General features: G+C 48.2%; 1 protein-coding gene across 1 annotated transcript; it reads right to left on the bottom strand.

The window, feature by feature from the left end:
- Positions 1–21,414: 21,414 nt before the first annotated feature.
- On the bottom strand, positions 21,415–44,545 carry LOC144157763 (mitochondrial tRNA-specific 2-thiouridylase 1). Its single transcript, XM_077688529.1, has 8 exons — positions 44,300–44,545; positions 43,093–43,258; positions 42,077–42,240; positions 37,297–37,469; positions 34,779–34,899; positions 29,458–29,558; positions 23,837–24,103; positions 21,415–21,629 (listed from the first exon to the last, which is right to left on the bottom strand). Exons 1-8 carry the CDS (start codon positions 44,385–44,387, stop codon positions 21,495–21,497), a joined length of 1,215 nt encoding a protein of 404 aa, XP_077544655.1. The 5' UTR covers positions 44,388–44,545; the 3' UTR covers positions 21,415–21,494.
- Between the last annotated feature and the right edge of the window lie 27,544 nt (positions 44,546–72,089).

Here is a 72,089-nt window from a genome sequence, read left to right as displayed (position 1 = left end):
GGACACCCCGGCTGCGAACCTGCAGCCGCAAGCCCCAGCCTCAGACCTACCGCCCACAGAGGCCGCCGGAGTCGGGCCTGCTGGGGCAGTGGCCCAGAAGCCAGAGGCTGTCGGCCAGCGAAGTCGACCTCTTCGAATCAATGCTGGAGGACTGATTCAGAAAAAAAAAAAAGGGGGGATAGTTTTTTTTTTTTTTGAGTAAATAAAGTTTCCAGCGGAGCTGTCTCGGGTGGAGAGGATTCTTAAGGAGGGGGGATGTGGGGAGCGCACTCGCGCCCTGCCCCCTCTCCCACTTCGAGCGCACGCCGGTGGCTATGGCCAAGCCGGCTGACGCTGCCGGCACGGGAGCAACCTTCTCGCAGCAATGCGCTGCGCTAAACATTGCCAACCGCTCCCAGTAACAACTCGTTTCGGGTCTCAGTTGTTCCCTGGCTGCTTGTAGTTCACCCCCCCCTCGCCCCTCAAGCCTTTTTTTCACCCCTCGCTTCCCGTTTCTTCCGCGACGCCTAGGAGGGTGCGCTCGTAGCTCCAGGAGGAGGTTGGGGAAAAACCGGTCCTCGGCAAGAGCCGAGGTCAGGGGTAACGGGGTAAGCGGGGGGGCCTGGCCTCTTTCGACGGATCGGCCTCCTGGGGAAAGGACCCCTCTGCCCCGAAGACCGGATTCTCCACCCGCACCTCGAGCTCCACTGGGTAAGCCAAACCCTTTGTCTTCCCTTGCGAGAACGCTGCAGTAAGACAGGACTATCCTCCCTGCTGTGGCTGCTGGTCTGTTTGCACATGCAACGATATCAGCTACAATGAACCTGTTTATTGTTTGTCGCGAGTCCGCGGGTGTCCTTTTTCGCCCGAACCCTGAGCCACGCGCGACTTTGCGCACGGCGGGTTGGGAGTGGCGCGAGAGCCGCCAAGTTACACGGCGGGACGATTGTGTAAACGCTAGCAGGTGAAGCTTGCTTCACAGGCTACCTTATGTAGGCGACCCCACAAACTGAAGGTGGAGAACGAACGAACGAAAAGGGAGCACGTGGCGAAGGCAGATGCACACACAACTGCTGCTAAATCGCTGCAATAGGAAGTGCACATGCTTCGCAGTGAGCTGGCTCGACAACGCAGTGAATCGGCGATCCCCGGCACCAGCGGCTGCTGATAAAGTGCGTCCGAAACCGACTGCGTGCACAGAAAGTGTTCTGAGACGGCGGTGAATGGACCTACTGGGCAGACTTCAACAAGTTGTTTGTTGAAGGTACGAAACAAGCCAGGAACTTGCGTGTCAGCATAGAAATAACGTTTGCACATGTCGATCCTCCCCCCCCACACAAAGGATGCGTGTTAAACTGGCTACTCAGTTGCTCAGCCAAAAGGCTCGAGTTCTGTTCTAAAAGAGGCGCGAAGGGACTGGAGAAAGTTAAGGGCACAGTGGCATTTAGCATCAGAGTTAATCAGCTGTTTTACACCCTCAATCGGCGAATTCCAAAGGAAAGTATCCGTCTGGGAAGCAGAGATTTGAAGGTTCTAGCTTCGTCGTTGCACTGGCTCAACAAGTGGGCGGACGAGGTGACTACAGGAGCCATTCCCCTCCTTCCAACTTTTTAACGACCCAAACTGCAGAGGGCCCTGATGTGACAATTCTGTCGACACTTGAACTATGCAGGTACTTCCTGAAAGAGTCCAGCTTTAAGTACGTTCTCTCTACGAAGTTCAACCAGGATGTCCTTGAGCATCTCTTTGGAATCATCTGACAGGCAGGAGGCCAGAATGACCATCCTTCAATGCCAACATTTTTGCAGTTATACAACATGTTGTCGGTGTACAGCTTGATAAAGCCTCCAAAGTTCGTGCAAAGTTGATGCCTCCGAAGGCCCACCTGTGCTTACATTGAACGACTTGAAGCTCATGTTTATGAAAGATGACAAGGCAGAAACATTGCTCTAGCGGTTAAAGAACAAACTAGATGGTCTTGTTTCTGCTGACATTGGGTGTGAAGATGTTTTCAGTCATGCATACTAAATGCCTGAGGCTATCGACTGCATCCCTTATTACTTGTGTGGGTTTATGTTCCGTAAACTGCTAAAGCACACAACGTGTCTGAAGTGTCGAGAGAGCCTCATGGAGGAAACTCAAGTTCATCAGCAAGTTGGAAGTGCCCCTGTAAACTGCAAACGCAAAGGCAGCTTATTGCATCCTAAACGGGTCACGTTTAGGTTATTGCGGGCAGCAGAGTCCGAATTTCGGGAGCACTCAACGTGCAGAAATGCGTATGAGCCCTGCGTTGGAAAGCATGCTCGAAATATACACATTCCAGTTTCCATGTCACGAGCACAAAGAGGAAGTTATGGCCAGCCTTCTGCACAATTACTTATCAACGCACAAGGCATCTCTGCAAGCAAAAGAAATATCAAATGGAAAGCAGAACGCAAGAGCTCAGGAGGCTTGCAAAGCTTGTGTAACCGAGCATCGGTGGAAGTGACTGTTCTCATTTTGTTACTATTTCATGCCAGTGTCCGATTTTGTTCAAATAAATTGTCAAGTGCAAGTTCTGTTGCCTGCAACTGTGAAGTGAGTCTCTTAACTTTGCCAGACCGTTTTCTTCATTCTAGGGTAGTATGACTTACCTAGAAATTACTTGCAGATTTAAGCATGGTGTGTACAAAAAGACGTGCGGCTACTATCTCGTGGTGCGATGCAGAATCACACTTGCACTTTGCCATTATGCTCCACAGTTTACGATGAAACAGATCTGCCTATTTTTTTCGTTTGGGGGTGGGGGGGAGGGGGGGAGCCAGAGACTAGTTTTGCTTGCTTTTAAAGCGTGCCTGTTGGCTGCATATACGAAGTCGGTGCAATCAGCTATTCATATCTGGCACATCCCATAACTACGCCGCAGCTTCCGTATAGCAGATTTCACATGTTCATCCATAAGCGCCGCTCAAGAAGTGACACACCACAAAATTTCCCCTCAGAAAGAAAACTCATTCTACAAATTTCATGACTACACTGCTTTACTGAGTGGTGGAATGCGTGGGCGACCAAATGAAACATTAATCAACGAGTAAATACCCCGACTCTTGCTTTCGGAAGTCAGTCAGTGGAAGAGGACGGCTCTTATTCTTATTTACAGGGAGCAAAGTAAACACCTACGAAAGGTGCCGTCCACTAGTGCCGAGGTGTCCTTTTATACGCCAGAGGTTTTTTATATCTCTATGCCACATGGCAATCTTGCTATCAAATTACAAAGTAACTGGAAGAGGTACACATCTCTCCAAACGCGCCCTGGCTACTATGATAGCTGCATCGGCTCCCAAAGTCGCCAAAGCCACTCAAGATAAGAACTTAGAGCGCTTGCTCACAGCAAAACGTTATTACAATTCACGAACGGCATGCTATAACGCACGCGAATATTCAAAGCGTTGGCTCATATGTTTTGCGCTGAACTGTCATCCTTCGGAAACGAAGGCATAGGGGAGTGTTAGGCTCTTTTTTTTTTTACTACAGTTATGCGTGTTAACATTTTTTAAATATACGTAAGAAAGAAAGAAAGAAAGAAACACACGCGCCCAGAGTGGGGACCGAACCCACGCCTTTCGATTAGATCTCGAATGCCTTACCAATTCGGCCGAATGGCTGCATGCCCTGCAATAAACCCCGATGTAAAGTATGCCCACACATGACCACTACACAGCGCGCCACCAGCACGGCTTCAGACTACTACGTAAATATAAAAGGCAACTTTAACTGTGACTCCGCTAATGTCGTATATCTTCTAGAGTGCACTGTTTGTAGGCAACAATATATCGGCCAAACTGAAACGCCCTTCCGAATACGGTTCAATAATCACCGCTCTCATGCAAAAAGCTGCCCTTATTTGCCCCTGTCAAGACATGTTAACAGTCCCGGGCATGCATTTGAACATCTTAAAGCAACGATTTTAGAATCCGCCTTCAAAACGCACCACGACCGCGAGGTTCGGGAATCTTATCTCATTTATAAGTTTGGGTCAGCCACGCTTGGAATTAATGAAAGTTACGGAAAACTAACGTGCTTATCCCTCGATTAAAATTAGCGGCTTCATAATTTTTATAACTATGTTCATTATTCCTACCCTCGAGTTTGCCATCACAATTCGCAGAAACTCTCCTAATACAGCAGCTTTATTAGCCTAATGCGGCTCAACAATGCCATTTGTCCTGGGGAGGGAGGCCTCGTTCCCACCACCACTTAAGAATGTTTAACTCTTTGTGATCTATTCATGTTTAACCTTTTGTGACCCTACCTATTTCCTGTTCAATTGTTAGCTTCTGTGAAATGCTCTTTTGTGCCCCCTATCTATTCTCTTGACCTGCGGGGGGCACACCCATCTTCGCTTCCCCTCGAACCAGTCTCCACAGTCACTGAATACCTTACTGTATACTCTTCCCTTTCTTTTCAAACCGCGGTTGTCCAGTTTCCCCCATTGTCTGAACTTGCAGCCCGCGCGGCATACGTTGACCCGTCATGGTGCAACCTTGAACGCTGCATTGTTAACACGACCCCTTTTTCTCTCTCTCGCTCCCCCCCCCCCCCTTTTTATTTTTCTTGTTTGTTTGTTGATGTTGTAACATAGGCGTAGCCTGACTGTATGCACACTCCCCATTTCCAAAACATTTTCCGCTCTTTCTCACAGTTTTATGCAAACCTATATAAGAAATGTGTTCAAAATGTTTGCGACAGCAAAATCATGTAACTTTACTCTGATGAAGGCAAGTCCCATTGCCGCTACGTAAGTAAACATTGTTTGTTATTGTTCTTGCTGTGTATCCGACTCTTTACTTATACTATTTCTGCGCGCTTTGCGAGTTTATCTTTCTCTAGATTTGTTTCTACCATGAGCGCTGACAGGACCACAGCAAAGAGCATCATCTGGAAATTTCCGCAGACCGAAACCACAACAGTTGTGATCGGGGACTCCCAGACCAAGTATTCGTATCATCACTTCGATCCCCTCTGCCCTGGAACCCCCGCTTTTGTTTCTCAGCCTGGCGCATGCATTGCTGACGCACGCTCACTGATCGACTTTATCCCTGCCTCTGCCACTACAGTTTTTCTGCATGTTGGTACTAATGATCTCAGCTCTACTTCCGCTGAACATGCTTTCTCTGACTACCGCTCACTGACTGACCTCATTCTGGAATCTCGACCGAACATTTCCACTATTAACGCCAGTCTCATTCTTCCCCGCTCCGCTAACCGCCGCCGCGACTACCGCATCTCTCGCTTCGCTCGCTGCTGCAACAAAAAGGCACGGCGTTTCAACTCACTTCTCCGCGAATTTTGCCGCCACTCACGCTTTGTCCGCTTCGTCGATCATGGCTTTGGGCACCTTCCAGCCTGCCGAGTACTCGCTGCGGACGGCTTACACCCGAGCTTCGAGGGTGTGGCCTTGCTGGCCGGCCACATTCGTGCACTCTGCTTCATGCAACAGCGCTGCAATCCTCTGGGCTGGCGCGACTTCGCATGCACCGCCGACCCAGTTGCAGCCCCGGCTACATTGCCAAATGACAGCGACTTTCCACCACTGCCTCCAATTCTATCCAGTGTAAGGACCCCGGAGCAGTGTCGTGCCAGCGGCCCACCGCCACTGCCCCCCAGATCCACCACAACCACGGCGCCCCGGGCGAGTGCCAGCGCCCCAACCCCGAAGTCCACGGACGAGCGTCGCGCCAGCGACATGCCAACCCCTACTGGCAAACCTGCAGCGGCCACAACGCCCCGAGGGAACGCTCGCGGCTACACTAAGAAGCTCCCTGACCGGCGCCGCACCAACAGCATGCCACGCCCAACCTCCGCATCTTCAGTGACCACCGAGCCCACGAAAACCAACAGCAGCGCGTCCGCCGGACCTTCCGGGGTCCAAAATCCAGCCCTCCGTGCCACATGCCCTTACAACCTTCGAAAGAATCGGCATAGCAGCAACTGACTACAACACAAAAAAACAGGTAACGCGGCCTCCTTCCCCGTTTCAAGACTGTTTTTAAAGCTAAGAAAAATCACCGAAAAGCGCATACGTTCCGAATTGCACGTTTCCGCTCTTGCACAGTACTTGACTGCCGCGGTCGCTCCCAGGGGTCTTAGGATTAGAATAAAACCTGCTACTACCGAACTCTCCCCGTCCAACATGAATAAGTGGAAACAGGTACTCGATAAAGCATCCTTACAATTAACTGAAATAATCCTCAATCACTACAAAACTACGGCCCATTCTCTCCGAAAGAAAGGGGAACTACTTAGTCAGGAACTAAGCAAAAGAGAGTTGAACCTTTTAAGCAACTACGAATCTAAGACGGCCTCCGCCATATCCCGAACAAAAGACCGAAAGTTTAACCGAGATAATATTTCTAACACTGGCCACATGCGTAAGAACCTAACAAGCTCCGGCACTAGTAACTGCCACAACTCTGACAATACGGCCGATAATGTCACTACGACTGTAATAAATGCTTCGACTACTGCACCCCAAACAGTTCAGTTAAATCCCTGTACTAATATTTTTCCCTCGCCTGCCGTCACAAAAGAAAACCTTACCGGGAATGTAATGAACCTTTCAAGTATAACCCTCTCCCCAGCTCAGATGAACGTCTTGTCAAAGGGCCTAAACTTTTGCCCGGCTACTGGTGGTTTTGATGAATTTCAACTTTTTAAGGACTTAGATAACTTCGCCAGAAACATGAGACTACGAGAATACTTCTACAATCACCCCGCGACGGAAGAAGCCCGCAGAACCCTACCTAGCTATAAGCACTGGACCCCTTCCACACAGCGTGATAGTTGCCTCGACATGTACATCAAAGCTGTCCAACGCGATGTGCGAAAAGCTTACCAAACACAAATTTCGTTCCACCACAACATGACTACCAACGAAAAGAAAGCCCTAGAGGAACTCGCAAGCTGTCCCGACATAATTATTAAACCTGCCGACAAGGGAGGCGCAATCGTAATCCTTGACAAAACCGACTATGTTAACGAGGCCAATAAGCAACTATCAGTATCGACGTTCTATAAAGCACTACCCAATGATCCCACTCAAGATTATAAGCAAATTGTCAAAGATAAACTTGCTGAGCTTGTTAAAAATAAAACAATAAATGAAACCACGGCTCGTTCCCTGATCCCCTTAAGCCCAGTAGCCGGTAAATTCTATCTTCTCCCAAAGATTCACAAGGTGAACAACCCAGGGCGCCCCATTGTTTCTGGCATGGGCACTGTTACCGAAAACCTCTCGCGCTATGTGGATAATCTCATTTGCGACATTCCGCCCAGCTTTCCCTCCTTCATTAAGGATACCAATGACTTGCTCTCAGACATCTCAAAAATTGAAATTCCTGACAACTGCCTTCTAGTCACCCTTGATGTTGCGTCACTGTATACTAACATCCCCCATGAAGATGGCATCGCCGCTGTATCCCTTGCGTATGAGCAGTCATCGTGCGACAAACCTATCGATTCTTCTGCTCTCCTTAGGCTTATTCCTTAGGCTTATTCTTGAACTTAACAATTTTGAGTTCGACGGAGTTCATTACGTGCAAGTCAGCGGAACGTCAATGGGAACTCGAATCGGACCTAACTACGCTAATATCTTTATGGCTCACCTCGAATCAAACTTTCTTGACACCCAAAATTTAAAGCCAATGTACTATAAAAGGTATATTGATGACATATTCATGATCTGGCAACACGGTGAGGCGGAGCTCCTCACCTTCATTGAGGCATTTAACCTAGCCCATCCTAGTATTTCCCTTGCTCATTCCTACTCGGAACACAGTGTAAACTTTCTGGACGTCACCGTTACTACCTTCCAAGGTCGGCTTCAAACTAAACTGTATAGAAAACCGACAGACACGCGGCAGTATTTGCACTTCCGAAGCAGCCATGTCAGACACTGCAAGACAGCAATACCTTACAGCCAAGCCCACCGATTTAGGAGAATTTGCTCAAACCAAGTCGACTTTGACTCAAACTGTCGAGAACTCAAGACCGCCCTCCTGAATAAAAAATACCCGGAAAAAGTTATCGACGACGCTATTGTGCGAGCCAACCAATTAGACCGTAACGAAATCTGTAAGAAAAAAGCCCCGAACGGGAACCCGCAAACTAACTTAGTTTTAACCCACTCATCCTCCGCTCCAAGAGTGTCAACCGTGCTAAAAAAACATCACAATATCCTAATGCAAAGTGACTGCTTAAAAAGCATATTCCCCGAACCACCACGCGTTGTCTACCGGCGTAATAAGAATTTAGGTGACTTTCTTACTAACTCTCCTATCAACCGAACGGCAACTACTGGCTGCATGCCCTGCAATAAACCCGGATGTAAAGTATGCCCACACATGACCACTACACAGCGCGCCACCAGCACGGCTTCAGACTACTACGTAAATATAAAAGGTAACTTTAACTGTGACTGCGCTAATGTCGTATATCTTCTAGAGTGCACTGTTTGTAGGCAACAATATATCGGCCAAACTGAAACGCCCTTCCGAATACGGTTCAATAATCACCGCTCTCATGCAAAAAGCTGCCCTTATTTGCCCCTGTCAAGACATGTTAACAGTCCCGGGCATGCATTTGAACATCTTAAAGCAACGATTTTAGAATCCGCCTTCAAAACGCACCACGACCGCGAGGTTCGGGAATCTTATCTCATTTATAAGTTTGGGTCAGCCACGCTTGGAATTAATGAAAGTTACGGAAAACTAACGTGCTTATCCCTCGATTAAAATTAGCGGCTTCATAATTTTTATAACTATGTTCATTATTCCTACCCTCGAGTTTGCCATCAGAATTCGCAGAAACTCTCCTAATACAGCAGCTTTATTAGCCTAATGCGGCTCAACAATGCCATTTGTCCTGGGGAGGGAGGCCTTGTTCCCACCACCACTTAAGAATGTTTAACTCTTTGTGATCTATTCATGTTTAGCCTTTTGTGACCCTACCTATTTCCTGTTCAATTGCTAGCTTCTGTGAAATGCTCTTTTGTGCCCCCTATCTATTCTCTTGACCCGCGGGGGGCACATCCATCTTCGCTTCCCCTCGAACCAGTCTCCGCAGTCACTGAATACCTTACTGTATACTCTTCCCTTTCTTTTCAAACCGCGGTTGTCTAGTTTCCCCCATTGTCTGAACTTGCAGCCCGCGCAGCATACGTTGACCCGTCATGGTGCTACCTTGAACGCTGCATTGTTAACACGACCCCTTTTTCTCTCTCTCGCTCCCCCCCCCCCCCCTTTTTTTTATTTTTCTTGTTTGTTTGTTGATGTTGTAACATAGGCGTAGCCTGACTGTATGCACACTCCCCATTTCCGAAACATTTTCCGCTCTTTCTCACAGTTTTATGCAAACCTATATAAGAAATGTGTTCAAAATGTTTGCGACCGCAAAATCATGTAACTTTACTCTGATGAAGGCAAGTCCCGTTGCCACTACGTAATTAAACATTGTTTGTTATTGTTCTTGCTGTGTATCCGACTCTTTACTTATACTATATATATATATATATATGTGTGTGTGTGTATATGGCTAAATTTTTCAAGCCCTAGCAAAGAACAACTAGTGACGACTTCCTTCACACTTCACCTGCCCTGTTTCCCAGAAACACCGGTCACACGAGAGAAACGGAAATTGCTTTGGAGATACCCTGCCAAACTTCGGTGAAGTGCATTTCAAACAGGCGTTCCACACGTCACAGGCAACGTTCAGGTACATACGCTGCACGGCAATGTCGTGCGCTTTGGCTGACGGCACCACACTGCGCCTGCATGCAATTTTCAAGCGGAAAACGCTACCCAGTACTCCACTGCCACCAGGAATTCTTATAAACAGTGACCTCGTTGGTGACTGTCTTCACGCAATCTGGGAGAAAAGGCCAGGTGCCATGTTGGCACGGCGGTCGATGCTGGTGCTGGACTCGTTCGGAGGCCATTGCACTGACGCAAAGCGTGCCTCACTGACAAACACACGGACCTCGTGATAATACCCAGTTGCATGACTTCCACGCCCCAGCCACTGGACGTGCACCTTAATAAGCCGTTCAAGGCCCACATGAAGCGGCTGTATGCCGAGTGGATAGCCGACGGCCTTTACACCCTCACACTGACGGGACGTGTGCAGAGGCCAGACATTGTGCTGCTGTGCCAGTGGGGCGATTCTGGGGCGATTCCGGCCAACATGGTGTGCAAAAGATTTAAGAAGTACGCCATAAGATGGCACCGAAGACGATTGCATCTTTGAGAGCAGCGTTGAACCCTCGGATGGCAGCAGTGACAGTGGAGAGTCTGGCAATGATTGACTGAATCGGAATCGGCACTGACAACGTTGCAACGATCGTTTTGAAATAAACTTCTCCTGTAATTGAGATTTATGACAGTTTGTGACTTCCTAACCTCATGCAGCCAGGCCAAGTGGACAGGACGGCCCGACGAAGGGGTCTGGCAAGGAGCGGAGAAGCGAGCGACGGCTTTGCCATTCAGGCGCATCGAGCACGGCGGCAAGCTCAAGAAGACCAGGACGGGGACCGTGGTTGCATCGCCGCCGTGTGCCACCGAGGCGCTGAAGGCGCAGTCGTTGCATCGCCCACACATTGACCACCGTTCACACAGTGCTGCTATCACTGCCGGAACGCCTGGATTGACCTGAAAACAACGATAAGGCGACTGAACCACGTGAGCTTCTTGGGGGTGACACCAGGAGGAGCACCGTCTCTACAGCCGCTATAAAGGACCTGCGCCTGAACCGGCGCGCATTGGCGGCAGCGGCATCACACTGGCCTTGGCACCCAGAAACATCCTCACTGCTCGCACGACACAAACTGCCAGAAATCGCCAAGCTGCCCTAAATGATATCTTCTCAACCACGAACATTTTTCACCGCGATCTTCATAAGAAAGCTTGGCAAGGGTACGTAAAACGAAAGCTAACCCCTGCGGCAGCTCGTACTGCCGAGAAAGTGACAACTGAGAGCGCACAATCGGTTCGCAAATTGTACCGTGAACTGGATGTCGCCAAACCCCGGCAACATCACCGTGTCATACAATGGGTCATGGATGGCTCATGGACACACATCCCACACAGGTGTGGGTGTGGTCATTGAACTTTTCACTGGGCTTGTCATCGATTACGTTGTGCAGAGCAACTTTCACGTGGTGTGTGAGTGAGGGCCGAAGGAACGTGATCCGGCCCATGAAACCCGGCGTGCTACCCACACCTGCCAGGAAAGCACGGAAAAAAAATCTGAAGCGATGTAAGTGGAGGCAGCCCTTATTCTTTTCGAACGGTCGCTTCAAAAGAATGGTGAGAGGTACACAACCATTCTCTGTGATGGTGATTGTTGAACTTTACTCGCCTCGCAAGATAAAAAGTTGTACGGGATAATTCCAATTGAAAAAGATTGCATGAACCATGCACAGAAGCGCATGTTCGTTGTGTTATGAACATTGCTTGCAAAGTACAAGGGAAGTGGCTCAGAAAATCTTGGAGGAAAGGAAACGCTCGCAGGAGGCCTTGTCACCAAGCTAAGCTCTTACTATGGCTGGGCCTTCAAATCCCACAAAGGCGACGTTGAGACGATGGAAAAGGCAGTCCATGGCGGCCTACCACCCTATTTTACGTCAAATGATGCATTGCGCAATCACAGACTGTGCCCGACTGGCCCAGACTCTTGGTGCCGCCAAAATGCAGCACTTGCCAAAGCACCGGTAAAATTTACCGCCACACGTGTGCAAAGCCCTGCTTCCCTGATAAGAAGCTGCTCAAAAAGTGTTCATGTGGTAAAACCCAGAATAGCAATGAAAGCCTTCATTCGCTTATCTGGGCACTGGCACGCAAGGAGCATCATGCATCACTCTTCACAGTTCAAACTGCTGTTGCAGAGGCAGTGATGATGTTTAATGCTGGCAAGGCAAAGAGCTCTTCAGGAATCCTGAAAGCCCTCGGCTTAAACCCTAGCTTGAAGAGCACCAAACGAATGACCGAGAAGGCCCCTCACCGAGCCCTAGACTCTGCTCGCAAGCACACGTCAGCTGAAAGGGTACAACAGGCTCTAGAAAAGCGTCATTCAAGAGCTAATAAGCAATCAGACTACATTCCTGGTGGTTACAAGCCATCTTGCACTATAAATCTGTACATATCCTGGAGTATCCGTGTGTCATTATCTGTGCGTCAAAATTTGCAGCCCCGGCAATGGATCCGCATCGAAGGAAAAGAAGTGCCGAAGGCCGTGGGAAGAACAAGTCTTTGAAAACCGACCTTCCGAAACTCGGCAAGCAGATCGGCTGCCAAAACAAGGACTGCAGGTTTGGGCTCAAGCATAAGAGCAAACGTCTCTGCCGGCATTGCCCACATCGGGCTGGTTTGAAGGAGCCCCAATGCGTTACTAGCCGCTCGGACGTTCACCTGACGAAGGCCCACACCCTGAAGCAATTTTGTGGGCCCGGTACCGCGGCAAATGCAAAGGGGTTTGTCATTTCGCACGACATTAGGATACGGACTCTCTCGAATGGAAGAGTGCCGCAGGATCAGCTAAGAAAGCGTCCGATAGACACGGGTTAAATAGGCAGAAAGCAAGATCAGGTATGCATGCGTGTATGAGTGGAATTGTGTGACTGAGTTGTATCTTGACAGCGTGTGCTGTACTTGAACATTGTATTCTTTAGTTGTCTATCGCACTGTACGTGAAGTTTATCCTGATGTTATCACTTTGCAGTGTCTGGCTGTCTATTCACGTGCTAGTTGTGTCCTGAGTAAACTTTGCCATCACTTTGTACAGCACATATGCTGTGTATTATTGGCATTACTAGTTGCGGCATTTGAGAACTTTGCGGTTACTTATTGTACTCTTTATATTGTTTGCGAACAGCATATTAGTTGTTGTTCATTGTGGGTTTTATTTTTCCGCTACATTGTATGTGTTTCTGGGTACTGACCCGCACTCTTTGTGTGTGAACCTACGAGACTTTTGCACTAGATTACAGTCTGTACATTTCACAAGTTTCGCACTTGTAATGCCTTTTGCCCAGAACTGGGTCATGTGGACTAGTTTGTTCGGCGTTCTCAGTTATCTCAGAAAGACCGTATTGTTCTTGAACTTGTCATTTGTACGTAGGCTATGTGTATAGGAGGAATCTGCACCAAACCCTTGCGCTGTACGCAAACTACGTACGCGTCATATTTATTATTTAGAACAATTGTACGGTACTTGATTTTGTGTTAGTACACACTGCATCTGCTGTTCGCTAAGTGTGAACGATGCATACACCAGACTTTGTGAGTTTTGGTAATATTATTGCATAATATTCTGAAACTGGGGGGCTGTGTCACAAACTCGAGCTTACGGCGTTTAAAAGTACCTTTCTCATATCATTGTACAGCACCTAATTCTGGTTACCCAGTAGTCCGATTCATTCAACTTCTTTTCTATTCGCCCCGGGAAAACCCTGGAACTCCCTCGAACGAGGCAGTGGTAACTCCGCCCACTCGCCGGCTCGCCGGCAAGAAAATAACAAAGATAAAACCTCCACCGCTCAGCTTTCGTCAAAGCTTCGAGCGCTTTCAAGGGGGCGAGCGTAACTTTGCCAGTGCTAAGGCGGGCCGATGATTCCAGAAGGGAGAAAGAGGGAAGTTGTGTGTTGTGCCCTCTCTTTCGCGCCGGTGCAGTTATTAAAAGAGAATCCACGCCGAAGCAAATTAGCTACATTTGGATGTCGTGATGTGACAACGGCTTCTGCCAGTTTGTGCACCACACCATCAGTGACCCACGCCCTTAAGGACTCCAACGTACTCCCGGGCCTCGAATCACCGTGATCGTCTCGGACGGCCTGGCCTACGACGAAGCCACACTTCACAGGTAGCCGAATTGCCTCTGACAGCGGTGCATCGTCCGGCCCGGTCGGTGAATATTGTGGGACTCTGTCTCTCATATGCATCGAACTGTTTGGCTTTAAATCAACTTTTCTACCTCGTAATATTCATGGTTACAGCTCCTTATTGTACATTTTGTATTTGAACTGTTTCCCGCATTTGTATTAGTTCCAAGTTACCTCTCGTTAATGTTACATATCCTCATGCTTGTACAGTGTTTTGCCTGTTCAAATATAAGTCTTTCTGTTCTTTCATTCAAGGCTCTGACTCATTCTTACCGCTCTGGTCTGCAAAAGCCGCAGATCAGACGGCCACCCCCTTGGTCACCTGCGCCCTGTAGATTCGGTGGGGTTATTTGCTCGCTTGGGTCAACTCCCCATATCTTCTAACAGTGCACCCAATTAAGAAAACGATGACAATCTGTCATTAAAATGTGTGCAGTTTTTTTTTTTTTTTTGCACTTTTCTCAAAACTCAAATTTAAAGGGGTGGACACAAAATTATCAAGGCAAGATAACCTCGAAGATAGATTGATGTGAACAAACATAGTACCGTATAAACCGGAATATAAGTCGAGATTTTTTTATTAAAAAATCAAGCTAAAGTCACCCCTCGTCTTATATAGCGGTGTTTAGCCGAATGTGAGTCGTCGTCTGGCAACATGTAGTGTGTGTGTTTGTTAAAGCCTCGTACTGCCGTATCCAAAGCCAATACCGGTCATTCCTCCATGATTTTTTTATCGTTGCCGTGTTCTTTGTGTGCTTTTGCGTCCGACCTGTCCCAACATTTCTGTTTGGATCAACGCTTCGTCCGATTTGTTTGACGTTTTGATTTTTTGCCTGTTGAAGAATGAGTGGCGGCACGCGCAGGCAGTTTTCAGCTGCATTTAAGATAAGAGTTATTGAATTTGCTGAATTGACCGGCAACATGGCCGCTCAGCGCCAATTTGGCGTTTCAGAAAAATGCATGAGATACTGGAGGGCACAGAAAGGCAAATTGCTGAAGTGCAAACCGTGCAAGACGTCCTTTCGTGGGCGTAGTGCGGTTTATCCGCAACTCGAGGACACCCTCGCGGACTTTGTGCGGGAACAGCGTGCGCACTTGCTACCGGTGACCGCGCATACAATTCGCTGCAAAGCCGTGGAGCTCGCGCGAGAAGCTGGACTTTCAAGTGAGGAGTTCCGTGCCCCGGCCTCATGGGTGCGTCGCTTTATGAGGCGGAAAGGATTTTCACTCCGCCGCCGCACATCCATCTGTCAGAAGCTGCCGGTGGAGTTCGAGGACAAGATTGTTAGCTTCCAGCGCTTCGTGATCCGGCTTCGAGAGGAGAACAACTACATGATGGGGCAAATTGGCAATGCCGATGAAACCCCCGTGTGGTTTGACATGCCTTCGTCAACCACGATCACGGAGCGCGGCGCCAAGGACGTGAAGCTTTTGTCGACGGGCAATGAGCATTCGCGCTTCACTGTCATGTTGGCATGCACTGCAGATGGTAGGAAGCTGCCACCCTTCGTCATATTTAAAAGGAAGACGATGCCGAAGGAAGCATTCCCACCAGGTGTTGTCGTTCGCGTGAACGAAAAGGGATATATGGATGAGGCCATGATGCTTGAATGGATCCGGGTCGTCTGGAACCGCCGGCCTGGTGCACTGCTGCGTCCCCGGAGCATGCTGGTTTTGGACGCGATTCGCGGTCACCTCACCGAAGGTGTGAAACGCGTGCTCTGTGACGGAAAAACGGACCTCGTCATCATCCCAGGTGGTATGACGTCCACCCTCCAGCCGCTCGACGTCGTGTTGAACAAGCCGTTCAAGGACCGGGTGCGGCTGGAGTACCAAGAGTGGATGTCCGGCGACAACCCGAAGACGCCGACGGGCCGCCTGCAGAGACCTCCGCTTGGAGCCGTCTGCGGCTGGGTGCTCTCTGCCTGGCGTTCTTTGCCAGACGTGATGGTGCAGAAGGCATTTAAGAAATGCTGCATCAGTAACTCTCTCGACGGTACTGAAGACGACGCACTGTGGGAGGAGGCCAGCAACAAGCGGTCGTCTTCTGAGGATAGCGACACTTCCGATGAATGAGACGGCGGCTCCGATGGCGGGTGAGCGGTGCCGTTCGAGAATAAATGTATATCGGGGATTTTCGGTCGTTTCATTTTTTTTTTCTTTTTTTCATCTAAACTTAGGGGGTCGACCTATATTCCCACTCGACCTATAATCCGGTTTATACGGTACATCATCTGCAAAGTATCAGGGGCAAATACAGCCACGAACATATTTAAAATCAATTTCAAAGCATGCGAAACACAACCGAACAACCAGCGGAGGACCTCGCGCTATCAACATTCCCTGGATGTGGAGTAAATAAACAACATCCAGACACGTCACGAGTTTGTGTTGGCCACTTCTGCGCACTGCTGGCGTTTCTCGCCGGCTCACCACTCCAATCGGAGCTCAACAATGCTTTTGCTCTAGAGTTCTACAGCGATTAGAGGCGCTCTATTTTTATTGCTTTTGATTACACTAAACGTGAAAATGCGCCGGGGACACGCACAGTCACTGCGCAGGCACTGGCCACGGCCGCAAAGTGGCGCAGGTAGCTCAAGCGGTAGCTTGTTAGCGCTGCCTGGAAATGGGACTCAAGTCCCAAGCCAGTCAGCACATACGATAAAGGAGTAAATGATGAGATGGCAGATTGCATTGAAAATCGTCATCTGCACCGCTTACGAGAATGGCAATCGAATATCCGTCGCAGTGTCAAGCCTAAAACATCTGTAGGCAGACCTGTAGACAGACCAGCCGGCTGCTCCCAGCGCGCGTGCCTCCCCACCCACTGTCGCAAGCATCGCACGTCGTTTTCTAGCCGCGGCAGCAATTTGCACTCGCGCCGCCTGTGTCACGTCCACGGTGGCTTTTTAATTAGGCGGCTGACGAGACCGGTAAGTAGGGGCATTAGCAGAAACTGCCGCAGATGCGGAATCGACAGTGCTACGGCAGCTTTGCTCCGTAATATCCGTCCGACAGTCACGTGGGCAGCTTTGTTTACAACAAATCGCACGTTTCGCGGCACCCGCTGAAACTGAAACTGCGACTGGTCGCAGTAGAAACGGATCTAATCAAACAGCCTTCACACGCTGAAGGAAATGAGGTTTCCACATATGATAAGCAGGTCATTAGCTGCTTATTGCAACAAAAAAATTAAGATGCATAATTCTTGTGTCCGTGCACCTTTCATGACTTCATTCAGTTTTGCCACCAGATATCTCAGCCCCCAGAGCAGGTATGACTGTAATTTTCCCTTCTTCTGATACCTACATGTATGGAGAATACAATTTAGGAAACAAATTTTCAAGTGGAGGTTTCAGAAAATTATTATTGCGTTCAATTGACACCCCCCTGTGAGCCATTTCTGGTAGAGTGTGTGTGAGAGGAGTGAAGTTTAGTGTGTTGTAAAATGACCAAAAATAGCTAAATCAAAAAAAGTTATTCTAATGTATTCTTTAGTCATTTGTCGGTCTATCCACATGGTAATTGCCATTCTGTGTGGACTGAGTATTCTGCAATTTTGACCCGAAATAATGGCAATTACTCATAACTACAGTCGAATCCCGCTACAACGAAATTGACGGGACAGGCAAAAAATTTCGCTGAAGCGAAAATTCGTTGACGCGAAATCTGCCCCAACACAGCACGGAAGGGCAAGAAAAAAAGCCCCGGATATTTCCGCATCATTGGCAGCATAATACAACGCTTAGAAAAAGGAGTGCCGCGCAGTAACGTCGTGTTTATTCAGATCACAAACATGCCAATGGTTATCCCATTTTTTTTACCAGCACGCAAAGAGCGCGATACTGAGAAGGAGGGGAGAGGTGAAGAAACGAACAAATGCAGGCGCAAAGCGTATTGCTGTACAACGAGGCGTTTCCACCGAGCTGATTACTTGCAGATAGCTGCTAGGGGGTTGGAAGCCTCCCGCTCGCTTGTGGCAGGAACAGCGCCGTTATCTTATCGTCTGACTAGGCAGGGCAGCAACTGACCTTGGCGGGCGGGCAAGCCACGCGTGCTTGCATTTAAAGCGACCACACTCTCGCGACTAAGATAGGATGACGCGGGATCAAGACTAATCAAGAAAACATTAGTTTTGCTTTCGACTTTGAAGAATTGTAGAAGGGAAACTGCAAGTACAGCTGCTCAGAACACATACATGACGGCGCTGCACTAGCAGCGGATCCCATCGCGCGATGTTAACTGGATACGGATTGGCTATAGCTCTGGCTTGGCGAACCGGTGCTGTGCTGTGCCTCGCGCAGAGATAGCCAGCCACATCGTTATCACCATCAAACAATGGCGTCCACCTGTGAGTTTGTTTTTGTTTTGCGTGGCAGTGTGGGCGCACCGCGCATGTTTTCGGTGAAACTAAGCGCCCAGAATTTATAAAAAGTTACAGATAGCTGGCGCTATGCTTATTTTATTGTAAAATAATTGTTCAAACCCAGCCCAAATCATCGAAAATTTCGTTGAAGCGAAAGCAAACCAGACAAATGGTTCGTTGTGGCGAGGACTTTGTTGCATTGACTTCTATGGCTAGCTGACGGGGAACTGGAAATATTTCGTTGAAGCGAAAATTTCGTAGAAGCGGACTTCATTGTAGCGGGATTAGACTATCTCAAAATAATCAACTTGCAATAAATATAACTGAATACTTGAAATCAGCACAAGAAACTCCATAATGCTGCGCAGTTTCATTAAAATTGGTCGGTAAATAAAAAAAATAGCTCTGAGACCAGTCTGCCCCCCTTATTAAAGGGACACTGAAGTGAATTTGTCAAGCTCCCGTTTTTGCTTGCACTGTGTAGACTGGCTCAAATTAACACACTATTCATCGTTTATCCGGTTGACAAATCGGTAATTATTTTACAAAGCGCGAAAGAAGAAAAACTACCATGCGCGGTTTGCGGCGGCCGCACCAACTAAAGGCTGTGACGTCAGGAGGGGGAGGCACCGTAATTGGACGATGCCCAAGGTTAGCAATCAAAAGTTTTGGTTTCGGTTTCGGTTCTGTAAAACAACATGCTTGACATCTGATGGCGTTGTTGGATGGGCAGTCTCGATTTCTCAATTATCGCCGTACCGCGCTTCTGCCATGTTGTCGGCTGTCAAATGTCTAAGATAAACCTCCCAGGGCGGCTTGGAATCGTAGAAATCACTAGACGAGGCCTACGCAGTGGATGAACGCCCTCCGCGTCACCGCAGACTCTCAAATGCCATGCGCTTTTCCCGCATATTCGGAGCTTGCCTCACTCATGTCTGTTCGTAAAAAGCTAGTTCGCACCAGGCCAAGGGTGTGCTGATTCAGGCCTGGGCCCACTGCCCGCAAGCAGTCGGTGCTTGTGGCAACAGCACGCCAACGAGAACTCGCTAGCGCGTCATTGTCAGTATGCGCGCGTTCTGCGATCTCGCTCGTGGAGCAGTGAACGTTACGGCCCAAAAATGGTGAACTCAGTTCAGAAAACATCGGCCGCATACGAAAAAATCAACTTACAAAAAAAAAAAAAAATATGTGTACCCTCGGGGATTCGAACTTCCGACTTTCAAAACGGAAATTCCATCGCCTCAGACCACTAGGCCACGAGCCGGCTCTGGCCGGTTTGGATATATAAGGTTTATAATGTATGACCAGTTTACACTTTTATTTATTTTAAGCATTTTAAGTACTTTATGTGACTATTTGTTGTATATCACTCCTGCAGTAAGTGTCCCCCAAACTTCCACAATATCTCACGTCTAGCAATTGCATTTCTTTGACGGAAAAGCGTTCGCAGATGTGCGGTCGTGCTGCTGACCGCTGTGCTTGTTTACCCAGCGCAAAAAGTGCTTCCTGCTCCCTAGTTTTGCGCTGTACGGTAAAAGTTTCAGGTGATTTTATTTTCTTAGTACCTATATTGACTTCGCTGACTCTTCTCCCGCCTTCAATTGGCCTTAGATTTTCCTACTAGCGTAAAGTCAGCGAAGCGTCGCATGTGCACTTGTGCAGCGCTTGTGTGGAGCGACCCGGACTCTGAGTTTGACACAGTGTACAAACTAACAAAGTAAGGAAAGGCACATTCTTTCATTCACAAAGGTGTTGTGGCTTAGTTTCAACTGAGCGAGCGAATAGCGACGACCCGTCGGCGGCCGGCGGCCGAAACGCTGGGCCGACTGACTCGATCGGTAGGTCGGCTGGTCGGCGAACCGTGTAGCGCAGCCATTTTCCAGCTCATCTCCTGCTGACGTCACACGAAAACGCCACAGAAAATGGGCGAGCGTAAAGAGAGGAGGACAGCACTTTCAAATTGATTTTTCTACTAAATAAATTCGCGTAAATGCGGCCAGAGTGGTCGAAACAATGCCTACGGACTCCGAACTACAATTTGCACTAGTAATCCCGCAATGTTTACAAATCACTCCAGTGTCCCTTTAAAGGACCACAGTAACAGCACAAGGTGTCCGCCCTCGTGCTGAAGTACAGACTGCTCGTTTTTGTTGTTTCACCGATAATCCCCAACGCTCCCAAGCAGACAGAGCAGCTGCAGTGGCATGGACAATGGGCAACGCAAGAGTATGACAGGGTGCCTACAAAGAAGTTGAAGATGCTTTGTTTGAATGGTTCCTCGGCGCTCATGCCATAAACATGCCCACAAGACCGACTTCCAAGCCGGCTGGATCCAAAGACTCAGAGAGAGGTACGAGGTACGAGATAGTGTACAAGGCCGTCACAGCAACATCCCTCGACGTGTAGTCAAAACGCCGGTGAGAAGAGGAAACGCTGCAAAGCATCTTGGACAAGTATGCTGACCGCAATGTATACAACGGGGACGAAACTGGACCTTCTTTTCAGTTGCTTCCCTCGAAAACCCACGCGGTAAAAGGAGACCCATAGTGCGTGTAAAGGACAATGTCCACCGTGTTGTGTCTCGGGCGGCCATTCTGGTACAAGTGTACAGTGGAAGTTTCATTGTGGTGCTTCCCTCGCAAAGGAGAGCAGCACGAGAAACGGAAGCAAGCCAGCTCGTGGCAACAGGCGGTTTCAGCTTCGACTCCAAGTGTGCACGTTTGCGAGAAACATTTGGGCACCAGAAACATCATCCGTGCCACTGAATTCTTCATCAAAGCCGATGCGGTGGCGCTACAACGCGACAACTTGATTCTGAGTATAGCTCATAACGAACCAAGTTTCCTGTTCCACAAACTATGCGCATACATATACACACAACCAAATACTACGGCTGAATTGACAAAGCAACAGCAGGGCCTCACCAACACGTCACAAAGAGGTGTTTCTCCAAGCGTTTCCTACCGCGGCAGTCTGCACAGGCAATTTCTACAAGCTGAATAGGCACCCAACGCAAACTGAACGCTAAACCAGAAGAAGCTCCACATCGAACACCCCACAAGCCCTCATCACCACTCAGCTTGCCAAAGCTGCTTGGACCGTTCAGCAAGTCCTCCTTGCAGTGCTTGTGGAGACACGAACTAAACCCCCTCGCATTGAGCCCACCTTGGCGACTTGGGACGTGTCGGTGACCTCACTTTGCTGCCGAAGTGACTAGCGGCCTGGCCAACGCTGCGTGCGTCAGCTCTCCCCGCTGCTGCGATGAGAGTGGGCCTGGTGTTGCCTGCCTTCCTGCTCCTCATGTAGGCTCGGTCCGAGGCCCAAGATCTTGGCACTGCCGTAGCACTCGCCGTCCTCGCTGTACAGCACCACAAACTGCAGGGTGAGAGAAGGACGCCGCTCAATAAAAGCGTTCACTGTTGAAGAAGCGACGTGCAGTGAAGCTACGGAAGGGTTTGAAAACTACCAGGTGTCCATAGCGATCACCGAATGCACCGCCAGGCCTCTTTCTGGTGACTGAGGTTAAAACGGGTATCTGCAGTGTGCCCTAACAGGAAAACACTGGCAACACTCTTGTTCCAGCAGTCTTCCTTCAAGAGGAGGATGCCCACGGGCCTTCCATCAGCTGGGAGCAGGGGCCTGGGACCCACCACCGATTAATGACTCCCTATACACTACCCGCACACTTCCTCCACACTGCCAGGCCTCTTGTGGTCACGTGGTTTTTTTTCTTTGCTTTTAGTACGTTTAGCATCCTCACGTTTTTGGTCGACTTTCGGCCCAACTTTTCCAAGGGCGCTAAAGGGCACCTCCGCATGAAACACATAGGGCTTTCAACTTAATCAGCGGTGAACGAAGAGCTTGCAAGAGCACAAGTCTGCCCCTGTTTCTAAAGACGTACGGTCCTCATCACATTAGGGCCCTTTTTGTCACATGCAATGCTATACAAGTGTAGCTAAGCTGCGTAATACTAGATATAGCAAAAGTTCATTCATTCAAACCGCAAGGGGAAATCATCTCAGTTCAAATTTATTAATAAAACTTTGAACCAATAAAAGGGAAGAATAACAACAGTACACTTCAATATTGAAGAAAAAAATAGGGCATGTCAACAACTTCATGCTCGAAAAAGTGCAGAACTGCAGCCTGCCTTGTGTCCTTGAAGGTGACGGCCAGCAGCACTTTTTGCTCTAACAAACAAATGTAGCGGAAGGACTCCTTGTCATTTTTCAAAACTGAACAAGAGACTGGCGTCATTCAATCTGGTCACGAGTTTCGAGCAGACGGAAGCCCTCACGTTTCGTCACCTCCTCGTCATCATCGCTGGCACCGTCACGTTCTTCGCTTCTGACCTGATAAGTGATGTCCTCATTTTCTAACACACCACTGCAATCCCACCCACATCGATGTAGTCTGCAAAGAAGACTTCCAAGACGTCTTTCTAATGGAGGTTTTAGGGTAATGTTACTATTCTTTCTCAGCTCTTATCTCCGTTCTGGAAGCAATGCAGCAACGTGTGTAGGTCACGCGTCAAGCACCAAGCCGCCGGCATGGCATTGGGTAGTTCGAATTATCCCAGGTGGAACCTAATCGAATTCAAATTACTGGGCTTTTTTATACATTTACTCTATAAAGCTTGGCCACACCAAATCACGCAGTTCAGATGCTCCACAAATTTCAATGACAGATATTTGAATTAATGAGCTTTCACTGAACATGGTTAACGTCAACTTCAGTTTGAGTAACAGCAAAACAATGTGACAGTAAATCGCACAATCCTCTACCATTCATGGCACTGAATATATTACCTTTAGAGATTAGAGATCAAGGTCACACAAGAGTTGAAGCTATTAGCTGCCTTCTTTTGCTTAGCAATAGATGACCTTCGTTAATGGTTTTGTAACAAGGATGACCTGAGTATTTGCTTCTATATTGAACTGGCCACTGGCCATTCCAGGACGTCGGACAAAACATTTACCGTAAAGTTCTGAAAGAACGCCCGCCCAGAGCACAGAGATATCAAGCGGAAAAATGCGAAAAAGTAGAAAAAAGTGGCCGCACCTCCAACCAAAACTGCGGAGATATCAAGAACATACGAGATGAGCAAACTTTTGGGTCAAGTGTGGAAAAGACAAATAAGTGACCGCTTAAACACATGAATGGACGATTCGCGTTTATTTTGTTCACTCACCGGCGCTAAAGCCATCGATTTTAGGGGGTGGGTGATCTCTGGGGTCTTTTAGTAAATTTAGTAAGCTGAATATTTCCCCCCACAAGGGGGGGTGGGCGTTCACTCAGAACTTTATGGTAGTACCTATCTTCTAAAGTCATTATATTAAGTCTCTTGACTGAACCCCAAAATTTCGAACTTCCATGCTCCTCCAGCGAACAATGCCTGTATGACTCGCATTACTAACCTCAAGCAGCATTTTGCAAGTGCAAACATGGCCACCCTTTTTTGACATCACACAGTAAAACGAGAGTATGTGCGATTTTCATGAATGCCTGCAATTTGTTGACCGAAAAATGCAACATCGCGCGTACTCAGGGCCAAAAATAAACATGCCCGCATGACTTTTTACCTGCCCGATTGCGATAGCCCTGTGGTACTCGTCCAAAGTGACCGTCAGACCGCCGCGCAGTTGCTCCGGTCCTGCTGTCGAGGCATCCGAGCACTCGACGGTGCACCACGCCAAGCCGTTCCGGTGCTGCGTCTTAAACAGGCACCTCACGGCAAGTAGTTTGTCGGGCACAGCCGATGCCCAAAAAGGTGGGCCCTGGCAGACCCAGTGTGGAGCATCCGTGTACAGCGTGCGCCAGTACAGGGCTGGGTGATGTTGACCCGCAACCTGGCAACAGAAGAAAAACATGTGGCAGGCCACTCCACCCTTTCGCACCCCTTCAAATATTCACCCCCTTCAAAAGTGGCAATCAAGTACAGGTGAACATCCATTTTACGAAATCCTAATTTTACAAACATGCTGAATAACTGAAGAAATTCAGTTTTTCTGGCAGTTTCTCGTAGCCTTACGCGTCTCGATTTTACAAAGTTAGTGATGTAACGAAATGATTCGCGAGTTCCACTGAGTTTGTTATATTGAAGTTTAACTGTATTTACGTGATAGGTAAGCCAAAACCTCTCCAGGCAGCAAGACCTGGCTCCTCTGAACACTTCTATCGCCATGGGCATGCACCTCCCTATTGGTGCAAGTGGTCAGGCCTAACCGCACAACTTTTGTCGAAAGGGCTTTAGACTCGGCTTTCTAGGGGTGCACCGATTTTAGGAATAATTTTAAAAAGTACATTGCTAGAAACAGTTAAACGTAATACTTCATAAGAGATATCGCTGCATACGGCAAGCCATTTACCTAATTATCACATACCCGCCGCAGTGGCTCAGTGGCTAAGGCGTTGTGCTACTGAGCACGAGGTCGCGGGTTCAATCCGCCTCTTTCACAACCCCACTGCGCATGCGCAATCCCCTAGCGGCCAAGTCCCTAAGCAGTCCAGTAGGGGCAGCAGACGACATTCCCCACAGCTACCGCACAAGCGGGAAGGGGTCGTGGTTGTATTTACATCGTTTGATTTTTTGCGTGTGCTCGTTATGCGCGGAACAATGTCCACAACTTGTGCTGCGTTCCGCTGTAACTCGGAGTGCCGAAAAGGGAACGGTGTCGGCTTCTATCGCTTCCCGTCGGCCGCACGCGATCGGCTACGGCGGCTTGCGTCGCTCGCGTCGGCTCGGGTGATGGGAAGTTTAGGCTTAGCATCCTGGCGGATATTTGATCGCTGCTATCTGTGCACTGCGAATGACAATCCGCAACACAACTTTTCACTACACTATCACCCCCTTTCTCGCATGTGGAACGGTATTTAAGTTATGGCTGCCGTTTGAGCGATCGGTGACCAAGACATCTGCGTAGCCTGTTTCGATGCTTCCGCGCAGGTATCGCCATCTCTCGGCCGCTCGGCGCACCGCGCGCCGCGGCGACCGGTCAGCGTAGGCTTCCATCGCGGCAGATATATCTGATCGCCGCTTTTAAAATAAGCCCTGACAACAATCCCTAGCACAATTTTTCACCACACTAACACCTACTTTCTCGCATGTGGAACTTTTTAGCGATCAGATTGATTCAGAAGAGCAGCGACAAGCGCGGTTGCTACCGTGGTCTGCGCCGGTTCGAGCCGCTGAGTGTGCCGAGCTGGCCGGCGCGGCCGGCGTGTGCGCGGACTGTTTCCGAAGGCGGAAAACGCTTCACGATTGCTTGCTTTATCCATTTCTTGCGAACAAACGCGCAGAATCTACAAATTCAGCTAAGCGATCATCGTAGTTGACCATGGAGCAAAAACAATGGGCGGAGCGACGCCGACGACGCATTTCATGCGCGCATCGGGCAGTCTCAAATTCACGCGTACGACTAGTCGTGGCGACAGTCGTAACGATCAGTCGCATGCGAATCGCGTGTACCAATCGTACATGTGTCCAGCGCTTAAAGGCATTTTGCGAACTACCGGCCTTTGTTGAGCTGGCGATCGCACTTCATGCCAGACGACTCCAAGTACTGCTCGCTCTGCTACTCGGACGGCACACGGATCTGTCCGAGATTTCTCTGCCAGCCCTCATTCAGTGATAAGAAGCCGCCTGGTATTATGTGATGACCAGGGGCTGTCATCTTAAGGCGTTATAACACCAACACAGAAGAAAAACTTCGGCTGCTCCTCGCCGTAATGTGGGATTGCCGTGCATACAACGAGAATGCAGCCGGAGGAAACGCCGGCAAACCCTACAGCTTCAACTTCCGCTAGGCACGCTAGGTGGCAGCACACCGCAATGAAAGAGGCGGATTCCCGGCCGCAGCGGCCACTTTTCTGACGGAGACAAAAAGCAAAAACGCCTGCATGTACGGGATTTCGGCGCACGTTAAAGATCCCCAGGTGGTCTAAATTAATCCGGAGCCCTCCACTACGGCACGCCTCATCGCCTGTGTTGCGTCAGCGTGTTAAACCCTACAATCAATCAATCAACCTAATTATCACACTACCAAATTTCGTGTCAGTACTCCTCTCAAGAAAAATAGTGATGATGCAGGTGGAACAAAAAAACAAGCCAAAATAAAGACAACAGGCAAAGCTCGCTGCAAATTAAATGAGCACTGTCGGTTAAAAGTGAAATCACGGACAGATAAAATGTCGATGCACTCGTGAGAACCAAAACATAAGAAATCCACAATTTCAGATTGTAAATGTCAAATAGGGGCCTTGTCCAGGTATATAGTACAGTAAAACCTGGTTACAATGAAGTTGAAGGGGGGAATCGCAATTGCTTTGTTATAACCGTTACTTTGTTATAGCCGATGTTCATCTCTACCAACAATTTAAAAACTGACCACCAAAACTCACAGCATCCCGCGAGAACAAGAAAAACAAGCGAAAAAAAAAAAAGACATTGACCTGACGGGCACCAAAATGGTCCACAAATGCTCATTGTGTAAAAAAAGAGGTTTATTATATCCATTGTGAGAAAATTTCAGCTTCGTTAAAACGAGGTCCTAAATTCATGGACATACATGGGAATTTCAAAAGGGACCTCATTGGCTTTGTTATATCCATTAGTTCGTTATATCCCATTTCGTTACAACGTGGCTTTACTGTATAGCAAGCACTATTAATAAACTTCACTGCCGTGTGTTCGAACTGATTCACGATTCAATCTGACTCAGATTAAAAATGAATTGCAGTATTTTGCTTCATATTTTCATGCTTGTCAAAGGTAGAACAGGGTACATGGGTTTGGGAGCAGTCCTGGGAGTATACAAAAGTGCCTTTTGTAGCAGGCTTGGAGCAGCCAGGAAGGCTTTTTGGTGCAGGTTTGGAGCAGCCAGAAATGCCATTTTGAACAGGTATAATGCCATTTCACAGCATTATGGTGCATTCCTAATTTCCCTACCGGTCGCTGTGCCAGCCCGTTGCTAATTACGATTTATCTATCTACTATATCAGGCATTCTACCGTGAACTATAGCCTACTCCGAACCACGGCGCCACGCCATCACCATTGAAAGGTCAAACCGCACGCTCACAGGCCTTTGTGTGCGGTAAATGGCAGTGTTTAACTCTTTCACTACGGCGCCATAGGCCATCGGACGTCGGTGTCCGATGATTTCAAACGTCCTGCGAAAGCTAAAAACGGCGCCTGGTGGACAACTAACGCCATCTGGCGTATTTATTGACAACTCACTTTTCGATTTTATTATGTTTTTTTGATATTTCACGTGCAGATACCACGCCAAGAGTGAAATTGGAACCCCCGATAGTGGCTTGTGTGAAAATGGTGTCCATCGGACACGGAGTTCCGATGATTTCAAACGTCCCGCGAAAGCTAAAAACGACGCCTGTCGGACAACTAACGCCATCTGGCATATTTATTGACAACTGATTTTTCAATTTTATTATATTTTGTTGATATTTCGCGTGCAGAGAGTGAAATTTAAACCCACGGTAGTGGCGAGTTGTGTGAAAATGGCGTCCCACTGTATTTATAAACAAAACAGGCTTCCTATCTGACGACTACGGCTTTACATTGATGTGTAGGGTGTGGACAACGTACGGTACGGATATTTTGCCAAATGCACTGCGTCATATCGCGTTATTACCTTCATGATAGCCTGGCACTCGTGTCAGATTACCGCTACGGAGCAATGCGCGACACTGCTCAAGAGCGCTGGATTTTTTGTTTCTAGTTTTAAGTGCGAATGCACTTTATAAGCGACCCCAAACCATCCACCGCCGGCGGCGGCGGCGGCATCCGCAGTGCTCCTCTATATTTAAAAAAGAAACAGCATCCGGCGCCAGGTTTCGATCCGAGGACTTTGCGGCCGCAGCGCGACGCTCTACCGACCAAGCTACGGACGCGACGGTGATATCAGTGTTAGTGACGCGCCTTATATCTTTAACGCATTCAAACTACGTCGTCAGCGGCGTGCGTTGGCGACTCAGCGGCGTTATAGCGGCTTGATAACTGCGTGGTGTACACGTGATACTACAAACCCGATGGAAGAGATGGAAGAGAAGGCGGCGAGGCGGTGGGCTGCGGGGGCCGAGCGCAAGCGCCGCAAGCGGGCCGACAACCGTGCATTCGCACTTTCACATTCTCCCCCTCGGGGAAATGCGGGGGAATTTTTTTTACCACTCAAGTGAAAAGTATTTTGTGTCAGAACACAAAAATGTGTGCTTGGATGCATGACCGACTTACACTCGAGTGGCTTCAAGGAGTGGCACAGCCGTCAGTCCCGCTAGTTTGACGGGCCCACAAAAATACAAAACTTGGTGTACAGCATTGATATATATATTGAATCATAGCCAAGAAATGTAGGAACAATTTGTATATCTTAAAATTCCTAGAATAATTTTTAGGCTCATTACAATCGCCTATATATGTTGCGTGTATACTTTTTTGTGCGTTTTTTTCTGGATATTTGACTAATAAACTGTAAGTAATTGTACCTTTCACAAAACTGCTGGTACATGTTTGCGAGAGCAATCTATAAGCTACAATTACATGCATAGCAATGCTAAATGAGTCCACTAGCTCAAGAGAAAAAAATAGCTTTGTGGAAGCACTCAAAATCGGCCGTTTTTCCGCCGTAACAAAAGAGAAACTTATGGCGGAATTCATTTTTTTCTATTGAATAGCGGCTTCAGTGCGTGCAGAGGTCAACATAGCTTTGTCTTTGCCTTTCTCAGGGTTGCAAGAGTTGATGAGCTTACACCGTAGACTACACGACTAGAGCGTGTTAGATTGATTTGATCTATTGTAGGGTTTAACGTGCCGACGCAACGCAGGCGATGAGGCGCGCCGTAGTGGAGGGGTCCAGATTAATTTTGACCACCTGGGGATCTTTAACGTGCGCCGAAATGTCGTGCCCGAAAATGTGTCCTCCTCTTTGTTATGCAATCAGCACGCATAGCCGATTTTCATGCCCAGACGTCTCCGACACTACGTTACTTTCCTTTGCCTGCTCAGGGCAGTTGTGAGCCACTAGCTCCAAGCAGCCCAGAGCTGCTCCCGCCATAGATGTTCTATGGGCAAATAAAATACAGGCTGCTTGGAGCTGCACGGAACTGCTCTGAGCAGGCAGAGAAAAGAAACCAACTGGCAACGTGCGGTGCAACACCAAGTGTTAGTAAGGCGGACCTGTGCTCACCACAGTAATTTGCTGGGTGCGAGGGCAGAGGCGCACGACGTAATAAGCTGACGGGACGCCCCCAATGTGACAGCGCTGTCCCACTGTCCAGGAGTGGACACCTGGGGGACAGAACACAGAAGTGCGTCACACGGCAGATGCAGTTGAACATCAATACAGTCACCTTCAGCTCAATGAAAACGTGCAGGACTTCCCAGTTACTAAACATGCAGAAAGAAGACACCACACAGAGCACACCAACAATGGAATAGGGAGCCGGTGGGCTGGTTGGCGCGTGTTAAAACGTGATAGAACAGTATGAACTAACAGGACACAGAGTAGGATTAATGTGCATCTCCTGCTATGCATTTTTGTTAGTTTGCACTGTTCACTCACACTTTAACACACCAACAAACTGGGGACTGACTGGCTTGTGTGCTACGGTGAACGTGTTTTTCCTGCGTCTTGCCATGTTGAAAGGACATGAGCATAAATTTGGGTAAAAAAAACTGTGGTTGATTTCTCTGTCCTAGGAATCGGTAAAACATGAAAGTGAAATGTGCAGCGAAATCTGCAGCTGAGCATGATTGGCGGGTCGGCGGCTGTCTTGTGGGTGTGCTTGGCGAGCAACCTCCCGCTGGCGGGTTGCTTCGGCAAAGGTGTACAGGCATCATTTCCGTGACGATTGATTGATTGATTGTACGGTTTAACGCGCCGACGCAATGCAGGCGATGAGGCGCGCCGTAGTGGAGGGCTCCGGATTAATTTTGACCACCTGGGGATCTTTAACGTGCACCGAAATCTCGTACACACGGGCGTTTTTGCTTTTCGCCTCCATCAGAAAAGCGGCCGCCACGGCCGGGAATTTCCGTGACGGATTTGACGGCAGTGAAATCTTGGGGTACCGCGGCATAAAACACTTTCGTGTTAAAATATAAAACCTGAAAACGAACAACCCCAAGTATAACGTACTCTTTAGTACTAAAGGTTGCTTCCCCGCAAGAAGACCCTGTGTGCAGGGGTGCAGCCTTTACAGGCCGCTTGCTTCATTGTACTGGCGTCACTTCCGTGAAGGATATGTCGTCCGTGAAATCTTTGTGTATTTGAAAATAAAGCACTTTCGTGTTAAAATAAACTTTGTTAGTGCATGCTGTGAGGCATCTTCTTTTTGTTTGTCCCATCCTTTTAGCACATTTTACCCTACCAAGAAAAGGAAGTCTGTGAGGTTACTGCAGCACCATGTCAAATCAACTGCAAATCAACAACGGAGCACTGCTGCATGTGACAAACAATAGTTGAATGCCTCAGGAGGCAATCAAAGGTAGTGAGACACCCGAGAGCGAGCTGGGCACACAGCCGTAAATAGCAGGACCCAAAGGAGCAACTGAGACCAACCTGTAGTAGGCCCCCAGCAGTTGATCAGCAATAGCAACAATAGCTGACGATTGCTTTGAACACATTTTTCCAATGTCTGCCAAAAGTTTTCGCATGCCAACATGCAAGTGTAAACATGCAGGCTAGCCCAAAAGGCTGGAAGTCTTTTAGGTTGCAAACGAGAGAGAGAGAGAGAGAGAGAGAGAGAGAGAGAGAGAGAGAGAGAGAGAGAGAGAGAGGGGGGGGGGGGGGGGGGATCGTGAGCCATTCCACGCAGTGAAGGTGGATGACCAGCAAAGTTGGGGTCACACGGAACTTTGAACAAAGGCACTGCTTGTATTCACTGGCGGGGCGCGCAATCAGGCAACCGTGTGAGTGCGCCGTCACTCGTTACGTCAGGCTCCGCCGGATGGCGGTACTTGTCCATGCTAAGCACATGACTGTGTTGCACGCAGGGTGTCTAGCAAATTGCCCAATTCAATTTCCCTGACTTTTCCAGGTTTTCCATGACCATTTTAGTTGAAATTCCCGGACCAATACAACACGCGCCATTTTGTGGAAACGGTCCGTGAAGCATATAAAAAGCATAGAGAAAACACATTCTATCATACGAAAAAACACATTTGTTGCAAGTGCCCTAATTCTCAAAATCCACTTTGATTAATTTCAGTTTGTTGTTTGAGGTTTGCTTGCCTTCAGTTACGGCTTCAGATAGTTTTTCATCTTGCGGGATAGAAGCTTGAAGTTGCGCTTCAGCAAGCACCTTTTGCTTTTTTTCTTGATTGTCCTGGCCTGACATGCAACGTGAACCACATGGTGCGTTGCGCGTGCGATTTTTTGACGCCCGCGTCGACGATTCGCGCGCGCGGCAGCTTCTGCCTTGCTCAGAAAATGACGCGCGTCGTGCGCGGCAGTGGGAGGAGCCTGACGACTTGCGCCAATGGGGAGCCGCGCGCCTCATGGCGGCAGTTTCGAAGCTCTCGAGGCAGCCGGCTGGCTCCGCCAGAGATGTTAAGGCTTACCACGCCGGCAGGTATTGCATGGGCCCTTTCAGTAGCGGCGCGGATGATGTTTTATTGTACCGTTTTCTCCCTCATTATAAGCTCTTTTACCTCACAAGCAACTTCGTGCGTGCCTTGTGCGGTCAGCGCGCCTCGGGCGTACGCGCCGCGTTTTCCCTTGCAGAAAAACCAAAAAGCGTTTCATGCGGTTCACGCTTTCGTCGCGCGCGAACGTGTTGTGTTCGGTAACTTCTTGGGGGCCTCCAACCCTGGTTTCCCCTATTCTAAAACTGTGTGGGCTGGCCCCAAAGTGGTTTTCCCTGATTGGTACTACTTGATTCAAAAATTCCCTGACAATTTCCTGACTTTTCCCGGTGGCTAAAAATTCCCCGACTTTTCCCGGTTTTCCCGGTCGCTAGACACCCTGTGCACGTTACCAAACTCTACCTCAGTGAATGCAAAGTATTCCTTGAGTCCAATGTGAGCGCGATTAATTACATCCCTGTTGGCACCACCGTTGAGAATCGGGTTGAAACGGAGCAGACGACGCACACCAGTTTTTTTTTTTCGTCGGCGTGCGGGCGCAGTGGCCGAAGCCGCGCCATGTCCATGGCGCATCGGCTATGTCTGTGGCCGTTTCCAGTGTTGCCAAGTGAAAAAATTGACAACTAAACTTTTCAACGAATACCACCTATAAGCTCATTTATTCTCTAGATCAGTAGCCATCCTGCTGAAGGCATGCACAAGCATTTACTTTCTTGCATTTGTGGTTGTTATACATGCATTCGTGTGGATGACCACCCCTGCCATGAGGACCAGAACGAAATTAGACGCGTGACAATTTGACGTACCCACTGGATAGTGGATGGAAAGAAAACTAGGCAGGCAAGAGCTTGGAACCACGAAAAAGACAAGGCCGACAGTTCAGAACAACGGCAGCCCTAAGCGAAAAAAAAAGAAAAATCAAGCATGCAAACCGACAAACAAATGCACACACAAATGCCTCGTGCTACGGAACACCTGGCGCTTCAAAGACACATGGAGCCTCGGAATCGAGCACCAACGTAGACAACTAGCGCTGCTTCAGTGAGTCGGAGAAAACCATCCATGCACGCGACCGGAGTGCAGACAAAGAGAGGGCACACAGTTTCATACTACAGCCAAATCCCGCTACAACAAAATTGATGGGACGTGTGAAAAATTTTGTTGCGGCAAAAATTTGTAGAGGCGGAATCTGGCCCAACACACCACAGATAAGAAAAATAGCCCCACATATTTTTGCACCATCGGCAGATTAATGCAATCTTTAGAAAAAGGATTAATGCGCAATTCCGCAGTGTTTATTTGGATAACAAACATACCAATGGTTATCTGTTTTTTACCTGCACGCAAAGAGCGTTACGAAGGGTGGGGGGGTCGAAGAAATGCAGTGGCAAAACATACTACTGCACAACAAGGCATATCTACTGAGCTGATTACTTGCAGATAGCTGCTTGGCCATCAGAAACCCCCGTCTCACTTGTGGCAGGCAGGAGAGGTGCCTTTACATTATCCTCCATGATCCTCTCACTAGGCACACTGACAACTGACTGTGGCAGGCAAGCCACCCGCATGCTTGCATTTATCGCGACCGCGCGCTCACGACTAAGACAGGATGATGCGAGTTCAAGACCAAACATGAGAACGTTATGTTTGCTTTTGACTTTGAAGAATTGTAGAAGAAAATCTGCAATGACAGCTGCTCACAACGCATACATGACGGCGCTGCAGCAGCAGCAGAGCACATTCGTGCCATTTCAACTAGATACGGATTGGCTGTAGCTCCAGCTTGTCGAATTGGGCCTGCGCCTCATGTAAAGATGGCCAGCCACATCGTAATCACCAGCAAACAATGGCGTCCACCTATGAGTTTGTTTTTGTTACGGGTGGTAGCGTGGGCGCGTGGCGCACATTTTTGGGGAAACCAAGCGCCCTGAATATATATAAAGTTGAAGACAGCTGGCATTATGCTTATTTTATTGTCAGCCCCAATCAGCGAAAAGTTCGTTGAAGCGAAAGCAAGCCAGACAAATGGTTCGCTGTGGCGAGGACTTTGTTGCATTGACTTCTATGGCTAACTGACGGGGAATTGGAAATATTTCTTCGAAGCGGAGTTCGTTGTAGCGGGATTAGACTAATACATATCAGAGGAAAATGTGTCACCACAATTGTGTGCTGTCATGTGTGCTGCCATAGCAACTAGGAATGTTACTCTTGGCTAGCCACATGGCTTCTTCTAGCTCCTAAAACCAAAACCAACAAAAAATATTTTATCTCATTAGTCTTGCATGAAACTTCCAAAAAATGCTTGACAAAAACACCTTTTGAGGCTCCACTCTTCTCTTAATGCAGCCACTTTAAATAATTACTTAGCTTAATTTTGTTGCTTTTTTCAGCCACGGGTCTCTTTTAAGCCTGTGCCTTTCATGAGCCATGCCAAGGAAAATTGGAATGTGCCTGCCTGGTACATGACGGCACACTTGTTAACATAGACACTGGCACCAGAGTTTCCTCTTGTATATATTGTTGCGATGATACCAGGACAATTGCGTTCTCATGGCATGTGCCACCTTTCGTAGATGCTGTTAACCTTGTACAATCTCCCTGTTGGGCGTACAAGGCATGCGCGATGGCGTAATCAGCCTTACAGCATGAAGGCAACGGCATTAGAGCTTGAGCTTTTGTGCTCGTGTGTCTGGATCTGTGCACCATCTTTGGGAGCCACCTTCTAAATGCCCACTCTGCCTGGTCTCTTCAATCAGACGCTTCGCCTAATAAACAGATTCTGCCCACCTGTCATCGGTCTTAAGTTTACTCTTGCGTCCATCAGGACGTAACAACGTTAGTACAAAACTCTATGGTTGAAGGGAGCAGAAAAATACACGGACCCATAGCCATGTCTACAGCTTTCCCGTGAAGAGGGCTCACCAGAGTGCGTGCCAACCACTTTGCCCGTGTCCATGTCGACGAAGCTGCCTTCCCTGGGCTCCAGGTACTGCTCCACAAAGGAGCGGAAGTCGCGCTTCCCAATGAAACACAGGCCCATGCTCTGCACAGGCAGAGGGCACGCCCCACAATTCGGTTAGACAGAAAACGAGGAAGCAGCAGACTTTCTTGCATTCCTTTACTTAAAAGAACATAAACTCGTACACGGCCGTGCAGGTCCATTTGTAAGAGCGAAAATTTTTCCCATTGCAAACAATGCAAATTCCCCGGAACTTATCAGAAATTCGTATCACCCACAATTGTATCATTGGGATTCCACTGTAAATGAACGCCGGCACTGCCGGTTTATTACGCATATTTTGCCTCAAATGTACCTGCAGTTTTCTTTGCATTAAACAACGGGGAGATGTATGACAAGTGCCAGCGGTTCCCAAGTCTCAAACGCTTATGACTATGTAAACCGCTTGGCTTTCGAAGCCTCTGGGTTACGCCGCGATGACAGCCCCGACGACAGAACGCAGTGTGGCTCTACTTGGGTCCAGCGAGCGAACTATGACAACAAGCCGAGCCCCTGAAGTGCTCTGCACTTAAAAAATAGAAGAATTTGGATTTGGCGATGAAAGTGGACATTACTCAGTGGGTACAGACTGGTGAAAAAATGTTGGCTGCAGAGGTATTTGAAATTTCTTGCAATGTTTTTGAACATGATACTGCGCATTAACCCTGACGTAAAGGCGAAGGCAGCACCACCAAGGTCTGGCTGATCTGGAGCGCGACATGTGCAGAGTGGCTTTGTTGAGTGCCTCCAGATGAGAGGTGTCCGGATATTACAGATGACGGCACTGAGTGCCTCGAGAGTGAATTAAGGGGTGACACTGCTCTTAAAACAGCTTCCTTTAACTGTTACGTAAACTCAGTGAAACTTGCCAGTCTTGCTGCTTTTTTCCCCACTGATCTCAAATATGGCACTATTTTTTCAGTTGGTCAATTAGTTGCCAAGTAGATTAAGATAGTCATTTTTGAAGGAACAATAGGCTAAAACAGCGCGAGCCATAAAACTGTAATCTTTATATTTTCCGATACTATGAACCCTGGTGAGTTTAACAAGACAATGGTTTTTTTGATCCACCGCAACTAATTTTACAGCTCATTAAATGCTGATGTTTGAAATAGGAATTTAAAATGCTTCCTTGCTCCTGCTGCAACCTAAGTTCTATATAAGCCTGTAAAATTATTGCCAAGCAGTGCATCAAAAAACAGGGTTCGTACAGGATTCAGATGCAAGAATTCAAGTATATTCGAGGACTTGCAAGGCCCTGTTAAGGCAACTTCAAGGGTGCAGGGGAGAACGTGTACCAACTGTTCTACTACTGTTCTGCTCACACGCAAGACATTTGCTTCTTTATGGTTTAAAAAAAAATGACAGAGAAAAATCTTTTTGCAACGACTCCATGCTTTGGAAGTGGTCAAGTTTAGTGCCCCCCACAATAATAATGAGAGAGCTTTACAAAAAACATGCCATTTTGCACTTTTTAATGTTCTTAACACACAGTCTCGGATAGCCAAGATCATAAATTATACCTCCTGCCATTCTCCTCCCCTAAATGTTTGTGTTCAACCCCTCCCCCACCCCCTTGGGGCGGAGTCTACTGACTGCCTGCCATCCCGTGTCAAAATAAAATATTACAACAAAACTTAGAGGCTAGATGCACAGTGTACTCCCATTCACATTCCAAATCTTGCTTACCTGTGCTCATTTCTTTTTTTTGTGATTCTGGAGGGTCAGCACCGTTCATTTTCGAAATGTAGTGGGGCATAGCTATGGTGGGGCACAACAGATACGCAAAATGAATAGCTGGACGAGGCAATACAAAAAGGAGTATCTAACATTGGAAGGGGACTTATGGTAATTTCCTCCTCATCCGATACGGGGATTTCGTTCTGTACGAGCCCTTGCATAAAGCAGCCCGCCGATACTTCCAAGCTGGCTTAAACTGTAGAAGCATATTTTTGATAAGGAGTGTGCAGGGCCACAATGATAAGTCATAAAAAGCAGGTCACATATCCAGGCCTCTTTATTTCCAAAATATTGCAAGGGTTTTCAAGGAGAAGGAAAAAGTTCAAGGTTTTTAAGGCCCTTGAAAATTGAATTCTCAGTTTCGAGGGTTTTCACCGTTTCCAAGGACCTGTACGAACCGAGAAAAAAATCGATTCTCATAGTGCATTCACCAGGGTTCATAGTATAGGAAATTATGAAGATTACAGTTTTATGACTAACACTGTTTCGTCCACTGTTCCTCCAAAATTGGCTAATTATCTACAATTCTCTTCAACTAACCGGCTGACTCCAAAAATAATGGCATATCTGAGACGAGTGGAAAGAAAAACAGCAAGACTGGCAAGCTTTCACAGAGTTTACTTAAAAAATAAAAGGAGCTGTTTTAAGAGCATTGTCCCCCCCTTAAGTTTTTATCCAAGTCCTCTTCCAGAGTGGACAAACCTCTTTCTTGGCGGCGATCTTGCCAAGGCCAATGCTCGACGCAATCTCCTTCACAGTTGCCTTCGCAAGGTCCCCCACAGGAAACAGGCTTCGCTGCAACGCCCGCTGTTCCACTTGGGCCAGGAAGAAGCTCTGGTCCTTCACCCCATCAACACCCCTCACCAACTGCACCCCTGCAAAATACAAACAAGCGGAAATTGGTAAAACACCAGAGCAACACCGTTTTGAAAGAAACAACAGCGCTGTAAAGCTTGTTCTGAAAACAGCAATCCCACATTCGTGTACATTATATGCAGCAGAAGGCAGTTTTATGACTTTCTATGCTGCATATGAGGAACAAATGGCTTCCCACTTCAAAGTAAGAAATGCCAGAAGGTGGAGAAGTCTGTTATACGACCCGCCGCGGTGGCTCAGTGACTAAGGCATTGTGTTGCTGAGCTTGAGGAGGCGGGTTCGATTCCCGGCTGCCGCGGCCGCTTTTCTGATGGAGGCGAAAAGCAAAAGCACCCGTGTGTACGAGATTTCGGCGCACGTTAAAGATCCCCAGGTGGTCAAAATTAATCCGGGGCCCTCCACTACGGCGCGCCTCATCGGCTGTGTTGCGTCGGCGCGTTAAACCCTACAATCAATCAATCAAGTCTGTTATACGCCACTGCAACATGTTGCAAAGTCTGAAATTTCACTCTTGCAGCACATTGCTTCGTTCTCAAATTTTGCCGTGACCTTTGGGTTACCCGAGTTCTATGCATCTTGGCTTCGCAGAAGAGAAAAAGGCTGTTTACATGTTATATTCGTAGTGCTTTAATTTGTGCAGCAGAAACTCCCAGCACAACTGTCACTGCCACGCAAGAACTTACAGGCCTCATCGAGCTGCTAGTCCACATTTTACCATGTACCCCCCTTCCCTACCCCAAGATTACGGAGCAAGAGTATATAAGAGGGGAAATGCCCCACTGTGGCTGGCGCTACAGGCACTGGATCAGGTTTCAGAGTATCGGCACTCTTTTCTCTCATTGTTGGATGCCGCCGACAGCGGCCATTGGTCGAACCGCATCACGTGACATTTGTTTACCCAGGAAGAAACATGGGTGCTGACATTTTGGTGCCCCTGTGTTGTGGCGTGCGCGCGATCTTCGATAAATCGTGATTTTCGGGGCGCAGTGCCACTGCATGACATGTTGAGAGTGAGTTTTTAATTCCCAGGCGGAGTTGCAATGCCGTGCTCCTCTGTACTGGGCTGTTTCAATCAGTCGGAAGGTGGAAAATGCCTGCTTCGCTACTCGCTGGAAAAGAACAACAGTGGCCTAGCATAACCTACAGCCACTAGAAAAGCGTAGCTTATTTAGTGCCTCTGGCTTACCGTATTTTCGCGCGTATAACCCGCACCAAAAATGCGAAAATTTCAGTAGCAAAGTGGGGGTGCGGGTAATACGCAGGGTTTTTCCTTTAGTGCAGCATCACGACAGTGCACGTCGTGCCGTGAAGCTCCTCCACAGTAACACTGACTAAGGCTTCCATGGCAGCGGTTGCACAAAACATACAAGGACAAGGAAGGAAAAACAAGGACAAGCGCACTCTAACTGAATTTTGTTAGTTCGACAAAAGACCTATAAAACCACGAATCTGCGCAACACCAAAAAAATTTCTCTAGAGCACTGAGAACTGTGGAATACACTGAGTGGATTGTGACTTTCGCCTTGCAGTCAGTGTATTCTACTTGCTAAATATACGCTTTTCTGCCTACACAGTATGTGATGTGTTGCTTGAGCAGTAGCTTTGGTGCAGCCTTTCCTGTATCAAATGTGCGGGCAATATGCGAGGATTTTTTTTTTTTTCCGGCAGGCTGAACGTGAGGGTGCGGATTATATGCAGGGGCGGGTTATCCGCACGGAAATACGGTATTTGGTGGCTCTAGCATAACCTAGAGCCACTAAATGAGCTGTGTTAGCGCAACCGAGCATGACCTTGACGCACCGGCGCACTGTCTCGAAATCCTCAAAAAGTAAATGCAGTTGTCATTGTTGCCAGGCGGCACCTGTACCGATTGGCCCGCCAAGGTCGGCCGCAATTGGGCGCATAAAGCTGGCCACCCTGGCGATAGGCACCAAAATGGTTGCCGGCGTGTATCAGTGTCATTACTCTTAAGTGCAGCTTATTTAGTGGCTCTAGCTGGTGCCAGCGAGCGACCAGACAAGGTCACAATGAAAACCAACGCGGACTACAAAGCTTCCCAGCTGTGACTGCAAAGGTGAGGGTAGCGGCTCCTGACAGACGAAACGAAAGTGGCCACAATTCATTCCAGGGCTTCGCAGCGAAATGACCATCACGGCAGCCGCGCAGTTTATTCTCCCATGACAGATGCTAATTGGTTAAAGCAGCCATGAAGACAAAACACAAGTTTGGTTCATTCGAAAGGTTGCCTTGTTAGAATCATACTGACACCACTTTTAATGTACTCTTCATTCAAATAAGCTATATAATAAGGAAAACAGGGAACGGCCATGCGACCCACTAGCTCTTTTCCCGCAACAGAACCAATGAAGTCATATGAGCCCAGATGTGCGACTGGCTGAAGCCGGCAAAAGCAAACGCAATTTAGGCAGAGCTTATAAGCTTGCCGAACGAGCTATTTGCTCCTAAATGCAATGCATATCCATTTTACAGCAGTAAGAATGGTGCGGTAAACAAGAAAAATTACGAAAATACACGTAAACATAGAAGTACCGACGCGCACTGCTGTTGGTAGTGGGCGCACTATGCCTTTTTTAGCTGCACAGCAGTCCGACGCTTTGGAGCCGATTGACGTAAGCGACGTTGCCTTACGTGACCCTGTTTGTCAAGCATACTCCATGTTTCACGAAGCGATTGCTTTCTATCGAAACAAAAACAAGCCAGGTGTAAATACTGTCAAAAAGAAAGCAACGGCGGAGTGCTGATTATGCTAGCGCCATCTGGGAGGTTTGACGGCAAGCAAGGCTGCAGAGCCGAATGGCGCACTGGAAGTTTGTTTGTATACACGCCGTTATCACTTCATTGTAGACGTCACCAAAGCACACGATTTGGCGGGAGAATCAAAATTTTAACCTGAATTGATTAATTTCTCAGTGTACACAGAATCGTTTGCTGCCGCGCAAGCGCTGGGGATGCTATAAAACACGAAACCTTTAGGATAAAAAAAACTTGTATTTTGTCTTCATGGCTCCTTTAACCTCGGCCAAGTGCTTGGGACTGGCCGCCCTAGGAAGCACCATTTCCACTTCTGTCTTGTTCTGCTCCAACCGATAGGTGTACTGTCTGCTGACTGTCCGCAGCAAGTCCAGGACTGACAACCGGAGAGTCCCAGTGGATGTCTTCTGAGTAAACAAATCCCAACCCTGTTTTTTGAAACTGACAATGGTCACACTACTCTATTTCGGTCACTAATCCATTCAAGCCTTGATGAAGACGCCGATAGTGCATCGGGATGTACCTACTGACAAATTCTTGCTCGAAACCCGCCATCACCATCAGCAGCAGCCTGTCTACGCCCACAGCAGGGGAAAGGCCTCTCCCATAGATCTCCAATTATCCTGGTCGTGCGCTTACTGCGACCAATGTATCCCCCCTCAAACTTTCTGATCTCATCTGCCCATCTAACTTCCTACCGCCCCCTGCAACGCTTGCCTTCTCTAGAGATCCAATATGCCATAATCATATTGGGCAATAAAGCTGCAATGGAACCTAACGTAATTGAGAATCGCAACCCACTTGATAGACAATCGATTTTTGAAGAGATACGGTCTCTATCCAAAACAAAAAGGCATCCTCTAAAACACCTTGAACCAACACGGTTTTCCTGATAGCACCCTGGAAAGTGTTAAAGCGGTATTCTTAGATCTACCACCCTTAAGTATGCTGGCATCCAAGGCAGTGAGCCACGCAGCAACATACTTTTAACTGCGAGATGAACAAAGGTGTTTGAAAACTTGTCCCCAGTGAAAATAACAATAAAGGACATTCCTTCCTATTCCTTTATGCAATTTTTAAATCATGAATTGAAATCGAAATGAAGCTCCTTGCATACGAATGGTAGCGTCACACTTAGACACTGCATGGCACCCACTTTTAGACTTAAGGAAGTTTAGCACCAGATTCAAATCCTTTCCACAAGTTTGTAAGTTCCTCATGGTTACCCCACTGTATAAAAACACTGGCTTTTATTAGGCTAGAGGACATGGATGCCACAAAAAATGAAGGAAGCTCACATTAACACGTAAAGCTTGAAGGTAGCGAAACTGTACGCAACCTTCACGACGGTCCCGATGGTTGAAGCCCACGATTGCAGCCGATTCGCTTCTGCTTCACTGCAGCAACGACCTTTACTCCATCATTGTTGCTATAAGTGTGAGCTTTTTTCCTTTTCTTGGAAGGGATTATCATTGGACATCACCTTGTTGGGGCATACACTATGACGTGTTTTTCTCGGGCCGAGCAAGTGTTGCCACAAATCTTGGCCAATCTCACTGAGTGGGTATGCTTGGCTTGACAAACGTGCGCCGGGGACGCTAAGCAGTCGCCACGAGTCATGCACACATGAGCGCTAGGCATTTTCTTGGTTTTGTTAACTCCCGGGCAGTCGCCGCGAGGCCCGCAATCACCTGCGCGCGCTCGGCAATTTCTTGGTATCTTTAACTGCGGACACAAAAAAATTGTAATTTGCTAAACAACTTCGCTGTTAAAAAGGTTGTCTGTCCCTTTAAAGTGCGACACCAACTAGCCCGACAACATAGGGGCTACTCACGCCCATCCGGCAGGGTCCTGAGGCGAGCGTAGTGTCCCGTGGCGACGAAGTCTGCGCCCAGCCTCTCGGTGGCGTACTTGTGGAAGACGCCAAACTTGATAGCTCGGTTGCACAGCACGTCGGGGTTGGGCGTCCAGCCTCTCTGATACTCCTCCAGCATGGTCCTGGAGAGAGGGAGACACACTGAGACAAAATTCTAATTCTGGGGGTTGATTGCGCTGAAACTAGACCTGTACTATGAGGTGCCCCACAGTGGGGGCCTCCAGATTAATTTTAACCACCGGGGATCTCTGACATGCGCCAAAATCTCAACACATAGCGTTCTCGTTTTTCACAACCATCTGAAAAGCGGCTGGGAGCGAACCCACATCCTCAAGCCAAGCAGCACATTGGTTTAGCCACTGTGCCGCCATGGCGGATAGATCAGTACAATGGGCACAGGCACAATGTACCTGCACAACCACGCGGGCGGGTACATCAGCACACAAATGTGCTGGACTGAGTCAAGCAAAGTCGGTTTAGTTGGTACACACTCAGTGACGGAACATGGCGAAAAGACGATGCAAGCTCTGACTGACAGCTAAGGTTTCCGTTAGGCGAGACACATACAGACCCAAACAAATTGACACTCTCTAATTGGTGGACTCGAATCCCTCGCAAGCTTTCGTGCACCACAACGGCCATAACCGATTCACCATTTCATAACCGATTCACCAAGGAAAGCATGATCCAGAAACACACATTACCTCAACATGCACAACTTCACCTCAACCTCAACCTCACCATTACCTCAACTACAGAAGTTGGGGAAAAAAAATAAAGCTTCTATTACAAAACATGGTTGGAAAACAGAGACGAGAACTGCCCAGTGGAGACCCACTGTATCAAGTTGGAAGCCTGTACAAGGAACTTGCAGTCCACAACGGGTATCAAGTACTAGCTTTCTAGCAATGGCACCTCTAAATCAGAATGCCCCACAGGGTTCTGTCACAGTAGATGTGTCAGCAAACACTCACGTGAAGACACTGTGCCAATATGGCTTGACGAAATCCACCGTCTTCATCGGTATTCCCAGGTGGTCGCACACGAACTGCGCGTCGCTCTCTTCAGCGTCCAGCACACAATGCTCTCCAGCATCCCGGCTGTCCCAGTTACGCATGAAGACCCCGGTAACATTGTAGCCTGCAACACAATAAAAAATGAACACTGGTCTCAGTTAGTTGCACTGTTACCTGAAATACTCGACAGAGAAGCCTACCCAACATTAGTGGAATTTTGTTGGATAATTAAACAACTACACAGCGCATGATTTTTAGTAAGGATGGTTTGAGGCAGCATTATTCAAGCTTCCTACTGTTGGTGGCAAAAAGTCGCCGTCTAGGATCAATTCCTTCCTAAGGGTACGACTAGCACACAGCAACTAACATAGCTGTATGCCCCCTATGTGATGAATTGCATTCAACTGACTGCAGAAAAATTGTCTTCGGGTTAATGATTATCACGGTTATCTTAAAGCTGAATAGCCAAAAGCAGTTGCCCTTCTGGCGAGACGAATTGGTTGACGTTATTCCTTGAAGGTGACAAATGCGCCGACAATTTGTTTTTTCTAATTGATAACAACGGTGCAAAAAAGAAAAACAAAGGCTACTTTTACACAAATGCATTAGACTGGGCCGATATCCCTCAAGTTTGTGCAACTGGTTGTGTTCAGTATTTCACACAGTATACAAAGGTTTACACTCACGAAGCATACAACGGTTCCGCTATACGCGTCCTAATAATGTCAGTAGCACCTTTCTTCCAAGCATAATTTCAAGAACTTAGGCTGCCGGGCCCCCTTTGAATGATGCTACAGGGACCAGTGCGTGTACTGCCCAAACAAAAGATAACAGTAGCTGCACTGTTCGCGTGTTCGCACGAGTCCCGACCATTAATCCTTCGGTTGCTGTTCAGAGTGACCGGCAACTGAGGTGGCATTTTAGACCTTCGACGACCGCACTCATCGCGTCTGTTAAAAGTTACCGGAGAAGGTCTGCCTGAAAGTCGCCGGGCGATAGCCGCAACATGCGGGCAAATGACTGATTGCTTTGTGCCCTCTCGATGTCCACGAACGGAAAACCGCCCATTAAATTACTTTGGAAAGCCCTGCGCTGTTCAGTGATCTTGTTCCGACTAAGCTGGCCAATTCTGGTTAAAGTGCAAAGAAATAGAAGGCGTTCATACCTCTCTTTTTCAGTAGGTGGGCAGCTACACTGCTGTCCACACCACCGGACACACCGCAGACAACTTTTCCCAGTTTTCTGACAACCATGGCGCTCAGTGCGTCGCAAAAGTTTCTTTAAATACACGACTACATCAGTAAATGTTACTCATATTGTAGAAGTGCAAAGTACTTCGCGATGCGTGCACGAAAAAGAGCGCGCGGATGGTTAAGTACGCGTGCGTTCGCACAGGCGAAAAATCAGATAAGCTAGCAGCCAACCAAGTCGCCAAGTCAAGCCAAATTCTAAGCCGTTATTACAACGCCAAATTTACCCAAACTACAGTCCCAAACCTCACTCATTGAATAAAGTCCAAAATAATTTTGAACCCACTGATATTTTGTGCTACTAAAATATTATTGTGCTATTGCACTTGACATAACTACGCCATACGAGAAAAGGTACGCTCGGCGGGAGATTCGAACCGCTTAATAAGACAAGAAAAGTGTGTGGTAAAATTCTCGAGCACAAAGGTCGCGAACGCACTACGCACGCAATGACAATGTTTCAATAGACTTCAGTTATTAGACAGATTGGAGTTTATATGTCGGTCTGCCTCGTACAAAGGTTAGCGGCCGAAGTTGTTACCGAATCATTCTTAGTATCACTATCGATGAGGTATCATTAGTAAAATATTCACTAGTTGAATTTTTTTATGGAATGACGCCATTTCCCCCCACGGCACATCAAATGTACTTAAAGTCTTGTAAATTTCCCTTGGTTCTACAGCGGGGTCTGATCGTCAGAATGCTAAGAAAAGGCGAAGTAAACAAAAACAAAACCGCTTATGGTGATGGTCCCCCATTCTTTTCTGCTTTGTCTCTGGCATTCACTAGTGAAATTTCATTGTTTTTTTGTTTTGTTTTGTTTTTTCTTTTTGGAATGACGCTGTTTGCACCCTTACAGGCAGAGCAATTTACCTTGGTTGCGCTGCCGGGGCCCGCATCGCCAGTTGGTGCTAAGAAATGGCGAAGTAAACAAAAACAAAGCGGTTCATCGCGATGGACCTTCGTTCTGTTCTGCTTTCTCTGTGGTTTGAGAAAACCTTCCAAACTTAGATCTAATTCGTTTCGGGCCCATTGGCTAAATACCAAACCCAATCTCTGTCCTGTTTGCGTGTACGCAATCGATATAACCGTAACTTAGACAACGGCCCGAGATGGAATTCGAACAACTTCCCTTTTTTTCTCTCTCTCTGCACTTGTTTGGTTTAGTAATATAATGGACACTCGCTTAACGCCAGCTTAAAATACCGCGAAAGTTTGTTCCGCTGACCCGGAGTTCCGTTTACAGAGACAAGGTTCAGCATTGCGCGTTGGAAATCTAGGTCATAAGAGCGGTACATTAAACTGTACTGCACAAAAATGGGCAGTGAATGCTTTTTTTTTTTTTTTCATAGAGCTACCTGGAATTTTTTTTAATGTCTGCAGTATTTAACGCTATCTTTCTAAAAGCGATCGGTCTAAAAAGATCTACTGACTCAGCGTCTACTGACCGGTGACCTAAAAACGCTAACAATGAACAAATCAGGGAGCGTGGCGCTCCTGCAAAAAAAAAAAAAAAATAGAGAGAATGTGTGTGGGGGACGCACTTTTATGCGTCTCGAAGCAAGCTCACAGCAGTGCATCTAGATTGCTCAAGTTTCTGGAAACACCCGTTTAGATAAAGGACATTTTCGATTAGACAAGAACAGTCTAGGGGCCGCAGAGCAACACCCTTTCCCTCTCAAGACAAGATTGCCTGTGTGGCATGCAAAGGAGAGAGAGAGAAAGAGAGAGAGAGAGAGAGAGAACCGTTTATTAGGAGAAAAAAAAGTAGGTGTCGCGATTGTCCTGGTGGTGGTGCCCTCCTTCCAGGGCCCCAGACTCTTCTGCTCCTCTCCGGGCTCGAAGAATGAAGTCCTTCTGAAATCCAAAGTCGGAGCTGGCCAGAGCTGCCTCCCACAGCGCGACCGTATTTTTGGTGGTGTTTCCCGAAGGCCAGATGACAGGGCAGGCCCATTGTAAGTGTTGCAGGCGCCAGCGACGCTGCAAAGTCGAACGCGTGGGAAGCGGCGGTTCCCTGAAGGGCGCATGAAGGACTTTATGGCAGCCAGCCTGTCAACAGCAGGCGGCCTTTGGATCATGCCGCCTGCGTGGAGACGAATTGTCTTAGCTGGGCTGTGACGTTGTTTTGAACTGCGTGTTGCAAAGCACAGTACGAGCGTGGGAAAGAGTGGGTCGGGTGCTCGATGCGCTTTCCGTGGACGTGGTGGCGGTTGCTTCGGGGGCCGCCTGCGCGGGCGTTTAGCCAGAGGGACGGTTGTAAAACCAAGTGGCCCGACGCGCTTCTGATAACGGGGTAGCAAGGTGCTGTCAACTGTGCTTGGACGGACGGCGGCCGATTTGGGGCGGTAGTTCTGCCTTTGTTGGCCCGCGCGCAAGGAAGTGCGAAGATGTTCCGTTGGGAATGCGACGCCGCGGCGTCCGCGCGTCCCATGTGGTTTCTGCCGAGGATCGCCTGTCAATGGCGAGGAGCCTCGAGGGCGCGCTGCGTTCATTAAGAGGAACGGATACGGGTCACAACGGGTTTGTGGTAGCGGTCCAACTTTGGACAAGGCGTTATACGCGTAAAGTGCGGGCGTGGGAACGGGTAACGCAGGCCGCGTGCGTAAAAGCTTGCCCCAGGCGCTTGCACGTGTTTTCGCTGGGTTTTCAGTGTGTGTTGTTGTCATTTTGGTTTGCTTTTGAGCTCTTCCTTTTTTTCTGGTGGGAGAGAGCGACCAGCTTTTCAGGGTTACGGGGGCGTTCCCCACCGCGGTTTAGGCCCGGATTTGGTAATCCAGCCAATCAGATCGCCAGGAGATACTGATTGGCCTGTGTATCGGGGGTGGAGCCTAAGTAACCCATCAAAACAACGAGACATGAGGTCTCGAGGTCGGATCCTCAGGGTTTAATGTGCTATGCACGGCCGGCGTATTGCCGTGCTAGCCAGGTTAATTCGGCTAGGGAGGATCTCACCACTTGGGTAGTCTTAGGTCAAAATCCGTCGCTGACGGGGGTGCCGCGTGCACAAAGTTGTAGCTGACTAAGACTCTCACTTTACTTCTTACTTTGTTATGTCTATCCTGAGTCTGTAAATATTCTGTATATGGATTTCGCTTAAATATACACTTTGAAAAACCCTCCATCAACCATCGTCGTCGTGCCATCAGTGCCGCAACCATCAGGCACCAACGCAGATCATCGTCAAGAAGAACAACGAACCATCATTTACTCCCATGTTACATGAAATAAATTGGAAGGGTTTCCGCACTTATTGCATGCGTCTCTGTGTGTTTGAGGGAACATTTTGGATAGCCGGGATTTGTTAGGGTAAGCGTTTGTCCGGATTTGCCTCAGTGTTTGAGCTTCCGCGCCAGAAAGGCTCTTGCCCGGGTTGGGGAAAAGGGCTCGTTCACCTTTTTGGACGGAGAGGAATTCTCCAACGGGGCTTGGTAGGAGCTGCGGAAGGCTAGGACCAGGCTGCGCGAGATCAGAGGAAACGCGCGGCGCTAATTAGAACGGAAGATATAGATAGTCGGTCGCGGCTGGGCGCCGGTAACAAAACAGAAGTAAACAAATCAGAAGGCGTGGATCGCGGCAATATTGCGCTACATGTATAACGTGAACACATTAGTTGACTCGGTTGGTTGGAAATCCAGCGTCGCCGTCAGCGCGACCGAGTAATAGCGCACAAATAAATGGCCGGTGGCACAAACAGAATAAAAGTAAAGTAATTGAGTTGGAAAGAAAATTGCGTAAAAAATGAGGAAAGGCCGGATTCGAACACCGTCCTTACGAAATGAGAATCAAGCACGCATTCCAATGGCCCTTGGCTCCAGCTGACTAAAGATGAACCTAGTGAATCCGCCTCTTTCACAACCCCACTGCGCATGCGCAATCCCCTAGCGGCCAAGTCCCTAAGCAGTCCAGTAGGGGCAGCAGACGACATTCCCCACAGCTCCCGCACAAGCGGGAAGGGGTCGTGGTTGTATTTACATCGTTTGATTTTTTGTGTGTGCTCGTTGTGCGCGGAACAATGCCCGCAACTTCTGCTGCGTTCCGCTGTAACTCGGAGTGCCGAAAAGGGAACGGTGTCGGCTTCTATCGCTCCCCGTCGGCCGCACGCGATCGGCTACGGCGGCTTGCGTCGCTCGCGTCGGCTCGGCATCCTGGCGGATATTTGATCGCTGCTATCTGTGCAACTGCGAATGACAATCCGCAACACAACTTTTCACTACACTATCATCCCCTTTCTCGCATGTGGAACTCTATTTAAGTTATAACTGCCGTTTGAGTGATCGGTGACCGAAACATCTGCGTAGCCTGTTTCGATGCTTCCGCGCAGATATCGCCATCTCTCGGCCGCTCGGCGCACCGCGCGCCGCGGCGACCGGTCAGCGTATAGGCTTGCATCGCGGCAGATATATCTGATCGCCGCTTTTAAAATAAGCCCTGACAACAATCCCTAGCACAATTTTTCACCACACTAACACCTACTTTCTCGCATGTAGAACTTTTTAGCGATCAGATTGATTCAGAAGAGCAGCGACAAGCGCGGTTGCTACCGTGGTCTGCGCCGGTTCGAGCCGCTGAGTGTGCCGAGCTGGCAGGCGCGGCCGGCGTGTGCGCGGACTGTTTCCGAAGGCAGAAAACGCTTCACGATTGCTTGCTTTATCCATTTCTTACGAACAAACGCGCAGAATCTACAAATTCAGCTCAGCGATCATCGTAGTTGACCATGGAGCAAAAACAGTGGGCGGAGCGACGCCGACGACGCATCTCATGCGCGCATCGGGCCGTCTCAAATTCACGCGTACGACTAGTCGTGGTGACAGTCGTAACGATCAGTCGCATGCGAATCGCGTGTACCAATCGTACATGTGTCCAGCGAACTGCCGGCCTTTGTTGAGCTGGCGATCGCACTTCATGCCAGACGACTCCAAGTACTGCTCGCTCTGCTACTCGGACGGCACACGGATCTGTCCGAGATTTCTCTGCCAGCCCTCATTCAGTGATAAGAAGCCGCCTGGTATTATGTGATGACCAGGGGCTGTCGTCTTAAGGCGTTATAACACCAACACAGAAGAAAAACTTCGGCTGCTCCTCGCCGTAATGTGGGATTGCCGTGCATACAACGAGAACGCAGCCGGAGGAAACGCCGGCAAACCCTACAGCTTCAACTTCCGCTAGGCACGCTAGGTGGCAGCACACCGCAATGAAAGAGGCGGAAGACGCCTGTGCTACGGGGCAGCTTACGATTGTCAGTTAAACGCTCACCCACAGTACGCCTGCCATGTATTTATAATGGGGCACTCGATAGACAATTGGTTCAACGGCCTTTGGTTAAGGCCCGGTTGAAACGCCCATGTAGCGCAGGTATTGCAGACGTGCTATTATGAGCAGTATGAAAGGAAACACAGGAACGCGTGGCAAACAGCCTCGTTACAGACTCGGAGCGATACGCGAATGGCGCTGTGAAAAACAAAGGGGGAAAGAAGGGTGCTCTTCCACTAACTGTTGGCACTCCCACCGCGCCGGCATTTCTACAAAGCAGCAGCTTAAATCGTCCGACAGCCGATAAGACGCACGGCGGGAATGGGAACAGTGGTTAGAACAGTGTCCCCCTTTCCATTTTGTTTCCGACGGCGGCCGCTGCGTATCACTTGTATGTGGATCTGAGGGTGCTTTCTACGCGTTCCTGTGTTCCCTTTCATATTGCTCATAATAGTACGTATGCTGAGTCCTACAAGAGTAAGTTGAGCGCGCTAATTACAGACGTGAATTCTAAAGCACGTTTACGCTATAATAGCGCTTATGTAGGGCTAGCAAGGGCGATTATTCCGGCCTCTCTGCCACAGCAACGCAGAGAAAAGAAGACGCCAATGGGAAAGGACGACGGCGGTGATAATGTACACTTTCGCCACTGGTCACGGGCCATTCCAGCCGGTGCATGGGAATGACCGTACACAAAACGGGCGCGGTATACCTTTCACGCGCGACACTCGCCCTTCGAATTTCATCGGTGGGGTGTGTATACAGTGATAGATTTGCAACCGTCTACCTGCATAGGGAATCAGGTTCGCCCACTGAAGGGGAGAGGAAGCAGCGGAATGCGGCCAAGAGACTCGAACCCGCCATATCCGTGCGGCAACTGCACATCACTGTTTGTGCATTCACTACATATTCGATTGATTGATTGATTGATTGATTGATTGATTGATTGATTGATTGATTGATTGATTGATTGATTGATTGATTGATTGATTGATTGATTGATTGATTGTAGGGTTTAACGCGCCGACGCCACGCAGGCGATGAGGCGCGCCGTGGTGGAGGGCTCCGAATTAACTTTGACCACCTGGGGATCTTTAACGTGCGCCGAAATCTCGCGTTCTTGCTTTTCGCCTCCATCAGAAAAGCGGCCGCCGCGGCCGGGTACCGAACCCGCATCCTTGCGCTCAGCAATTCCCTACATATTCAGGGGTGCGAGAAGTCGTGCAGTATTTTAGATGTGTGGGTGACTGTTTGGGGTTCGTAGATGTGGCGCATCTTGCCCACTTCGTAAATGAACTCTTAAACCTGTTTGGCGAAGGGTCAAAAGGGGGGACCTTTACCTCGTATAACATTCAAGTAATAATCTCCTAAAATATTTAAAGATGACAGTTTTTCTTTGAGCTACCTGACGCGAGGGTGTTGGTCTGTCTGCCCCTCAATTCAGGCGCCCGCCGAAAAGATCAAACACTGGCAAAGTGAGAAGTTTTTATCGGCAATGTTGTTCAAACCATGAAATATTACTTCATACTTCCCAGCATGGCTCAGGAAAAAGAAAGCGTGAGGCATATTTGAGGCAAAACATAATCACCGACCTGTTACTAGCAGTGTTCTTTTAAATAGAAATAGACGCGGGCTTGATTTTCTGGCGGCCCTTCGTCGGAGACCCAGCTGTCGCTTCTCACATGAATTTCCGTACTTGCCGCTGAAAGTTATCTACGACTGGCAAGCCCGGACCAAAGTTGACCGCTTTATAGCAAGCGATAGAACCCGCGACCAAGTTCAAAGCCATTCCCGGGATATGAACCCAACGGAATTCCCGGAATGCGATCGTAAGTCAATGGGATAGACGCCAGTTTCTTAACGCGAGGGACCCAGTTTCGATTCCGACCACGGGACGCTTTTTGTAGCGTAAGCAAAACTGGCCGAGGTTGAGCAGTTTCGCGTGGATCCTGAAAGGCCGTGCTGCGCAAGCGCGAGGAGCACTGGATTGGATTGGATTGAAAATCCAATCCAATTGGAGTACGGGTGTGTAGAAAATTGGGTCTGCACATTTGCGGTCTGCGCATTCTAGAGGAGTGACGTCATAGCCGCGGCAGACGCACTTGCGCCGGCGCGTGCCCATGACTGTGCGCCTCCGTTGCGCAGTAGCCAAGTCTGACGCTGCGCCGGAGCCGCTTGATAGCCGTTTCGCGTGGCTCCTGGAGAGCCGCGACTGGACTGGACTGGACTTGACTGGACCGGACTGGATTAAACTGGACTGGATTGGATTGGATTGGATCGCTGAACCTTAGCTCACGCTACCTATATCCTGGCATAGCCGAGCTAAGCCACTGCTATTTTTTTTATTTCCAGTTGGCTGCACATGTTATTGTTCGCCGCCGCTGCTAACCCCGTATATCCCTCGGGCCTTTGCGGAGGACCAGTGGTTAGGTTGCCGGTTTCACGCCGTAAAGGATCCGGTTTCGATTCCCGGGACCTTCCTAATTACATGCTTTTCTTGAGACTTCCAGGTTTTTTGGTTCGACGGACGGGCAAAGCTCGGTATAAACAGCTCGAGATCTGCTGTTAAAAATGTACAATGTTTTTTGCGTTGTTTTTACAAAGTCAAAACAATGTTTCACCTCCAAAACAAAATTGGCACAGCTTGCACTAGTGGTGATAGGCTGGAGAAACAGCAGAGGAGGAGGAGGAAGAAACTTTATTTATTCTCTAACTTTCCTCGAATCATCCACCTAGGCAGCAATCTCATTCGAATTAGCGTCTGATGTTTGGCCGATCCCCTGATTGGGTATGCACCATTTTGTGAAGGAACAACAACAACAACATTTAAGAGGCGTTCATTGCGAACTCCACACTGGAAGTATGTGGTTCCCTGTTCACGGGAATCCATATGCTGCTCTCGCCGCCTGGCCCCTGGTGACCAGCCGTAGCTGATCCTCCAGGGCGGGGCTGGTCAGCAAGATCCTCCATCTCTCGTTAAAGGGTAAGGCGGGGTTGGTGCAGCGCTGGGGGTCGACCTAGCTCCTCCCCACACGAGAGGGAGCAGAAAGAACAAGTCTATGCACGTTCTTCGTGCAGAGAACGGCAACAAGACGGTCGCCCTCACGCCAAAACGTTGTCGCCTCCCTCCGACCCACCCAGGGCTTCCCCGTATCAATGACCCCGCTCCAGAATTCCCAAATTCAACCGACCAAAAATGTCACATGGACAATGTCAGGTGGGCGAGCACCTAGCAGACCACTGAAAGCGCTGTGGGTGTGAGCCATTCTTATATCACAGCGTGCAATTTAGCACATGCAGTCCTTACCTTTTTGCGGTTTGGTCTGCGCCTAGAATGCTCGCACGCGCATTAGGACCGCCTTGACTGCTCTGTTCAGGCTGATCTTGATACTATCAGCACTGTTACATGTACTTGTTCATTTTAGCCATTGCCACCACCTTCTACACTTGTTAGCCCGATTATACCTTGGCTGTTATTTTTGTTGTTGTTGTTTATGTTTAGATAAGTAATGTATAAATTAGTGTGGTTTCCTTTGCATAAACAGTAAGAAGTTGGCGCCTGTATCGGCCTTATCTTGTCTTATTCGTCCAAGTCTAGTTTGCGCCACGTTTTCTTCTTTCTTTAGCTATGTACCAGCTAGCTCAGCAATAAGTTTTGTTAAGTCATATTTTTAAGTTACCATTATGTCATTCAAAGATTCTTCCGAAAGCGTTGGGCCTTTATGTCAGACGTTCTAAGTAAAGATGCCCTACGATGTTTTTATCTCCCGTTACGGTTCCAAAGGAATCGTATATGGTGGTCGTATTCAATTCAATTTATTTCTGACAGAAAATGTTTACAGTCATAGTACAATTATTAATTATACTATGACTGTAAACATTTTAATTATTAAAATACGACCACGAAATATACCCTTCTGCCAAGGTAAGCGAGGAGAAATTTGTTAAACTACTTACGCACGTTCAGAGATTGTTCAGAATAATTTGACCATGTTGTCTTTTTGCTTTGTGCGCCTGTGTTGATGCCCTGCAAGAAGGTTTTTCTTTTTTTATTCGCTATAGGTTGACTGATTGGAAGCGGCTGGTAAGTCATGGAAGGCAGGATGTCCCTAAGGAACTGCATCAACAATGTGGGCGGATTTCCCAGCCGGAACATGATAGTGGCGCCACTGCACCCTGGGATCCCTGGATTGCAAACAGCTGCAAATTTTGGGGGAAGCGTATGCTTAACTAAACTGGTTTGGGAGGGGAATATCGGCCATCAACTACATACAGGGCACGGTCGTGTTGGCGAACGTTGTGACACCTCCGCTGCAAGTTAGAAATAACTGTACGTAGTGCGAACTCCGCATGGTAAAAGTATACTTCCAGCATCCGTTTTCCATCTTTTGGCCCCATTGCTCGAACGGATGCATAAAAAATCTAGAACTCGATCGCTTCCAACCGTCTGCAACCCACTGCCGGATGCTGTAGACTTTTTCCAGACATTCGCCACAACCTCCTAGCCACGGAGTCACTTAAAGGGACACTGAAGTGAATTTGTCAAGCTCCCGTTTTTGCTTGCACTGCGTAGACTGACTCAAATTAGCACACTTTTCATCGTTTATCCGGTTGACAAATCGGTAATTATTTTACAAAGCGCGAAAGAAGAAAAACTACCATGCGCGATTTGCGGCGGCCGCACCAACTAAGGCTGTGACGTTGAGAGGAGGGGCGCCGTGATTGGACGATGCCCAAGGTTAGCAATCACACAAGTTTCGGTTTCGGTTTCGGTTCTGTAAAACATAACCAATGGCTTTGTTGGATGGGCATTCTCAATATCTCAGTAATCATCGTACCGCGCTTCTGCCATGTTGTCGGCTGTAAAATGCACAAGATAAGCCTCCCAGGACGGCTTGTAGTCGTAGCATTCACTAGCCGAGACCTACGCAGTGCATGAACGCCCTCCGCGTACCCGCAGACGCCCAAATGTCATGCGCTTTTCCCCCATATTTGGAGCTTGCCTCCCTCATGCCTGTATCGTAAAAAGCGTGTTCGCACCAGGCCAAGGGTCTGTTCATTCTGGCCTGTGCCCACTGCCTGCAAGCAGTCGGTGCTTATGGCAACAGCACGCCAACGAGAACTCGCTAGCGCGCCAGTGCCAGCCTGCGCGCGTTTTGTGAACTAGTTCGTGTAGCCATGAACGTTGCGGCCCCAAAAAAGGTGAACTCAATATAGAAAACATCGGCGGAAAACAAAAAAGTTAACTTACAAAAAAAAAAAAAGTACGTACCCGCGGGTATTCGAACTCGTGACTCGCAAAACATTTACGGTGAATTCCTAGCGCCCCAGACTGCTAGGCTACGGAGCGGGACGCGAAAGCCTTGCTAATATAGGGTATATATTGTACAACCGGTTTACACTTTTATTTAGTTTTGGCATTTCAAGCCGCTTAGGTGACTATTTGTTGTACTGCGATCGTGCAGTAAGCGTCACCCGAGTTTCCACAGTAGCTCACGTCTAGCAATTGCATTTCGTAGACGGAAAAGCGTTCGCAGATGCGTAGTCGTGCTGCTGACCGCTGTGCTTGTTCGCCCAGCGCAAAAAAGTGCTTCCCGCGCCCTAGTTTTACGCTGTACGGTAAAAATATCAGTTGATTTTATTTGCTGAGTACCTATATTGACTTCGCTGACTCTTCTCCCGCCTTCAAGAGGCCTTATATTTTCCTACTGGCGTACCAGTCAGCGAAGCGTCGCATGTGCAGCGCTTGTGTGAAGCGACCTTGACTTCGAGCTAGATACAGTGTACAAACAAACCAAGTAAAGAAAGGCACATTCTTCCATTCACAAACGTGTCCTGGCTTCGTTTCAACTAAGCGATAGAATTGCGACCAAGCAATTTTTTTTTTTCCTCCTTGATTGCGACGACCCGCCGGCGGCCGGCAGACGAAACGCTGGGCGGGCCGACTGACTCTGTCGGCCGGGGAGCCGTGCAGTAGCGCAGCCGTGGCGCAGCCAATTGCCAGCTCATCCCCTCCTGACGTCACACGAAAACGCCACAGAAAATGGGCGAGCGTAAAGAGAGGAGGACAGCGTTTTCGAATTAGTTTTTCTACTAAATAAAATCGCGTAAACGCGCCTAGAGTGGTCGAAACATGGCCTGGGGACTCCGGACTACAATTTGCGCTAGTAATCCCGCAATGTTTACATATCACTTCAGTGTCCCTTTAACTTCTGCAGAAAAAAGAAAAAGGAAGCCGCGCTGCAGGCCGAACATTTGCTATGTGTGTATATATAAAAATAAAACGGGTCGGAAGTGACCCAGACACCTACACAATTGGAGCCCACTGGTCGCCTCTCGAGGCGACCTCCGGCAGAGGCATTTTTTAATACTGCCCTTTGAACCCGCTCTTTTTTGTGTACTCCGCTTTGGAGCCGTAGTGTTCCATCACCCACCTCGACGGGACATCGGGGCGCAAGGGGACAAAAGAACCCTTTTTCACCTTTGTTGTCGGGCGTTCGCCGGCCCCGCAAGCCCTTACGCTGAGAGGACCCCGGTCGCGACGCGGGAAACGGGGCACGATGAAGGTGGCGACGTCCGGTCGACCTCCTACCATGCCTGCCCCGTTTCACCTTTGACCCCGTCTGGCGGACGATGTCCTGTGTGTTACACGTGCCCTGGCCCGACGTCGGTGCGTACTAGACGAATGCGGCGTACGGCACCGCGACGATCCACAAAAGCTGAATAGATGGGACGACCTCATTTCCCTGTCTTTCCTGTTTTTTTTTATCCTTTCACTCAATTGGGGACGGAACTGGTGCGAGGTAGCTGCCCTGACCACTGCCCCAGGACAAAACCAGAGGGCCTCGGTCGAAACTTGGGCGGCTGAGGAAGAGGGCAGGCCGGATGCATGCCGGGCTATTGAGGGGGTGGAGTAAGGCGGATAAAGTTGGATTACGGCCCGGATGAGGTGGGGGAGCAGATACACTCTAGTCTTGATAGAGCTAGTCCCGAAGGAGGCGCATTTGAGGGGTGGGGGTAGGCGTTGTGCATAGCATCTCTCAATAAAAAGTGGAGGGTGTTTTTACCCCTGCTTCGTTCGAGGACGGAGCGAAGCCTCGACCGGTAGTAAAGATTATTTACTACTAACAAGTCAAGCCAAGGCAGGAAGGAAATAGGTAGTGCAGGGCACTTTAACATGGTCTGCACTGGCGGAAAGTAACCACGGTATTTTAGTACGCATGATTAAAAAGAACGAAACGTAAAAAAAGGACGAGACGATAAGACCATGTCCATCGTCATATTTTCAAGTCTTGTTACTGCGTTCGGCATCTTTCTCGTCTAGAAAGAGAATTTATTTTCTCAAGTAAACAAAGGGAAACAGGACTACCCTCTATTGCTAAGACGGGCAAGGTTTTTAGGGGCGAAGCCCCTTAGAGGCCGGGGATGTTGGCTTCGTAATCGTCGTCTTATGTGGTCACGGTACTACAACACCGGGAAACTCGTTTTCGACTCGCGCTAGAACGTAACGCGTACAAAAAACACCGGGACACTCGTTTACCCCTCGCGCTGGAGCACTTCGTGCTTCAAAGACAAGAGACTTTTACAGCGAAGCTGTATACCTCTATCCCCCAACGGTTTCATCTCCGTTGGCAAAAACCCCAAGGCTCCAAGAATACACTTATGCACTGCATGCTTCGCCCCTTCCCAGGTTTTACGTTAGTGGAGATGGCCCAGGATTCTTATCTCAATTTCAATTCTCTTATGTCGTAGAGCGCATGCTTACCAGTAATATTAGTCACGCAAAACAATATTACTACTAATAATAAGGAATAAATCTCGTTAATTAACGCGCCCGTAGTACAATGGTCGGCCTTCGAGCTGGCGTATTATTAACGAATAAAATGAAATAGAAGCTACTGAACACCCCTACAGCATACAAATCGCAAGCCGCAGCATACATTGTTGAAGTAGTGTACAATAATGTAATAATACGTGAAGCAACAAGTGAGGCAACAAAATAAAACACGGCACCTATAAAAAACCAAATACATTTGTTTGTAAGACTGTCACAGACACAGAGCTATAGGGTAATGATCGTCACTAAAATGGGGAAAACATTGGCAACGTCTATGCAGAGAAGTTAACTGAGCCGAATTGCACCATATAAAACCAGCAACAAAAATTCAAGAGTCAAATATTTATAGATAGAGGGGTTGTGATACAAAAAAGTCAATGACATCGTACCCTGAAGACACAGCTTCCCACGACCCACAGCCTTCACGGACCCCACGCCATGTTTGACTTCTGCGCACGCTTATCATAGCAAGGCATTCTGTTACTACTAAAACACGAAGTCCTCGCACTAAAAATTCAAAAGCGGTATCCGAGGTCTGAACGTTAAAGAAGCCTTTGGAAATGTATCTCAAGAGGAAATCCTACAAGGTCTTCAATCAACAGCGGCACAAGTCTCGGCCATTATATTAGCTTGAAGGTCTGGGCAGAGGAAATCCTACAAGGTCTTCAATCAACAGCGGCACAAGTCTCGGCCATTATATTAGCTTGAAGGTCTGGGCTAGTTCGTACTTCTCTGAACGGCAAGTTTACAACGCGGAAAAAAAAAAGAACGACGGACGAAGAGAGGTGACGCGGACAAGCGTTACATGCAAAGTTTCTCACCTACTGCGCCGCCCTACTCGACCTCCGCCCCAAACGATCTGTCTACTTTCGCGGCCAACCCCGTGGTACCCCTCAGGGTTTTGTTATCTCTCCATGCTAAATCTTCCACCACTTCAACAAATTCGACACGAACAACACGCACTTTGCACAGACGACCTCAGCATTTGGACCAACAGAGGCTCAATTCGTGAGCAAAATGCCACCCAAGAAGCCATCGACACCAGCTACAATAACTCAGAGTCCGTGGCCTCAGTTGCGCGCACCCGAAAATCTGCACTTCTTGTAGTACAGAAACACTCGCAAGGCCGTAAACAACAACTCCCCCGAGACCCCAAATGAACCTTACGCGACACTCCCACCTCACTCTCTCTACTGTACGCGTACGTGTTCTTGGCCCCACGATCCAATCAAATGGCGCAGGCATTTCCACGATACACATATCTTACGAGACGCTATTACAAATCACGCACTCATAGACGAATCGCTTATCGCCAACCAGAGCTTACAGGCTCATCAACGCCAAGTCAAGACTTCTGTGTTCAAAAAGGTGAAATTCTAGTGGCAAGTATTTCGATTACGTCAGCGAGCATTAGGAGGGACACAACCGGCATTAAACCCCGAATTGGCCGAAACAAATTTAGGTTTTGGCCATTACCTCGATTTTTCTTACGCATCAAGTTTTTTTTTTTCTTTTTTTGCTTCAAGAATTACCGAGATTGCCCCACGATTCAATCAAACGGCGCAGGCATTTCCACGATACACATATCTTACGAGACGCTATTACAAATCACGCACTCATTAGACGAATCGCTCATCCCCAGCCAGAGCTCAAAGCAAACGACCTCGTAAGCCTCATCGAAACCCTTAGCCAGGTCCGTCGCGTACGGCGCTTCGTGCTACAGCTATAAAAAAACCGGGCCATCTCCAATAACGTGAAACCTGTGGAGGGGCGAAGCACGCAGTGTATCGGTGTATTCAAAGATTTAAAGTCTCTCTCTTGCCACAGGGCGTGCGCTAATATACGCGACATCCCAATTACGAAGACGGAGGAGAAGTGAAATTCGAAACGCAGAACTGCAAATTTTAATGTTAAAGCGAGTACGGAGCGAAATAGAAGCAAGCAAGCAAGCAAGCGCGAACGAAAAACGAGTGTCCCGGTGTGTTCTTTTAGTACGCGTTTTTTTCCCATGGGGATGAAACGTTCTAGCGCGAGGCGTTGGAAAACGAGTGTCCCGGTGTTTTAGTACCGTGACCACATGAGGATACGACGACGAACGACGACGCCGACATGAGACGCCGACAGCCCGAACCCCGAGGTGCTTCGTCCCTAAAAAGCAAAATTCACAAACCTGACCTCATCATTTGCCAAGCCTGCAGGTTAGCTCTATAGTTCCCGCCAACAACCAACCACCACTGCCAAATTTTTCTACCATATGAGAATTCATAACACCCACCTATGACGAACTCCGCGAGTCCGATCAAGTTAACCAAATTTAATTACTTAATAATGTCTATGCCAACACCACTGCCCACGTTCACTACGCATACAGCAGAGGGAAGAGGCAGCCAAACGAGGCTGCGAAGCGCCAGGAGCGTTTATGACAGCCATAGAGTTTCATACTAATATATTAGTATGAAACTCTATGATGACAGCTAGAACGACGCGTCGGCCCTCTTTCTTGCTGGCTCGGCACTCTTACGCCCCCTCCCCTGCAGTATTCGAGCCTCTCTGCGCATGCCCAATGAACGAGGCGACGCTGCGCAGCGCCCGGAATGTTTCAGTATCCAACAAAGACGTGCTCTCATTTTTCTTGCTGGGTTAACATTTTTTCAATCAGCAGGCCAGCGGCTCTGCGCCTGCCCAGACGTTGGATATCAACGGAGACGCGTACTCGTTATTTTTTTTATTTTTTGCTGGCTTGGAATTATTTCGCTTGAAAGCGCTCTAATTCTTGCTAGTTAAGATTATTTCGCCCATGCAGGAAGCTTCACAGACGAGGCGTTTTTCGCTTTTGGCGCATCTAGCGCCCTCGCGCTGAAAATTCCTGGTAACGAAAAAACTGACCTGCCCACCCGCGCTCAAAGCATCGCAGTGCCGGGAATTTCGACACGAAGAGAGGTATACCAACCCAAGCTTCTGCGAACGGGTAGAGGCTTCATACGCTCAGCTACAACCGATGGCAGTTTCCATTGTGGCATCAACCTTAATTAAAAGGACTCTGCAACAATTCCGATGCAAGCTTTCAATTTTGCCCTTTGCGTGATTTGCTCGTCACGGGAGATCCGCCTTCCGTTAATGGTTTGCTTTTTGGGACTTTTTAAAGCGGCTGTCGAATTGAATGCGTTCGTTCATTGCTACAACTGGTAGGAAGCCGGCCAATAGCCGCTACATCGCTGTAATGACGTAATTCGAGCGGTTGAAGAACGTTAATACAGGGAAAGACGGGCAAAATTTTTAAGCAAGTTTCTAAGTTAGTTATCAGCGGTAATTTTTAGCTTTGGTACTTTGCGACGCCCTATTCTAAGTGCTTGATGTGTTTGTTCTGAAAGCATTTAAAATTCAGAAAAAAAGTTGAAAAAGTGCTGCACGGCCCTTTTAAACAAAATTTCACACGACTCGTGCAACAGCTTGACTTCACGTAGGGGAGCGAAAACGTGCTCCCCAAGCAGCCTGGTTTGTCCTGGACACTCCTACGATGTTCACGTCCAAGTTTAGCCGCAGAGAACGTTAAAGAGGCACTGACACAAAAATTTTGCATCTTGTTTTTTTCGTTGCGATAAGTAGCTAGTGACCTACTTATAACCTGTAGAAACCTCATTTGCTTCAGCGTGCGACGGTTGTTTAGTTAGAGGCATTTTCAATGCGGCCAGTCGCAGTTTCGGTTTCAGCGAGTGCCGCGAAACGATGGATTTTGTGGATTTTGTGTGAAAAAAGCTGACCACGTGACCGTCGGAGGGATATTACAGAGCAGAGCCGCCGCAGCACTGTCGAATCCGCATCGACGGCAGTTTCTGCGAATGCCCCCACGTACTGATCTCGTGAGGCGCTTAATTAAAAAGCGACCGTGGATGTGACGCAGGCGCTGCGAGTGCAGATGCTACCGCGGCTAAAGAGCGACGCGCGCGACGCACGAGACGGTGGGTGGCAAGACGCGCGCTGGGAGCAGCCGGCCGGTCTGCCTACAGGTCCGCCTACAGATGTGTTCGGCTTAGCACTGCGGCGGATATTCGAGTGCCGCTCTCGTAAGCGGTGCAGATGACAATTTTTAATGAAACCCGCCATCACATCATTAACTCCTTTCTCATGTAAGCCACCATGGTCGGGACTTGGGGACAATTTCGTGCAGCGGTAACAAGCTATCACTCGAGCTACCTGCGCCGGCCTGGGCCACTTCGCGGCCGTGGCCGCCGCCTGCACAGCGACCGTGCGGCTAGCTCAGTGGGCTTTTCGTGCCTCCGGAGCGTTTTCGCATCCAATGGTAATAAACAGTAATATAAACAGAGTGCCTGGAATCGCTGTAGAACTTTGGTCGCGGCCAGCTGCCCGATTAGCTGACGAAATCACGGCTCCTCCGCCGCCAACGATCGGGTCGTTCGTTCTCGAGAGAAGAAGCTCCGCCCTCCGGCCCTCCGATTGGAGCGGCGAGACGGGCGAGCCGGCCAAAAACGCCGGCAGTGCGGAAGCGGCAAACACAAACTCGTGACGTGTTGGATGTTGTTTATTTACATAATAACCTCGGGGTGTCGATTGCGCGTGGTCCTCTGCTGGCTGCTCGGTTGCGTTTCGTACACTTTAAAATTGATTTTAAATATGTTCTAGGCTGTATTCGCCGCTGATATTTTGCAGATGATGTATATGTGTTCCCACCAATCTATCTCCGAAGTTATCTCGCCTTCAAAATTTTGTGTCAGTGCCCCTTAAAAACCATACACCTGACTCCTTCAAAGCCAACCGTTCACCGCGGCGGAGGCTCAGTAAGGCCAGATTCCTTCAATGTTTCTGTAAAAGCATTTAAGGACTCTCATAAGGCGTTTTGCTACTCAGCACGGCGGTCGTGGCTCCAACTATCGGTCGTGGCTCCAATTATCGGTCATGGCGGCAGTTTTTTTTGTTTGTTTGTTCATGTAGGCGAAAAATAGAAGTTCGTGTGTCGAGATATTGGACATGTTTTTAGAGATGTGCCGGGGATTTAAATCAATCCGCAGCTCTCAATCTACGGCGTGTGAAACTATAATTTCGAATTTGTAGACCAGTCTAGTTTGACCAGCAAAATCGACCTGGCGGGAGGCTCAACGTGTGCTGGCATCTTATGTCGACGCCACGGTGAACCGATGAACATTCGGGGAGGACGAGGAGATTCATATCATGACTCGGGTCCGGACTGTCTGGTTGTGGACAAAGCTCTCTTTGTGTCTCCTTCACTCTAGCTGTCACTCTCAAGCACGCGCAAACGGAAAGCCGGATGTGCTAGAGACGTGCCATGTACGTGAGCTTGTACCTCGCCGCTCTGATAAAAATAAGCCGCCCTTAAAGCGCTCATGTCCCATTCATTCATAGCTGGATGCATAAGCCGGCTGACGATCGTTGACTCGCGGCTCGACAAAAACCACCGCCCCCCCCCCCCCCTTAAAAAAAAAAAAACCAAGAAACAGCTGTATATCGTATGAATTAAACAGCTCTCTGCGAGCAAATTTCTAATGACATATGTTTCTCGTTGGAGGAATTTCAGAAGGGTTTTTGCCCAACGGCGTACTATACTGCGCTCAAGTCGCGTTGCGAGGAAGATATTATAGTAAATATAGTTGCTATGATACATTGCTGGCTAATCGGCGTGAGTTCAGTTCCGCATAGGTTGCAAAATGAGTTTAAAAGAGCCCAGGAAAAATGCGGGTTCGAAAATTCGAAACTAATTCTAAATATGGGAGTTCCTGGGGGCAAAGTTGAATGGGTAGATTTTCGAGTAACTGTATGGCGGATTGTAACTCAGACATACGCCAATTATTATGCAAGTTTTTTTTTTTGCGCAAAAATATGCCGCAAAAGTGTTAGTGATAGCGTTGTGAATTGTGAACGTTGCACGTATGTAACACAATTGCGAAGCAATTAATTCTGACTACTTCATATTTTGTTTAGTACATAACCGATTGGTAGCATACATCGACGATAATAATCTGTTCCCAATGACCATGTTTGGCTTTCGATCCCATTTGCCCACTTAGAATATTTCAGTTCAACGAAGTCGGACTATATCGACCATCTCACGTCACCCCACAAGCACGGCATTCTGAAGGGCGCTTTCGACAACGTTTCATACTCGGCAATACTTGCAGAAGTACCATCTGTCGGATGCAGAGAGAGCATGTATGAGTACGACGAGGCCTTCTTAACAGACCGAACTGCTACAATTGATCTTCGCTAACTTCAATCGTCCACTTTCACGATTCAAGCGAACGGTACCCCGCAAGGCTCGGTCATCTCACCGCTGTTCTTTAATATCGGCATGGAGGACCTCCCACCGGAATTGCAGTCAATTCCACCTATTAGACACGCGTTATACGCGGATAACCTTACCGTCTGGACGCCTATTGGCTCCACGGGAAAACAGCAAGATGCCTTGCAGCAAGTGGTCACCATTACCATTCACTACCGCCAGACACGAGGCCTCACTGCACACCCGAAAAATTGGCTTTGCTGACGCTCCAATCCCAGCCTTCTCACAAACCTGCACGAGGTATACCTAAACCTCAGCTGACCATTGCAGGGCAAACAGTCCCCAACGACCCGCGCATGCGGGTGTAGGGTCTCACAATACCCCAAAACTGCTCTCGACTGCACACAATTTCCCCATTACAAAAAAAAAAAAAAAAAAAAAACACTGTCACAACAAATTCCCTTCTGCAGTTAATCTCGCACCATCGTCGATGTCTTAAAGAGCTAAAGACCCTCCGAATAGTGCAAGCTTTGCTTATTAAGCGGGTCACCTAGACATCCATATACCTTGCTCTCTCAAAGCAACAGAAAAGATTCGACTCAACACCATACTTCGCCAGGCGTACAAAACCAAGCTTGGCCTCCTAACTGCCACTGCGACCCAAGAACTTGGGAAGTTCACAACACGTGGGAATGAGAACAGCTAGCAACCCAAGAACTACTCGCTTGGGGAGTTTATAACACGTGGGAAGAGCAAATGACCTTCCCGATGTGGTCACTGTCCCCAGCCTGGAACCCTATACCTTATAGCATAGGCGTGCCAGCGCACTCCAGTGTTGTCTACACTTCCCAATCCCACCTTCCAGCAGTGGAAAGCTCCCTGGCCAGTCCAGACCCGTATACCCAGCTCAACCTGATGACCCGGGCAGGCACATCCAGCAGAAATCCCGTACTAGGGATGCCTTCCACGGGGCTAGGCCAATACATCAGCCTCTGGTCGAGAAATACAAATCTCTCTCTCTCTCTCTAGGTCTCTCATATTGTAGCGTGAAGCTGAGAGCCAGTATACGGGTGAGTACCTATCTTAATGAGAAGACGAGAGAACTCAATCACAAAATAGGCGACGCAGCCCACAGGCAGAGCCCGAACGAGACTCTTCCTCTTCTCCGAGCCAGCACAAACATACCGGCTGCTGCTCTGTGAAGGGATTGAACACTATAGTAGAACACTCTTTAAATGAACTTCAGCTGTGGGAGTATCTTTAATTAAAAACGATGTCCAAAAACGCTTTACAGAAATGGCCCACACCGTGGAAGGACTCTCATGCTTTAGGTAGTGAACAGCGCCACAGAAACAATTCTTCTACGACTGTTTTCTGCGTTTTCGTTCAGTCGCTACTAGATTCATTTGGTTGATGAAAAACGCGCTGTCCCCAGATCCGTGCAATCCCAAACCAAAGACAAGAACCTGTCATCAAAATTCCCATGCAATGAAAAGAAAAAAAAAAACTATGAAAACGGTCCCTGATGTACGACTGCTTATATCATGATGATTGATGTTTGCTATTGGTTTCCCCTTTGTAGCGGGGTGATGACGTGTCATCTTACCAAAAAGGGCTAATATACCCATGTTTTATACTCTTGGTTTAATACTAGCGCTGCTTAGGGCAGGCACAAAAAGCTTATTAGGCACAAAATACTTTTTTTTTCTGTTACAGGTTACTGTTAATGTTCTGTTACTGTCCTAGGCAATATTCCCCTCGCTGCTTTTCGTCCCCAAGCCTTCTAACATATAATTACTTCCCAACGATGTTTCCCTCGCAGGGCATTTATGTAGAGCGGTGAAGCCAACCTAAACACGCTCGTTGTTTAGGTTGGCTTAGGATTAGGTTAGGATTAGGATTAGGTTGGCTTAGGTTTAGGTTGGTTTAGGAAATTGCGAAAGCACAGAATAGACCACTATGGATTACGTTCTTGGACATTAAAGGGGCATATGACAACGTAAACAGAGAACGGCTGTGGAGAATGTTGAAACTCCAGGGATTAGATGACGAGTTAGTACAGTTCCTTATAGCAATCTATAAAGACAATAGAGTGCACCTTACTTGGGAAGGACAGAAATGCGCCCGGCAGGTCAACATCCATCGGGGACTGAAACAGGGATGCCCTTTGAGCCCAATACTGTTCATGCTTTACATGGCAGGGTTAGAAAAGAAACTGGAAGAAAGTCAAGTAGGGTTTAGCCTAACCCATATGCTGCAAGGCGAAGTGGTACAACAGCATATTCCGGGAATGTTATACGCAGACGACATTGTTCTTTTAGCTGATAACCAAACCGATATGCAGCGGCTAATAAATATTTGCGGCCAGGAAGCCACTGACCTCGGGTTAAATTTCGGTGCAGAAAAATCAGGAATAATGGTTTTCAATGACGCTACCACCGACGTAGTGTCTATCCAGCAAGGCGAATTACCTAGAGTCAAGGAATATAAATATTTGGGAGTGTGGATAAACGAAGGGGATAGCTACTTAAGTACTCACGAGGAGCAACTTAAGGTTAAGGGAAAGCGAAACGCAGCTATAATGAAGCATAGAGCTCTGTGGGGGTATAACAAATATGAAGTAGTAAGAGGAATGTGGAAAGGAGTAATGGTTCCGGGTCTCACGTTTGCGAATGCTGTATTCTGCTTAAAATCAGACGTTCTATCACGCCTTGAAGTAAACCAGAGAACGGTAGGACGTCTGGCCTTAGGCGCGCATGGAAAAACAACTAACGAAGCAGTTCAGGGAGATATGGGCTGGGCGTCGTTTGAAGTTAGAGAAGCTCAGAGTAAAATATGCTTTGAGAGGAGGTTGAGGGCAATGGATCAACGAAGGTGGGCAGCTAAGGTTTTTAGGTACCTATACTTGAAAAGCGTGGACATGCAGTGGTTAAGAAAGACTAGAAGGCTAACGATGAAATACGGAAAGAACAGTGGGGAATCCAAAACAGCCAAGGTAACCAAAAAAGAGGCAAGGCAGATTGAAACGAATAAATGGAGGGAAAAAATGGAAGCCAAAACGTCGTTAGAGATGTACAGGGCTGAGAAGATGAACATCAGAAAGGAAAATTTCTACGATAATTCCCAGGGCAGTGCTTTGCTTTTTGAGGCTAGAGCAGGTTGCCTGCGAACTAAGAGTTTTGTGGGGAAGTATTCACAAAATGATGGGGTATGCGTGGTCTGCGGAAAAGAAACAGAAACTATGCGGCACATCGTGCTAGAATGTGAGGGTATCCATCCAAATCTACATGAAGGGAATATTGGGCTGTCAGAAGCCCTAGGATTTAAAGGTATCACAGAGGAAGTTAACTTCAAGGCTGTCGAGGGGACGAAAAGAAGATTAGAATGCTGGTGGACGAAAAGCAGAGAGGGGAATATTGCCTAGGACAGTTACCACTTGTAACAGAAAAAAAAAGTATTTTGTGCCTAATAAGCTTTTTGTGCCTGCCCTAAGCAGCGCTAGTATTGAACCAAAAGTGTAAAACATAGGTATATTAGTCTTTTTTGGTAAGATGACATGTCATCACCCCGATACAAAGGGGAAACCAATAGAAATCATCATCATCATCATCATCGTGTAAAGCTTGGTTTTTGTAAAGCTGGCTTTCTCACAATAAGGGATGCAGTGAAGCTTACTTGCAAAGAAAATGAGTTCTTGCGCGCTTCGCGACATTATACACTCAACAACACTGAAATCAGCAGCACAAGACGCAGCCACACCGGACAAAGCGAGAAGTGATAGTCATACGTTCTCACAGAGTCAGAGTAAAAGGCTTAAATGACCCTCACTGCTTTAAAGACGTGATACAGAGAACAAAGAAACACAATCGGTGAAAGCGATCTCCGGCATTGCGTGAGCTTAGGAAGTTCGCATCTCTCGTGCTAGGCTCGTTCGCCTCCGGCGCCCTGAATAAATGCCTCAGGCAAAATGGAAAAATTTATTGCGGGACATTCCTCGCAACGAGGACATGACGCGCGCATTAATTTCCGATCTTTTCGTCTTTTGCTCGCAGATGTGGCGCACTTGGCGTTGCGCGTGGCGCCATCCACATTCGTGCACTCGAACTACAAACAAAACATTTTAATCATTCTGTATTAAAGGCGAGGGCAACTCGAGCGAGGAAATTTTAGTCTGTCTGTATGTCTGTCTGTCTTGAAAGGATAAATTTATTATCAAAAAATCCTGGTATCAATGATACAACGTAACAACCAGAAACAATTAAGCAAGTGCAGCCCCAGTTGCTACAAACTAATAGAGCGCAAAAGCTGCCAGTTACAGACACTTACAGAAACACATAAACAGTTTCAAGTTGATTGTAGACAAAAAGATTCTGTCTGTAACGCGCTTCAGCCATCCGGCCAAAGTGAAACACAAGCTGCCCTATAGGTTTTTATACCCACAGCCAAATCTAAACGTCTATGACCGGTGGCCATGTTCATACTTGTCATCATTCTTGAACAAGAACAGAACATTACGCAAATATGAGGCAGAAAATCAATACATAAGTGATATTTCTAGTGTTCCTTTATAACAAATTCAAGGATACTTGATTCAAATGAAATACAGCATCTACTGCATAAAAAAACCACTCTGCCACCTGCTGTAACCCGCGCCACTATACCTCCTAGCGGCATTTTAAGAATTCAAACGGAAACAGTTACGAAAGGTTCCACTAGGTGAGTTCCACGTTCCGCTTGGAACGCACGTGGGGTGGGGCAACGTGGTTCATTAAACGGTGAAGTAGGGCGACTTGATTCACGCGCGTCTCCACCGTAAGGCAGCGCTGGCATTGAGGCGCCCGGCGTGGAGCAGAGGAGCGCGGTAAATTTAAATCGGCTTGAGCAGACCTTTAGCGTGTTTACCTTGGGAGGAGCGCGACGGGAAAGGAACAGCACGAGAGGTGAGCGGGAAAGAGAAGGGAGGCATTTACTTCGCAGGGGCGCCAGTCAACTATTGTCTTTCGTCGACACTTGCAACGAAAGGAGCAGATACGCGGCCAATGTTTACGGCATCTTTCCGATTCCATCGACTAAACGCGAAGAGGGAGAGAGGGAGTAAGGAAGAAAACGTGACCTGTTCTCCGAATCCCGCTCGTACGCTGTAGTCCAGCCCTGCGGCCGCGTTCGCTTTCTCACGTTTCCGCCGAGCGACGGCGCGATCGTTCCTCGACGAGTTTTAAAGGCGACAGTCGTTCTTCGGCTAATTAAAAATGAAAATTTCCGGCTTGTTTGCCTGTCTGTCCCCTGATTCAGCCACCCGGCCAATGTTTAAATGAATTTTCGAGGAGGAGGAGGATAAACTTTATTGAGAGCATCGTAATGGGGTGTGGGGCTTTCAGTCCAGGACTCCATTGGAGACCCCTGCCGCTACGGCCCTTTCCACCAGCCTAAGCTGGGAATCGAGATCGGAGCTGGACAGCTTCTTCTCCCACTGCTCACAGGAAGGGTGTGCGATTCTTGGAATTTTGGGGTTTGCCGAACACTCCCATACCATATGGTACAGGGTGCCCGGGGAAGCGCAAAATTTGCACAGGTGGAAGTACTGAGTGGGATGGAGCAAGTGAAGTTTTGACGGATGAGGAAACGTATGTGTTTGGAGGAGCCGGAGGCAGTGCTCCTGCTCTTTGGTTAGAGATTCATGACCGGGGGGATATATCATTCTTTGGCACTAACGAGACGTTTATATAGGCAAAAAATTTCCAACCTATTAAATCTAATATCAAACTTATTTGCAAACAGGCAAAACATGAATGCATAACTGGTAAGCCAGCAATGTCCTCCTAATTGAAAAAAAAAGATGTGGGCGTAATGTTAGCAACGGCAAACAAATAAAACGCATTAAAACAACATTTTAACTGCAAAATACAAAACGGGCTCGCGCTCAAGCCTCAAGCTCGCGCCTCGAGCGCCAAGGCCAAATTAGTAAAAAGAGGTCGCAACAGATGGCGCGCAAGTGGTGTGAAAGCGCGAAAATTTAATTTCATCCAGGAAACCTCGGCTGCCTTTATGATGGGAGGACCGAGGTAGTTGAAGAACAGCGTGCGAGATGGGCGGGGGAGTGAGTGAGAAGGGTCAGTTACGCGGAAGGGGTAGAGATATAAAGTTTCATGAAATTTTGACAAGTGTCGAAAAAAAAAAGTTTTTTCACTGTTTATTCCACAAAAAATACAAAAAAGTTACAGAAGGTGATAGGGCACGGAGCTGCGAAAATTCCGACGCATAATATTCATTCCGTTAACACTAAAAAGAACATCATTGTAACGTAACATCATCGCAAAAGCCCCAGCAGAGCTTCCACTTCAATATCTAGGCCAGATTTCACGTCAAGGAATCGGTTTGCCATCAAAGCATGCAGACTGACATTTGTATCATTCCGTGTTCGATTAATCTTCGCTGGATGCGTCCATGCCCAGCTGTGCAGCGGGCGAAGCCTTTCTGATATTGCGGCTAGATTGCAGATTCGCAAGTTTTTGAACGCGATCCCCTGGGAGCATACTGCTAAGCTTGGTGTGAACATTTCGAAACTGGGATCAGTTTATTTCACGTGACGCAGAAAAAAGGGTCTCCAGTACGTGACAGGCGAAGGAACTGAAGTGTTGGGTGAAGCAGAGTCCTTGCTACCACGTGGATTGATCCAGGTTCTTCGAAGACGCCCAAAATCCTTTTTTTTTTACCAAATTTCTAGCAGGCTCTGTATTCTGTGACGTTAGACTCGGGTTTCCTGATGTGAAGAGCTGCGTTGTCGGCGTAACCGATTGAACGATGGCAAGACCGACGAGTGAAAGAAAGAGAGATGGATGAAAGAAAGCAAAGGAGGAGAGTGTTGTGAAATTGGGAGAGGAGGGCGGTTCGCCGTGGCGGCGCGAGCCAGCGCTCTCCGAAAGTGTGCGGTGGGGGAGGGGGCAGTATGCTGTGCCCGCACGAGGCGCTCGACGGCGCGACGCTTGGCGAAAACGTGAGGGGGGCGTGCGCGTGACTATGGTGTGCGTTCGCTTAAGTCGCAGTTCGCGGTCGCTTCCTAAGACGCACTTCGCGCCGCCGAAGCGCAGGCTCATCGTTGCTGCCGTCGAGAGAACCCACGAGTGAGTGCTGCCTCAGCGCACTGCTGCTGCGCCCAAACATCGCCTTAGGGAGTATCGTAATTGCCAGCCATTTTTTTTCAGTGTTATCCCGGATTACAAAAGCGGGTAAACTGTCTTTTTTTATTTTTCGATGTTTTGTTCCAACCACTCGCATCTCAGTATGCAGGGGCGACCGAAGAGTATCGTCTTTCGACAACATTTGCAGTGAAGCGAGCAAATACACGAACAATTTTTTTTGTGAAATAAAGTTCACTCACTCACTCACTCACTCACTCACTCACTCACTCACTCACTCACTCACTCACTCACTCACTCACTCACTCACTCACTCACTCACTCACTCACTCACTCACTCACTCACTCACTCACTCACTCACTCACTCACTCACTCACTCACTCACTCACTCACTGGGCGCTTAGTCTTTCCTTCATGCACGTGCCGCGCGACTCCCTCATACCCTTTGCGAGGCGGGTTACAGTCAGGAAAGAGAATATGAGGGCACGTCGCTGTTACTTGATAATACACCGAGTGTGCAAGGCGCCAAACACTAACGGCGCGTTGGCATCCGCCGCATTTTCTCCCGCGGGTTCGAAGTATTTGGAGCAATCTGGGAGGTGCTTTACTCCAAGCAGCCGGTCGATGTATTGAGGTGAGTGTATTCGCAATTAACTGCGATTTGAGCGCTCAGCGAGGTAGCCAAGCGACCATAACTGGTGTGACAGATGGGAAAGAACCATGGCGGGTGGCATTCGTGTTAGAGTAATACGTTAAGAATATACTTTTAGTAGTCTCTCTCCTTTAGAAATCTCGGAGTGATAACACCCAGAATTCTCGGGCATAAAGGTTACCTTTTAGGCTAAAATTATTCCTGAGAGCAATTCTCGACTGGTGTTCCTTTGTCGAAAAATGCATGTCGCTATCAGTTAGATACCACGGCTGCTGTACTGAAGTCCAACAAATCGTCGCTGTAGGGTTGGACTTCAAACACATAAAAAAAGTTCAGTGCCCTGCCACTCTGTGAAGAAGGATGACCAGCGAAACTGTAGCGCGGAATGTTAGAGTCGTCTTGGCGGCTAATGTTAATTTAATTTCTTTTTCAATATTCGCGGTAAAACAGCGGTTACAGCCCTTTTCTGTAACCACACTCCCTCCGTAGACGGCCATATTATTTGACAGCAGACAGTAATTCTGAAACATTTACAACTTTGCTGTTATCTAGCTAATAATGACAAGTAAATAAAAC

Source organism: Haemaphysalis longicornis, unplaced genomic scaffold (genome assembly GCF_048455015.1).
Source record: "Haemaphysalis longicornis isolate Haplotype H1 unplaced genomic scaffold, Haemaphysalis longicornis Haplotype H1 scaffold_10, whole genome shotgun sequence".
Lineage (NCBI taxonomy): Eukaryota > Metazoa > Arthropoda > Arachnida > Ixodida > Ixodidae > Haemaphysalis > Haemaphysalis longicornis.
The sequence above is the reverse complement of the archived record's forward strand: the minus strand, read 5'-3'. Positions and strand labels throughout refer to the sequence as shown.

Excerpts from the sequence above, each read along its gene's own strand:
- LOC144157763 (XM_077688529.1), bottom strand. The coding sequence starts at position 44,387 with ATGGTTGTCAGAAAACTGGGAAAAGTTGTCTGCGGTGTGTCCGGTGGT. Across the intron at positions 34,900-37,296 it reads AGATCGCCGCCAAGAAAGAG|AGCATGGGCCTGTGTTTCAT; the intron begins GTTTGTCCACTC and ends CTGCCTGTGCAG. Across the intron at positions 24,104-29,457 it reads GCACCCAGCAAATTACTGTG|GTTGCGGGTCAACATCACCC; the intron begins GTGAGCACAGGT and ends TTCTGTTGCCAG.